Source organism: Nothobranchius furzeri, chromosome 12 (assembly GCF_043380555.1).
Source record: "Nothobranchius furzeri strain GRZ-AD chromosome 12, NfurGRZ-RIMD1, whole genome shotgun sequence".
Lineage (NCBI taxonomy): Eukaryota > Metazoa > Chordata > Actinopteri > Cyprinodontiformes > Nothobranchiidae > Nothobranchius > Nothobranchius furzeri.
The window spans coordinates 50,681,659-50,751,436 of NC_091752.1; the positions used below are offsets into that span (position 1 = coordinate 50,681,659).

At 43.7% G+C, this 69,778-nt stretch overlaps 5 protein-coding genes and 1 long non-coding RNA gene across 8 annotated transcripts in view; 4 read left to right on the plus strand and 2 right to left on the minus strand.

Moving 5' to 3' along the window:
* Positions 1–1,008: 1,008 nt before the first annotated feature.
* On the minus strand, positions 1,009–11,796 carry si:ch211-120g10.1 (butyrophilin subfamily 3 member A3). The gene is made up of 10 exons (XM_015945952.3): positions 11,641–11,796; positions 9,902–9,984; positions 9,494–9,592; positions 6,682–6,783; positions 6,435–6,569; positions 6,209–6,346; positions 6,072–6,123; positions 5,965–5,991; positions 1,900–1,926; positions 1,009–1,826 (listed from the first exon to the last, which is right to left on the minus strand). Exons 2-10 carry the CDS (start codon positions 9,959–9,961, stop codon positions 1,267–1,269), a joined length of 1,200 nt encoding a protein of 399 aa, XP_015801438.3. The 5' UTR covers positions 9,962–9,984; positions 11,641–11,796; the 3' UTR covers positions 1,009–1,266.
* Positions 11,797–11,844: 48 nt separating this feature from the next.
* Positions 11,845–14,954, plus strand: cfap53 (cilia and flagella associated protein 53). Its single transcript, XM_015945951.3, has 8 exons — positions 11,845–12,043; positions 12,297–12,526; positions 12,608–12,784; positions 13,220–13,523; positions 13,606–13,824; positions 13,973–14,189; positions 14,315–14,417; positions 14,492–14,954. Exons 1-8 carry the CDS (start codon positions 11,981–11,983, stop codon positions 14,721–14,723), a joined length of 1,545 nt encoding a protein of 514 aa, XP_015801437.3. The 5' UTR covers positions 11,845–11,980; the 3' UTR covers positions 14,724–14,954.
* A 2,707-nt stretch (positions 14,955–17,661) lies between these two features.
* LOC107376691 (uncharacterized) lies at positions 17,662–25,923 on the minus strand. Of its 2 annotated transcripts, none has more exons than XM_015945950.3 (5): positions 25,709–25,923; positions 25,197–25,297; positions 19,573–19,665; positions 19,283–19,453; positions 17,662–17,965 (listed from the first exon to the last, which is right to left on the minus strand). In XM_015945950.3, the coding sequence occupies exons 1-5, from the start codon at positions 25,857–25,859 to the stop codon at positions 17,798–17,800; spliced, it is 684 nt and encodes a 227-aa protein (XP_015801436.3). In that variant the 5' UTR covers positions 25,860–25,923; the 3' UTR covers positions 17,662–17,797. The 2 variants fall into 2 exon arrangements, with proteins under 2 accessions (XP_015801436.3, XP_015801435.3); XM_015945949.3 differs by having other exon boundaries at positions 19,283–19,456.
* Positions 25,924–27,273: 1,350 nt separating this feature from the next.
* On the plus strand, positions 27,274–42,677 carry xylt2 (xylosyltransferase II). Of its 2 annotated transcripts, none has more exons than XM_070542660.1 (11): positions 27,274–27,455; positions 33,410–33,950; positions 34,028–34,206; positions 35,739–35,941; positions 39,662–39,742; positions 39,855–40,071; positions 40,407–40,583; positions 40,703–40,959; positions 41,036–41,231; positions 41,458–41,791; positions 42,032–42,677. In XM_070542660.1, exons 1-11 carry the CDS (start codon positions 27,324–27,326, stop codon positions 42,349–42,351), a joined length of 2,637 nt encoding a protein of 878 aa, XP_070398761.1. In that variant the 5' UTR covers positions 27,274–27,323; the 3' UTR covers positions 42,352–42,677. The 2 variants fall into 2 exon arrangements, with proteins under 2 accessions (XP_070398761.1, XP_054606453.1); XM_054750478.2 differs by having other exon boundaries at positions 40,703–40,953; positions 41,030–41,231.
* Positions 42,678–53,017: 10,340 nt separating this feature from the next.
* Positions 53,018–53,676, plus strand: LOC139062284 (uncharacterized). Its single transcript, XR_011515860.1, has 2 exons — positions 53,018–53,275; positions 53,411–53,676. It is a non-coding gene; the product is annotated as an uncharacterized lncRNA (long non-coding RNA).
* A 7,461-nt stretch (positions 53,677–61,137) lies between these two features.
* LOC107376689 (ras-related protein Rab-37) overlaps positions 61,138–69,778 on the plus strand; it is a 19,540-nt gene continuing 10,899 nt past the window's right edge. Inside the window, exons 1-3 of the mRNA XM_015945947.3 lie at positions 61,138–61,394; positions 64,915–65,025; positions 67,979–68,020. Coding sequence (XP_015801433.1) covers positions 61,284–61,394; positions 64,915–65,025; positions 67,979–68,020 — 264 coding nt within the window. The 5' untranslated portion in view covers positions 61,138–61,283. The remainder of the gene's footprint in view (positions 61,395–64,914; positions 65,026–67,978; positions 68,021–69,778) is intronic.

The window sequence follows — 69,778 nt, forward strand, 5'->3', positions numbered from 1 at the left end:
AGGGAGAAAGCTCATGTTGGCCGCTTGTATCAGAAATCCCATTTCATCGGTCACTACCCAAAGCTGATTTAGTAGAAGAGCATAAGAAAATGTGGTTTTTTGTTGGATAAACACCTTCCTCGGTAGAAAAACCTGCAGGAAGAAAGGGAGGAGGGCGTTTTGTGAGGAGGCGAGCGGCTCTGGGCTGTATCACTTCATATCTGCTCGTGAGTGGCCGAGCCAGCTGAAGGTGCGGCCGAGACTCGACTGGAGTCCAGTGCACTGCAGCAGGACAGAAAACATCATCTAGCACCTCAGAGATTTTACCTGAAGATGGAGAACTAATTATGGTTTTTGGCTGAATTTGTACATTTTAAATAAGATGCACTAAAATGCCAGAATAATGACTACACATGTCTATGTTTATTTATTTGGCAGACGCTTTCATCCAATGCGACTTACAATTTAAAACCTATAGGGCATTTTGTGATCTGTGGGGGAAACTGGAGTACCCGGAGGAAACCCACGCATGCATGGGGAAAACACGCAACTCCATGCAGAAAGGCTGCAGCCGAGTTTTGAACCTGCAACCTTCGTGCTGCGAGGCGACAGTGCTAACAACTGCGCCACCATGCAGCCATGTCTACAGCACTATTACACACTCATCAGCAAAAAAAAGTGTATTTAGGTGTTACTCGCTCTTTAAGGATCTTTTTCGCCCTCTGGCGGACTAAAACTGCTACTACAGGCAGCATTAATAAAGCTAAACAGGACATTACCCATCTCATATTTTCATCATAGGGCAAAATAGAAGATAAGTAAAATGTAATAACTACAATTTGAAATAACAAATGAAGGTAGAAGAAACATGTTTCCAAATCACTCTGTGGAATCATCACTTGAGACTTTGGTTTGATATTTTCTCATTTCTCCTCTAACTCTGTTGATCTCTGATGTTGACTTCTTTATAAGGTTGTCTCTGGTGCTTGTGCCCTCTGTAACAGGTGTATAAATAAGACACGCTTCAGGTTCAGTCTGGATTTGGTTTATTTATTATCCACAGAAGTGCATTGACATATTAGTATTGCACAAAGGGGCTTTTGCTCAGCTATCATAAATACATGTGAGCAAAGGGCAGCACTAGAACTCTATAGAGGTAAAGTATTAGCAGCATTGTTGGCAAAGCAGAAGCAGAATAGAGTGGTCACATAGTGAAGCTTTCACAGCAGGATTTCTGTGATTCTGGATTGTTAAAACTCTATCATGACATCTACTGATGGGGGACACCTAAGCCCACAGACAAGAGGTGGGGCAGAGACAGTAGGTCTTTGCAGCTGGAGACCTGATCACCAGATCCTTCATGATCTCCACTGTACCGAACAAGGGGAACAGCTTCTCAGTGAAGCTCTCATTGTAGGTGTAAATGTGCATGTGCTTGTCCACGTCATAGAAGGACAGCTGGCCGTTGTCGTAGTCAAGGTAGACGCCCACCTTACGTGGGATGAGGCCGGGCGGCAGGGAGGTGAAGGGCACCGTCAGCGCCTTGAGCTCGGAGCCCCTCTCCAGTCGCAGAGTCAGGTAGCCCGTGTCGGTGTTCAGGGACTTGAAGCCCTTCCTCAGAGCCGACTCTTTGGCTACGCCCAAACGCCAGTCACGCTCTCCCACCTCCGCCTCCCAGTAATGTCGGCCAGAGCCAAGGCCGTTCACTCCGACTGCACACCACCAGCCGTCGAAGCGCTGGTGGTAGTTAGGAACTTCTTTCCTTTCAAAGCCACAACGCATCTTCTTCTCATCAGCAGAGATGAGCAGATCGGGGTTGGCCGTTTCCAGGTCAAGGGTCACATCCACTTAGGAGAAAATAACAGGATTAGTATATCCGGACAGCTCTTGATCTAAGCTTTAACTGAAAACATATCATACCTGCAGCATCTCCAATCCAGTCCCAGACTATGGAAAAAACAAAGACGTGAAAAAATAATTATTCATCTACAGGATAGGAAATTATTTTTCTGAAAGCAGGGCAGTAGAGCAACAAAAAGCATTACATCTGCAGGATTTGCACCAAAAGGGAGATTCTGGTGAGAAACAGGGAAGTTTTAAAACATTGACTCCAAAGTGGGAAATTTAAAACTAGGTTTGGTGCCTCAGTGTGGCCTCAAAAATTTGAAAATGTTTGGAAAAAAATGGCATCGCTTATTTCATACATGTACATCTGTCTCACTTTATCCTCATCCTGTCATCGTTCAGCTTTGATTCTGTGTGAAACTATCAAATAAAAATATAATTTCTGGGTAAATCTTTAGCAACTTTAGCATGAAATGTTCTTTATATTTAGATATGGAAGTAGTGTGAATGCTCCTGCCGCCCAGTGGCATGGTGGATGTATTTCTGTATTTTGTTACAATAATGTGACGCATCCAGCCTTAAAAGACAAACCTGGGGTGTTTCTCTATGTCAATGAACCTTGCCTTGGTGTCTTGGACCTGCCCTGGTTGCCTAGGAGATACGTCATTAGGAACTGCCAAGGCGTGTTCCAATGTTCGTGTTCCACCATTTGTTAGCCGTTTAGCTAGCTGAGCAAGGATACACAGGAGGTGCCTTGTAGCCTAGCTTAGACCAAAACTTTCCCAGAATGCACCACGGTATTTTCAAAAGGATGAAGGATCAGAAGCTGGCAGCTACTTTAGGGTAAATTTCAGGTTTGAATGTAAGTCAACTAATTGTAGCTACTGGGCTGATATCTAAAATGTTTTTTTATATCCAAAGCTTAGCTATGGTTGGTTAGTAGTTGCAGTTTCGGTGGCTAGCGAGTAGTAACTCACTTATATATTTAATTTAACCAGTATATACACAATTTAAAATGTAAAAGGCTCATTATAGTCATATGAAAACTTATACGTATAAAATATAACGTTACATTACGACCATTGCGGTAGCCACGATCACGTGATGCAAGTCTGTTCCACTTAACCATTTTCTCTGACCAAGTAAAGACATCCATCGACTTGTGAGGCCAGGCTCCTTGACATTGAGAAACAGCCCCGGAGTTATTTCTCAGAGGGAACCATCTATAGATGGAAAAATGTATCGCACCTTAAGCCCCTCTCCCTACTTCCCCGTTTACAGTTGGAAGCAACACTTCTCGTTCACAAGCGTGCACCTCTAGCCAGCTAACAGAGCTAAAACTGAATGTTTAACAATTATTATTCTGTCATGCTGTTTATTAATTCATATATTTACATATGAAATATGTACATATTTATGTATGTATATGTATATTTCTTAATAATAATAGCAATAAAATAACAACAAAGAAACCAAGTTAATAACAGCAAAAATCACACACAGAAGCCTAAAAATACAAACTAGATAATAAAATCAATAAAGGTGGAAAAGGTGACACTAGCAGTATGCAGTCTGAAACAGGAGGGTTTTGTGTCTAGATTTAAAGGAGGAGAGCGAGTCAGAGTTATGGATGGCTTGAGGGAGAGAATTCCAGAGACGGGGAGCAGATCTGCTGAAAGCTCTGCTCCCCATAGTGCTGAAACGGAAAGGTGGAACAGAGAGAGTGATAAAGGATGATAATCTGAGGGAACGGATGGGAGAGATAATGTGAATGAGGTCAGACAGGTATGGGGGAAAAAGGTTATGATAGCTTTAAATGTGAGGAGAAGGATTTTGAAATCTATGTGTTGTTTAACAGGAAGCCAGTGAAGCTGTTGCAGAACAGGGCTGATGTTGTGACTCACAGGGGTTTTAGAAATGATGCATGCAGCAGAGTTCTGGACCAGTTGGAGCTTATGGATGGACTTTTGTGGTAAACCAAATAGGAGTAAATTGCAGTCGATTCTTGAGGTGACAAGGCTGTGAACCAGTATGGAAGCAGAGTGGGGGGTGAGAGAGGGGCGAATGCGATTAATACTGCGCAGGTGAAAGTAGACAGACCGAGTGATGTTACTGATGTGGGATCGAAATGAAAGAGTGGTGTCAAGGATGACGCCCAGACTCTTAACCTGCAGGGAAGGAGAAACAGAGGAGGAATCAACAGTAAGGGAAAAACTGGGAGCTTTGGATAAGGTGGATTTGGTGCCAACTAAAAGGATTTCTGTTTTGTCACTGTTAAGTTTGAGAAAATTTGCGGTGAACCAAGATTTAATTTCAGCTAGACCGGAAGAGAGGGAGGGGGTGGAAGTGGAGATTGGGGTTTTAAGGAAAAGTAAAGCTGGGTGTCATCGGCATAGCAGTGAAAATGAATGTTAAATTTGTGAAAGACATGACCAAGTGGAAGGAGATAGATAATGAAGAGAAGACTCACTTATCCATGAACAATGTTGCCAACTCTGCTTTTACGAACATTTTTAAGAATTTCTTTAAAAAAAATCACAGATAACTCCTGAAGGGTGGAAAACTTCGGACTGTAGCTTTTAAAAAATAAAAATCTTCCAAAACCCTATTTACAGGAGCTAGGATCATTTTGTTCTGGAGCAATTAGTCCCACATTTATGCTCCTCTATGAAATAATGACGGAGTCAGAAATCTCCAGAATTCCTCATCCCTGATTAATCTTTTTGTGGTCAAATCTAAATGATAATAACCCGTATTTTCATTTTGGAGAACTGAAACTATACAATTATTTGATTTTTCTACAATCATAGAGACTGGAAAAATCCCCAAATGACAACAACCCCTCATTGATTTTATCTCTGTTTATATTACTCACAGAAACAAATGACGAAACAGCTAGCCCTGAACGCAACAAACGAGCCCAGAACATGTCGGAAGTCTTCAGTCGCACACAGTAAATCTGATCTTGTTCCTTGTTTTAATCACATCTCATAGGCGGACATACAGAACTATATAAATTCCCACTTAAAGGGGCATTATGGAAGTTTGACAGCCAAAACATGTATAGAAATAATAAATTTCTTCTTCGTACATTCTCCTGCAATGCCCTGGTCCTGTAGAATGAGCCCTGGCATTTTACTGTGATTGCCTGTTTTTCTGTAAAGTCACAGAAAAAGAGAACTGCTCGGGTCGAGCAGGCTGCTTCATGGGCGTTCACGCTCAGGCATAGCCCGTAGCATTTGCTATCAGTAGCTTTAGCAGCAGAGAGTGAGGTAGTGCCAACTCAGCGACTTTGTCGCTGTTCCTAACGCCTAGTGATGAACCTAGCTACATTTCTGAGGACCCTTAGCTACTTTCTTCTAGATATTTCCTGCAAATTAGCAACAAAATAGCCATTTTCACTCCAAACCGTTCTTTGAACGCTGTTTCAGCGGTCATCAAGGATATAAATATTACAGATACGAAAGACGTTTCTGGTCCTTTAGCTCACCTAGTAAGACATCTGACTCTCGTGCAGAAGAACCATGTTCGATTCAGGATGTGAACATAGTTTATTTAGAGTTTATTTTTTACATTAATGGTATATTTTTTTACAGTAAGATGCCCAAATTTTTATTTGAGACTCACTGAACGGCATTGAATTCACAAATAATAAAGATGTGGGTTCAACTTTCATTTTGGAACAATTTTTCAAGCAAGGGAAGGGAATGATCTGAGCATGCAGGAGGACTGACCCATCATAAACCTTTGTCGGCTGTGCTAAAGAGAAAGGTACAGAACCAAATTATTTAATTAGCTGCGCATTCTCCTGTCCTCTGTCCTCCGGGCCACACACACACACACAAAGGACTGTCTCAGCTGTTGTTTTCGTTAAGGAGTGTGCACGTACAGCGTGCGCGCCTCATGCACGAGCCTACTATTGAAACTGCCATTACACTTTTGGCCTGAGGGGGCAATCACGAGCATAAAAATTCAAAACTCTGTAAAGTCCCTTTAAGACACAGAAATAAAAAAAAATTATCTTCTGAAGACTGCCTCCTTTAATTAATGAGCTATAAATGAGTTATTTATGCAGGAGTTCATGCTGTAATAATAACATAATGATATGGTGCAGTGGAACAACACTGATGTCTCACTCACCTGGCTGAGGAATGTAGGATATGGCACCTGGACAACAGAAAACTTTTTAAAAACTCTTTAAAATGTGAAAATCTGCAACAAAACAGATTCATCAGTGATTTACAAACCAATCTTGTGAGTCCTCTGCTTCCACAGAAGCCACTGCTGTGGTATTTTGTCCTGTGAAATGAAATAATAAGGGTTTGGGTCGATCAACTGCAAACCCAGAAAGCGTTCTGATATTCCTGGTATCACAGCCTCCCACCTTATCGGGTCGCTGAGACACTAAAGTCCACATCACCAGCTCCATAGCAGTCAGGAGATTGGGTACACGACCCCAGCGCCAGGCTGACTGGAGATCCTCCAGGATCATTGCCAGTGGTTCTCCGGGCCACACACTTTGCTATGAGGTGATCAGATAATGACTTTGTCTTTTGTTCTGAAAGGACACTAAAACAGAAAGCTTTCTATCTGCATTTAGTGCTTCCCACCTCAGGCTGAGCTCTCAGATCTTTGATCCAGTTGAAGATGGTGGTTTTGGCCTGCTGCAGGTCCTGTCCTGTAATCAGATCATACTGTTTCTCCTCATCCGTCTCTGGCCAGCCGTCAGTCTGCACGAGTCTCTTCTGTACAAAATAATAATAATAATAATAATAATAATAATAATAAAATACACACTTTAGCTGTCAGAGCTTTGTTAAACAAGAAGTTCATTGCTTGTGTTTTATCTTCATGCACCTTGTTCTCCAGCATGGATGCCCACTGCAGGACAAAGAGCCTGCAGAGAGGAGTGGGCCAGGTGTCATCTTGGTTCCAGATGTGCTCCAGAACCGCTGATCTCTGCAGACACAAAACACAGAAAGAAGCATAAAACATGCACAGGAACCTCCCCCTTTGCAATGACACTTTCATTGCACAGCGTAGCTATTATGTGACCAAATAAACCACAACATATCTATTAAAGACTTCCAGAAAGCAATTCAGATGTTCTTTGTTCGTGGTTAGAGTTAAAGAGATACTAAGCAGTTTTGGCTTGCTTTTAGCACCCCCTAGTGTCCGTCAGTAAAAATGGAGGCAAAACTCTTTGATGTTCGTCTTTTTAACACCTTAATCTAACTGCTGAAACATCCCCTCAGCCTTCATTAGTGTCTACAGGAGTGGTTCATCACAAAATTTATAACAAATCAGCTGTTTTCATGATCTAAAACATGCAGGAAATGAGCTGGGAGCAGACTGCAGCGCCAGGTATGTCAGCTCCACTAAATTAAATCCAACAGGGACTGGACAGGATAATCTGAAGTTGCAAATGTGATATTCTGGACACAGGAGGCGGTGGAGATCTGAGTAGCATTTCATTTACCATGTAAAGGGTCATTCTAGCACATTCTGGCTCAAGAATATTATTTTATTATATGAAAAAGTTGCATAGTATGCCTTTAATGTATTTAATTTAAAGAATAAGTCACCCCCAAATCAACTTCGTTTTTGCTGATATACTATATAAATAAGTGTCTAATCGTGCTGAAGACACGTGTAGTCAATAATTTGGCATCTTACCCCGGGTTTCCACAGGAGCCGTCAGCAGCATGTTACTGCAGCAGCACGTCTTGCTCGCGTAAACTGCTGCTTGGCCCTTCCCACGAGACGCGAAGCAGCAGGGGAGCAGCTGTCACCGACCGAGCACACAACAACAAGCAGGAGAAAACTACAACATGGCTCCAAAACGTTTGTGTTTTATGTTCTGTCCGTTTTATAATCGCCAATACGGACCTGAAAAACAAAGGAGACCGCTAGCTAGGTGATAACTTCTCACGGGGCCGCACAGTCAGTAACTTTTTTTAAAAGTAAAGCAACCGGAAGGCAATACGTTTCTTTATTCTGAAAATATCGGGAGCTTCTCTCCATTTCCGCGTCCGATTTCCTGTCTTTCCTTCCCCAAAAATGTCGAACTTGACCCGTTTCAGAGGCGTCGCACGTAGAAAATAGAACCGGCGCGTAAAGGCCGCGACATGCTGCTCCTGAGACGTGGCCGACTCGCGCTGCTGACGGCTCCAGTGGAAAAGGTTCTGTTGACCACAGCGGTTCCTATCAGCAGCTATGACGTGCTGCTGCAGTAACGTGCTGCTGACGGCTCCTGTGGAAAGCAGGGGTTAGTGCATCTTAGTTAAAATTTAAATATTCTGCCTAAAACTGTCAAAGTTGCGCCATCTTCAGGTAAAAACTCTGCAATGCATTTGAATTTAAATCTGCCATTGCTATTGGCTAAGGGGTACACTATGATATATGATGCAACAGCATTTGTTGCATTTTTCAAACAGGAAGTGGGAGTGCAGTTGCACACCGGAGGCGGACGTGCCATCAGTTTAAATAGAGGCCATTATAGTAAATGAAAGTGGGCACATGGGGAGCGCCGTGCCACGTCCCAGAAGCGCCAGACTCTGGTAGGGGGTGACTTGCTCTTTAACTCATTAAGTGCCAGCTGTTTCCTGATCAGAAAAGCCCTTCGCTGCCAGCATTTTTCAGCATTTTCAAAGTTTTTTATAAGAGTCACAGAACGTTGCGCTCTATGATGACGTCAACACCAAACCTACCAAAACAATGAAGAGACTCACCTCTTACATCAGGAAGAATCCGTGCGTTTTGAGCGTAATCTGTTCTTTCATAATACGTTGTCAAATTGTGATCGGCATTTTTCGGTTCGCTCCTCACCTCACCTCAGCGGCCCAAAACGATCTCCTAGCACATGGACTTTGTGCTTCCTGATCACGTGATGTGTGGCGTACGCGGATGAAGATCGACTTTAGAGCTGGGATGTTTGTTCTCAGGGTGCGGGGGCTCGTTCTGACGCCCACACAGTAAAAAAAATGCTAATGACGACTTTAGTTTTCAATGGCAGTAAATGAGTTAACTATGCAAATAGTTGCCATAGAGACCCGCAACTAATGAATGTTATTTTAGCTATGATAAAGAAAAGTCAAACCCTCTGACGTGGGCAGAACAAAAAACTGTCTCCCTGGACTGTGATCCTTACTGATTTAATTAAAGTGGCGTGAAGTAAGAATGACATCATGTGGTCACATACTTACCCTCTCTCTCCCATTCTGTGAGTTTCATGGCTAATGCCAGTTACAGATCAGCACCTAAAGATTCTTTGAAAGAGCTAATTGAAAAATGTGTTTCAGTAATTTTTAGAGCAGACTATTTGTTGCTAATTCACCGTTAGCATTGTTAGCTCGACGTTAGCTTCTTCACCTGACATTACAGAGTAAAGCAAAAGGAGGCCGTGGCTTTTTAGGATTAACAGAAATAACTTCTGGTTTGGTCCTTTCACTTGCTGACATTCTTTCTGTAACTCTCGATTTACTAATGCCAGCGCAGCAACGTCAGCTGGTGCAGATTTGGCAACCAACTGGCTCAGAAGGAAATCTGTTTCATTGCAACTTTCCTTCCAACATAATTGAGCCAATAGACTGTTTTCTGATCATTTCACTGCAAAACTCGTACTTTAACTTTAAAGCATCTGTGTACTTCTCAACCTTAAACGTTGTACCTGGCAAACCCGGTTCAGGTCTCTTGCCAGCTCCACAACAAACAGCTGATCTTCGTCCAGAGGCTCCCTATTTTCCCTCTTTGCCCTCTTGTTTGATTCCTGTGAGAAAAATACAAATAAATAGGACTTTGTGGGAAACTGATTGATATGGAAAAGAGACTTCCAGAAAAACAGACATCAGTGCTCATTCCCTAGTTCTTTAGGTCAATCTGGAGAGGAGGTCACTAATCAAGATGCAAGTCATGATTCTGATGTCAGCAGACGACCAAAACACAAACACTCACACACAACTTCAAACTAAAACCACTTGGTAAACATGTTTTCAAATCAACTCAAACATCAAGGTGACCCCAAAAGAGGTTTGAACGTTAAACATGCTGTTAGATTGTAACCAAGAGAAGCACTGACCTTAATCTTGGCCGTGAAGTTTTTGGCCGGCTCCACCATGAAGTGGAAACACTGCATCATTTTGTCAGAGTGGTGCACAAGTCCTGCAGAGACAGACACACACGGTGCTCATCATCAGGAATAAAGAATATGACCTCTAAGATCAGTCAGGTAATGTTTAGATGGAGATCTGTCACATTTTCACGAGCGGACTTGTTCGTAAGGACACATTATTCTCTGAAGGAATTGGACCTTGAACTGGAGGGAAGGTAATGTTTATGTCTAAAACAGCAACATGGAGATCGTCAAACACCCTTCTGCTCAGAGAAAGCTAAAGAAGAGGAATGCTAACAAGGTTTAGGTTCACAAATAAAAATGAAACGATTATTGTTTGTAATGGTTAATATGGTAAAAGTTTCTGCAGTTAGTTGTACTGCTACTAATTTAAACTGTGTTTAGTGACAGCATAATTAAAAACTAGGTTGTTAGGCCTCTAGAAGACTGCAGTTTGGTTATATTTTAATTAAATTGGCCAAGTAGCCAGGGCGCATGATCAATCGGGACACTGTGACAGGACGCTCACACTGTCACATTATGAAGTCGCAACACGCTAATTGATGGATGCCTCATGTCTTCATCCTGCAGTTTGTTTCAAAGGACAAGATGTCACAATCCCTACTTGCATACATTAAACCTACAGCTTGGACTCTGTAATCCACTGAATGCTGGCACCCTCCTTCATCTCCTTCTGATGGCTCTGTCTCAGCACGCCACACACAGCAGCCATGATGTTGTAAAGGCAGTCAGTCATTATATACCTACTCATAAACGTTTCTGAATTCCTTCCTAAAAATTCCAATAAAATAAGAGGAACTAAAACTACAATAATAATAATAATAATCAATCAATCAGTCAATCAATTGGACTTTATTGTCACTTCAGCCATATACGGTTTGTACACAGTGAGGCGAAACAACGTTCCTCCAGGACCAAGGTGCTACATGCAACATAAATTTACAACACAATAATAATAATAATAATAATAAAAGGATAATTGTGCTGCTGTATAGTGCAGTTTGGTTATGTATAGTGCAATGATTTCAGTCAGCAGGAGTTCTACATTTTATCATGATGAGCTGTTAGTGTTTTTTCTGTAAAAAGCATCTGAGAAATCAAACAGAGGGAAGAACTCTTTCACGACTTTCTTGCTTTTACTATTTGTGCATTTCTCTTCTTATCGTTTTTCGAACGAAGATCAGTCATCAAATCTCTAGCGGATGCTACATTCATTTCAGCCCATTTTATTATGAGTCATTGAGCTTCTCTGCAGTTTAACTGGCAGGTGCAGGTGAGGCCCAGTCCTATGCACGCACTACTCGGTGCATGTGTGTTTTATACAACGCTTTTTAATGATGCTGAAATGGATATATGCTTAAATTAAATGGCAGGTCAATGGGTTAAAAAATAAACCAGATTCATGAGTAAAACTAGAAAAAGCGCACCCAGAAAGCATTTGTCAGAAAACATGACCACGCAGTTTTTTGTGCGCAGCAGTCAGCTGATGATGACTGCGCACAAACCTGTGCAGGTTTGCAGCAGATCTGCATCATGTGCAATGGCACCTCATACAAACGTAGCAAAAATGATTTATTTTGATGCAGAAACATTTGTTTACATACATCTTTGTAAATTTGCGTTGCGTCATCATGTATATTGAAAGCAGACGTTTGATCGTAATGCGTCACTAACTTAAAGCTTACCTCAAACCAAATGTTTCTTCAGGCTGGTTTTTGGTTCTTTTCTTGCGTTTAAAGTCGAGTCTTCTCTCTTGTCTGAAGTCTGTGGTCTGTGCTGCAGTCTGACCTTGTTTACATACCAGACTGGCACTCGGCTGGTCGGGAGCGGTTCGGTTTTCTCCGTCGATTGACGCAAGCGACGCCGCCGCCACGTGCGCCTGCGCACTTGCGCTGCTCCGCTACCATGGCAACAGAACGCCGCGTGCAGCAGATACGTTCGTCTTGTTGAAACATTTCGCTTGTTGCTTGAAACTCGCCTAAACATAAAAGTAAACAAAGAAAATAGACGGACGCTTTGAGGAAGATGTTTGGAAAGATGAGAAGAGGTCGAGAGTTTAATGGACCGACTCCTCATTCAACAGCTGTGGTGAGAAAATGGAAAAATATGATTCTCTGAAAAGAAATGTGGAATATTATCAGATATTGCTAAGAGTTAGCTGCTAGCAGGTCGAACACTTCACAGTTCTTTGCCAGGAGTAGCTAAGCTAATAGCAGGAAATGTGTCAGCTTTTATCTTAGTACTAGTCCTCTCTCAGAAAAATAAACTTTCTAAGTGTCTGTAACTTCTGTAATCAGATTACATACCAGCAGTGCATCTGTGTTGTTTCTGTTCGCCTCAGATAGCCAAGATGCCCCTGTCCAGACCCCCCAACTACCAGTTCCTGCAGGAACGGAGAAGAGAGGCAGTTCGGGGCCAGTTACTGGACTACAAAAAGGACATTGGGAACTGCGACGTCAAAACTTCCTTGTTTGAGAGCAGCAAACATCACTATGTGAGAAAAGCTGTGGAGAGGCGAGTGGGGGCTGATCGACAGCAGCACCAAGCCCAGATCAACCAACGCAGATGCAGGTTAGTCCCTGTTCAGATCTGAGCCCAGCTCAACCAGTGCTGGTTCTGTGGTATCTAATGGAGCTGTGACCTCTCCTCCAGGTTCAAGCAAACGCTGGAGACGGAGAAGGAGCAGCTCCTGCAGGAGATGAAGGACAAGATGAAGGAGATGAAAACGGAGCGACTGAGCGGGATGCAGGAGAGACTTCAGTTCCTCCAAGAGAGGAGTGAGCGTGAGAGGCTTCAGCAGGTTACAGAGAAGCTGGAACAGCTGTTCAGGTCTGAACTCCTGCTGTCCGTCACAAGGTTCTGCTAGCTTGTCCGGGTCAGAAAAGGCAGAGTTTGTTTGACCCCAGGAACCCTTGATGGCTCATTGCATCTAATTTCACTTCAGGTTGAATTAAAACAATTCTCATTTCTCAGGTTTTGCATATCAGGACTGAAAAAGGTGTCTTCATCAACAGCAGGTTCTGAGGTTTTACAGATTAGATGTTCTCCTGCAGCTGGTTCTTAGAACCAACATCTGAGACATTCCAGGAAGAAAATACTGGGAATATTTTACCTTGTGATACTTGAAGCTGAACCCTGACCTGTTAGAAAGGTTCTGCTGAGCCGCTGGGTTTGTTGGACAACAAAAAAGGGGTCCAGTAGGTCGCGTCAGTGTTTTCAGACGGGACTCTTGAACTGACCCAACATCTGGCCGCTGGTTTGCAGGGAGCAAGACCACGAGACTCGCAGTGCCCTGAGCCGGCGCCATGAGCAGCAGGTGTGTCAGGAACGTGCTGTTCAGATGAGGACCCAACAGGAGGAGGAGCGGCGCCAGCGGGAGGAGGATAGGTGGATAGAGGAGCTTTTGGAAGACGATCAACATACCAGAGACAAACTGGACCATCTGAGTGTTCAGCTCCGGCACCAGAGAGTCGCTGAGCAACAGCAGGAGCTGAGGAGGCAGATGGAGGAGAAGGAAAAGCTGAGGCAGGAGGAGAAGGAGCTGAAAGAGGAAGAGGCCCGGCTCCTGGTGTGCTCTTCACTCCTGTTAAAGCTCACAGCCTTCAGAACTAACCTGAACCCTCACCATAACCTTTTGTCTCATCCTGCAGCGGCAGCAGAATCAGGACCTGCTCCTGGAGGACCAGAGACACCAGCAGCTGAAGCTTCAGGAGCAGCAGAACCACAGCTGGCAGCTGGAGCGGGACATCCGCAGCAAAATGAGGCGACGGGTCCGGGAGCAGCAGGAGGAGCTGCAGCTGGACATGAGCATCCTGCAGGACCAGACCCAACAGACTGTGGACCTGAGACAGGAAGCTGCCGAGAGGAAGGTAACCACACCTGAGACTCACCTGGATCAGAACAGGTCCAAACCAATCCTGTTTACTCACCGGATCAGAACTGTACTCACTGTAAGAAGTAGCACAGCTCCTCTCAGAATGAGGTTCTGAGCTGCTGACCCAGTCCGTTGGTGTTCAGGTGGAGCTACGTGAGGAGCAGCAGCGATACCTGCAGTACCTGTCCGAGGTCCGGCAGAGACAGAATGCAGAGGAGGAGGAGTGGAAGCAGCTGATGGAGGAAAAGCATCAGGAGATCCTAACCAAACAGAACCAGCAAAGACACCGGCACCAACAGGCCAGGAACCACCTGGTGGAGGAGGTGATGGAGGCCCGGCACCTGCAGGTCCAAAACAGATGTAAGAGCCACCAGTTCATCAGAACCAAGCAGTCACTGTTCAGTCTTCAGTGTGTGTGTGTGTGTGTGTGTGTGTGTGTGTGTGTGTGTGTGTGTGTGTGTGTGTGTGTGTGTGTGTGTGATCAGTGAACAATAACCTGGAGAAAAAAGCTGAGTTGCAGAAGGAGAAGGAAGCTCTATTTCAAGCCATTGAGGAGGAGAAACTGAAGCAGGAGGAAGAGAAAAGAAGGTTTGTTGTTGTTGTTTTTGTTTTTGTTGTTGTTGTTGTTGTGTACATAGCCCCACCCCTTCCTCTCTGAGCAGCAGGAGACAGGCAACATTGGCGTACCGGGCTGACCTGGAGGCTCAGGTCAAGGAGAAGCAGCACCTTCATGGCGAGCAGCGAGCTCAAACCCTCAGGGAGGATCAGCAGGGACTGATCCAGGAACAGCTCATCAAATGCAGGAGGGACCAGATCCTGGCCCGGCCCGAGTCCAACACCCTCTCCCATCCTTTCAGGAGGACACTGAGATCTGCAAATATCATGAATCCGTGACACTAAGGAATATTTTTCAGAATCCTTCCATTTACGATCATTTTACTTGTCTGTATATCCAGAAGGCTTTTTCCACATGTTACTGCATTATTCCAAAATGGACACAAATCATTCATTCTCCTTAAAATTGTACACACAACACCCCATAAAGGCAACGTAAAAAGACTCAGAGAACAGGTCTGGTTTCCCCACTGTCCAATGATCAGAAGTGTCCCTGAGCCTGGACGTCCACTACCAGTGTATCTGAATGAGTAACTGTTTTAAAAAGATTATGAAGTTGTTTGAAAAAACATCTAAACCTTGTTATTGTCCATTTATAGAAGAAAAATGCAGAAATGTATTTTAAATTTACAGTTTTTATATGTGTGAACCTAAATTATGGTTAACGGGTTTGTTACAAACACATTTGATTTGCGTGTTGTATGTTTACCTATTTACATTTCAGTGTGTGTAAGCTAGCATCTGCTGGTTTTCGCCTAGTTTTTAAGACGTTACTGTTGCTGCAAAACTGTCCTTTTTGCTTTTTTCAGCCTCTGTCAGCTTTTAGCCTGACTGTCGGCATAAAGAGTGTGAATCCATGTGTCTGGATTATGATGGCCTTAAAGGGACATTGTGTAGTTTTTATCAATAATCTCTGGAAACATCCATAATAATGTTGTTGAAAATGAATTAACTGATGACCAGTTGTTGAAAAATATTGGAGGCTTCATAACATAACCATAAAAATCAGGTCTAAAAAACATGGGAGCAGGTCTAAGAGTGTTTCTCAATGTCAAGGCGCCTGGCCTTGCGAGGCGATGTCTTGCGAGGCCGAGGCCTTGCTTATGAGGACACTGTCCTTCCTTGGTCAAAGAAAACGGTTAAATGGAACAGACTGCAGCTTCCACGGCGGTCACGTAACATCACGTGACACGGGAGATAAGGTTATATTTTATGTGTATTAGTTTCAATATAAATATATAACGAGTTACTTTTTAAATTGCGTATGTGTTTGTTAAATTAAATATATAAGTGAGTTACTACCCGCTAGCCACCGAAGCTGCATCTACTAAGCAACTAACCAACCTTAGATAACTTCTTTGGATCTAAAAAAAAAGAACATTTTAAAGTAGCTGACTTACTTTTAAACTTGAAATTTGCCAAAGAAGTAGCTGCTGGCTTCCGATCCTCCATCCTTTTGAAAATACCGCACTGTATTCTGGGAATTTTTTTACCAAGGCTAGGCTACAAGACACCTCCCGTGCATCCTTGCGCAGCTAGCTAAACAGCTAACAAACGGAGAACACACTCCTCGGTAGAACATGAACATTGGAACACGTCTTGGCGGCTCCTGATGACGTATCTCCTAGGCAACTGGGGTGGGGCCAAGGCATCAAGACGAGGTTCCCAGGCATTGATAAACACCCTGAAACTCTGGGCGGCGCCATATTAGATGCCATGTTTCCTTCTACGAGAGCCCTTGAGGATAAAATGTATTTACTGATTTGTAACAAACGATTGGAAGACTTTCACCATTCATCAACGTGGTTTTTTACACATTTACCTCTTCACTAGTTGCAAGTGATGAAAGGGAGTCTGACATGGTTGTTGTTGTTCTGAAGTTTGCACTCCCCGGGGCATTTTGACCCTAATGGGCATCCGTTACAAGGTTTTACTCCAACACAAAAATACAGCTTGCTTGCAACAATTTAGGGATCTACTGCCCCCTATCGCCAGGAAAAATACACACTGTCACTTTAAAGTTACAGCAGTGAAATTACTTCTCTGTTAAATTAATATTGTGTTTATTGATTTGTGACATGTTGTTCTGAATCCTCTACTTACACCAAACATGTCATCATGGACATTTTCTAAATTGTCACAAGGAAATAATTCCCATCTTCATTTTTTTGCATATTGAGAATAAAATGATTAAAAAAGAATAATGACTTTTATTGTAAGGCTGCTCATAATACCGCAAATATACTGTCATAAATAGTATAAATATTGCACAGGACAGTTAGGACTTCTGTAAATCTGAGAGGAGAGAGAAAAGTGGACTCATCATAACTCATCCTCATCACAATAGGCACTGATAATATTCTAATCTCATGCTTTTCTCACATTTGCATACAGATTTTTAATTAAATGGTTTATCAAATATGGTCACACACACACGGGTGTGAACCAGGAAGTCAATGATTTAAACACTGAAAACTACGTGGTAATATTTAGCAATTAAATATTTATTTATATGAATCAAAAGAAAGCGACCAGCCTTAAAACAGGCTCTTTAGTAGCATTTACCTCCTTTTTGGGACACACCGGTGATGATTTTTACCTGTTACAAAAGAGACGAGACAAACAAAATGTCCCATTGAAACTCGTCAACACAAAAGCTGTTATTGGTATTTAAAGTAATCAGATTTGTGCAAGGATTTACATACTAACATTCTTAAAATTTCTAAATAAAGATAAAAGAAAGCTTTAATTGGATCCCTTGACTGAGCTTTTTGTTTTGGTGAAGCACAGGAGTCCATCAACAGAGTAATAAATCTTTTAATTGCATTTGGTTTTTTAAAGAGACACAATATCATGTAACTTCTCCAATAAATACAAGATACAAAACGGTGAGTTCCATGTGGAGAAGTCGATTCAAAAAGCAGAAAAAAGACAAAATAAGGTTTGAAATGATCAAATCTGAGATCCAAGTTGTAACTGATGTGAACTTATTCTGCATAAAATTAGCACCTTGCTTACTCTCTCTGTTGCCATAACAACCGGATGAAGGCGCCTGCTGTACGGCTGTACCACATCTGAGAATCAAAAAAATGTTCATGAGCAAAATCCTCGTGGTAATGGTCGCCTTTGTCCTGTAGTCTCATTCACGCCTGCTAAAGATGTCCCAGCCACCTTCATTCGGGTGTTTATCATCATCTTGGTCGTCTGCAGTAACTACGATGACATCTTTGGTTTCCCCTCTGCTTCACCATCAGAAGATGGTATAAGAAAGTTTAATCGGGACCGTGAGCTGATTTCCTGAGCCTGAAAAGTTCCCTTTGTGCTCACCAGGCAGCTGGAGGACTTGATCAGCGTCATACAGCTGGTGGGACGGCGCTGCTGGCTGCAGAGCTGACCCGATGATCTACGCCGGGTGGAACGCTGGTGTAGAAACTCTGAGGGAAGACGTTGAGGCTCGTTGAGAGGATGTTGTACGGCAGCTCCACAGACGGACGGATGCTCTCCTCGTACGTTGGCGGAGGCTATTGGGGTCACACACAAACAACACGGACATCTTTAGAGGAACAGAATTTAAATCTGCTGCAAAAATAACAAAAAAAAAAAGAAATAACTGATTATTATTTTTTCCCCACAGATGCAGAGAATCCATTTTGCTCTGGAAGCTGATTGGCTGCAGGTGCGTGCGTCAGTGCAGTCAGACATAACCAGTGCCTTATGAAAACGTGCTCCAGGGGGAGCAACTCCTAAATTCATATTAATGAATTTACCTGCATGAAGCAGTAGGAATGTTACCTCGCAGGAAGAGGGTTGCAGGTTCAAATCCCTGATGCATGGAGGTAGCATGATCTCCATGCATACGTGGGTTCACTCCCATTTCCCCCAACAGACTAAAAACATGCATTTTGGTTTGTCTGAAGATTGTGAGTGAGTGAGTGAGTGAGTGAGTGAGTGAGTGAGTGACAGATCCAGAGAACATCCTAAACCCTCAGCTCAGCGGGTTGATGTTTATTTTAAAAAGGGAATTGGGACGTGTTTTTATTTACATCACCAATTAATCTGTTCCCACTTCAGCCGGCTGGAACTTTTTTTTCATTATCTCTTTAATAAAATCAAGCTGATTCACACTCCCTGACTGTGTCCTCTTATCTTTTAATTGCTCGGGGACCCTCAGGCGACGGGTGAAACACAACAGAATCTGCCCTTCATCTGATACACACACGCACACGCACACGCACACACACACACACACTTAACTACTACACATTGCCCCAGGCTGCAGGACAGATGGGGAAATTATATGAACGACCCTCAAACAGGCTACATGAGGGGGGAGGGACAAAAAGAATGCATTGGTTGAAAAAGTTAACGTTAATATATGAGTGCATGACTGAGTGTTTTATTATAAATAAGGGGGTCAGAGGGGAGGACAGCAGAAGACAAAGATGCATTCTTGGCCACTGTTTGCACTCATGGAGGCAGGCCTTCATTATGCTTGATGTGACTTTTTCTCATTACCTTGTTTGCTGAAGCGTTGTGCAAACCCAAAGCTCAGCAAAAGATCAACACTGTGGAACCTCAGCCAGCAAGTGTTAGATGAGCTGATAGTGTGTCCTGTTTACTCCTCTCTGAATGCACACGCTGCTTTTCAGTAAGCTCCTGTTACAAAAATGATGTATATAATCTGCACAAAATGCACAAAAGGTTGTCTTTTTCAGCTACAGCTTCATCGTGACGATGAGTGAGAAACCGGTCCTTCAGAGCCCCGTAAGGGCTGCGTTGCGAAAGTGTTTGTGACTGGATACATTTCCGTGACACACTCTCAAATTCATTCACCCTACCTCAGACACAATGGGTCCATTGAGACCAAAACGGTCTGCGATCATCATGTGGATCTGCCTCTGGCGGTCTTTCTTTCGGACGCTCTCGTAAGAGGGGAGCCTAGGCAGGGGGGCCTCCAGAGCGGGCAGGCTGTAGCTGGAGGGCAGGCCGACGTAGAACAGATCACCTGACTGCTGGAGTTTCCACAAAACACAACATGACGGAAAACAGATTTTATTTATTGGCTGAAACTGGATTTTGGTTAAGAATCCTCTCATAAAGATTTAGACTCATGTTTGGGTTTTCTCACCTGAGTGTTGCGGTCATCGACTATCTGAGTCTGCTCCAAACAAACGGATCCCACCAGGGTCTGTCTGCTGCTGTAGTACTGAGGAGGAGTATCCTGGAACAATAAACCACTTAGCATTATTTATGGGTGAAGCAGCTGCTAAGATCTTCTGCTGAAGGTTATGAAACAATAAAACCTCACTTTTTGTAGATAGCTCTCTGAATGACCTCAGCTTCCAAAAATAGAGACTAACAATCATAGTACTTCCTGTTCAGTATTATATCAACATAGTGTTGCCAGAATAACCTTCTTGTGACAAAAAGCACTCAGAAGTTAATATGAGAAGTTCTAAAGGAGACATTTGTTGCGTCTGTTTGTGTGGCCATGTGGGTCTCCGCTTCTATAAACACTCCCAACATGGATAAAAAACCTCCATCTATTTTCTGTCCGTGTTTTGTTTCAGGAATTACATGCCTGAAACAGCCCGTTTCAAAAAGGCCCTGTTTGTGATGTCACAATAAGGAAAATTAGCAGAGAAGCCTAACTTATCTGTCAACACAGGCTTCCGCTCTAGGTGTGAAAGAGCAGCGGCTCAATGAGATCTCCCATCAACTCATAGCAGCCAGTTGCCTGGTGGGTGGGCGTGGCCAATAACAGCTTATTTGCATTAAAGGGAGAGACCCTTGAAATGGCTCATTCTGGAAGGTCCTAAAACTGTCTAGAATAAAGCTGCTGAGATTGCTTGGCGTGAGAGGGGTTAACTTCATAAATATATGTTGTACAGACTTTTGAATTATTATAACTTGTTTAAAGAGAAACAATATTTCCACGTTACTACAACTGCATCACCCACAGACAACTTTTTGCTTTTTCGTTGCAATTCTGTGCAATTTAAGTTGACAAATTGCACATTTTCCTGTAGATTTTGTCAACCCAGTCAGTTGCTTTAGAGAGCTATCAACAATTTTGGCAACAATTGCTCATAACTTTACACAGAACAGGTCTTATAAAGATCTGAACTTTCCTTACAAGTTTGTTTTTTAATGTTTGATTACTGGTAACTAAACACTTGATGTTAAAAGTTCTTATTTCTCCAACCATGATAAATCAGAGATCCACTCATCTTCTGCCCAATTAACCAATTTTCATGCCTGGTTTAGTCTCTGTAGGAGCCGGTTGGTTTAAGCTGAGCCGTAAATTATCTTATCAACCAGAGGATGACACGACCACCCTCTGATTCCCGTGCCTCGTCCCTGTCCCACCCGCCTCCAAAACACAAGAAAAGTCAGGGTCTCACTGTATGTGGTGATGAGATCCTGAAAAAGGGCCGCCACTAAACCGGTTAATTACCTTCCGTCTAAATGAGCGTCCTTTGTGAAGAGAACAATGTGATGCACTACTGTGCAACACACACACACACACACACACACACACACACACACACACACACGTGTTGCTCCTGCATCATTTCAAGAGGAATTTTAACGTTTTATAATTTGATTCATCATATCCTTGATGAGACAATGACATTGTTCACACTTAAAATGAAGCACAGTGGTGACCTTTGTCACAACCCTTCAGAGGAAAATAGAGAGCGCCAAAAAGATGATGACAAAGGTCTCGTTCCCCTCATGGGTGTGTACTTTAAAGGGACGAAAGAACGTCCTCAGGATAGAGACCCAAAAAGAAAGCAAGGGTCGTCCTTTTGTCGTTTGCTATTGATTGAGCCGGTGTGAAAAAGCACAACCATTTAAAATTGGTGTTGAAGTCGGGGGAGGATCCCAACAGCGACTGCTTTTTAAGATTTTTTTTCTTTGCTGCAGCGTAAAGGAGACCCATTGTCCCATTTGTGTCCCCAACACCCACAGCGAGGTCTCTGGTCTATTCATGGATCAGAAAGAACCAGAGAAAGGTATGTGACTATGAAGTAGACGATGTGAGATATCCCACTGGAGCTAAATAAAAGGAACTTCTTAAGTCAGAGGAATATTTTCTAGAAACGATCCCACGACTGGACATCTTATTTGTGTGTTTGAACACTTAACTTAAGAAAACCCAGTAGCTGCTGCACCCTGAGAGGCTGTAAGCAGAGGTCAGGCGCTGAAACAGCGCCATAAATCAGGCAGAACTTTCTCGTCAAACCCTCGGCTGAACACAGCTTCCTGTCTGTTGAAGGTACGGCTTGTGTTTCTGCAGTCCAAAGATAACTCTGGAACCTGACGTCTGGGCTAGCGGAGGTGAGAAACAAGTCGGGAAACAGAAGCAGAGTGAATGGATGACCGATGAATAGTAACATCTTTGAAATGTTTAGATTCCCACTCTTCCTCATCCTGCACCGATACAGCTAACAGATCGTTCTGTGACACATATCACTCCACACTAGCCTAGTGAACTAGACCAAATTCTTGCTTTGCAAATACATTTATTTAGTCTGGCTTGCCAGGCTAACTCCACACCCAATCTTAAAGGGTGGGTGAAGATGTTTTTGCCTCACAGTGTGTATTGGATAAACATCTCAAAACTCTCAGGAATTAATGAATAGATGTGCGTCTGCCACTGGGTAAAGCAGCAATCTTCTGGAGTTTTCCCCCTTTCAGGAATTCTGTGTGTTTATATGATGAAGACAATACATCATTTATATGATAAGCCCGCCCCGTCCCGTAGAGCCCCATGCAATTCAAATTGTGTCACACAGGTTCAGCCCATTGCGTTAGACAATTGCAGAGCAGGCACAGGCATTTGCAAAAGTACCTAGATTGATGCAGAGTTGGCAGCATTGCTTATGAACACGCACGTCTTTAAAATAATAATGTATGAATAAACAGCATAACGTGTGAAAAATAATTGTAAAACAATGTTTTTAGCTCTGTTGGATGGCCAGAGGAGCATATCCGCGAACGAGAGGTGTAGCTTCAAATAGGGGGAGGAGCTTATAGGTTCACTACATTTTTTTGCACTTTTTGATGGTGCCTTGAGAAAAAACTCCAGATTTCTGCTTTAAAGGTTGTTTAATTTTTACGCTTGCAGTGATCTCTAGTAGGAATGAATGCCTTGTAAGTCATACTAGAGAGAAAAAAGCCCAGAAGCGTCTCTTTCAATACGGAGAATTGAGCAGGAGGTGAAAGTAGCTTCAGACGACGTCTTATTTCCTGATATTTGGACATTTCACCTCTGACTGGCTAACAGCAATATGACTAGTGCTGACTCTGTTAGCTCTGCAGCGTTGATGTTTTATCTCCACAAATAACACAAGACTGAAGGAGTTCTGCTGTGTGGTGGAGTTGCTAATGCTAACGGTTAGCTTCTACTAGCTAAGATTTTCTCTGCTATTTTTCTGGATTTTAAACCAACAAAAGCCTTACCCGTAGTGAGTCAACGTGGGTGAGTCCATGAATGTTAAGTGACAGTTTGATATAAATGTGTCCGTATTTTGTAGTTTTTAAATCAGAGTTTAAACGTCGATTTTCTGTCAAAAGAAGAAGAAGAAAGAAGAAAATATCATTTCTATAGCGCCTCTCAAGATAAAAATCACGAGGCGCTTCACAAAAAAAATTTAAAACTATAAAAAATAATTTAGAAAATGGTTAAAAATATATTTAAAATGAGTAAAAAAATAGACAATTGTGATTAAAAAATGTTAAGAAAGAGAGAGAGTGAATGGGAAAGAAGGAAATCAGTGGATCCTGAGGAAGGTGGAATAGGTGGGGAGAGCAGAATAAAGAGAGAGTGGTGAAGAAGGTCATACAAAAGCCAGCTTGAACAAGTGAGTCTTCAGCTGCTTTTTGAAGGAGACCACTGAGCCCACTGATCTCAGGCTCAGGGGGAGCGAGTTCCAGAGTCTGGGGGCCACAGCAGCAAATGATCTGTCACCTTTGGTCTTTAGCCTGGTGCTGCACAACCAGTAGGCTTTGATCACTGGACCTCAGGGACCTGCTGGGGGTGTAGGGACTAAGAAGATCACAATGTAAGATGGTGCTTGTCCATGTAAGGCCCTATAGACCAGAACCAGGATCTTGAAATGAACCCTGAAGTTGACTGGCAGCCAGTGAAGCTGGAGGAGAAGCGGGGTGATGTGGGTGTGTTTGGAGGACTTGGTCAGAAGCTGAGCACAGGCATTCTGAACCACCTGTAGACGGTTCAGGGAGGTTCTGCTCAGACACGTGAAAAGAGAGTTACAGCAGTCTAAGTGTGAGGAGATGAAGGTGTGGAGAACTGTCTCAAGTTCAGAGCGGCACAGAATAGGACTCAGCTTAGCAATGTTCCTGAGATGGAAGAAGGAAGAGCTAACAAGAGAACTGACGAGAATCCAGGGTGAGAGCTGGGTCAAAGGTCACGCCAAGATTCCTGATGGAAGGTTTGGTGTGAGAAGCAAGCTGACCAAGAGAGTCTCTGTCTTTGGGAACCAGCTTGTCTGGGGCACAGATGAGGATCTCAGTCTTATCTTCATTCAGCTGTAGAAAGCTCCCAGCCATCCAGGTTTTGATAGAGTCTAAGCAGGTGTGTAACATCTGCAGCTTAGACATCTCATGGGGCTTAAAGGAGATGTACAGTTGAATGTCATCTGCATAAAGATGGTAGGAGATTCCTTTGAAGGAGCTCAGGATGTGCTGAAGAGGAAGCAGATAGAGGAGGAAGAGCAGAGGCCCCAGCACAGAACCTTGTGGGACACCATGGGTAAGGGAGGTGGTGGAGGACCTGAACTTGGAGACGGCCACAGAAAAGGAGCGCTCAGAGAGATAAGAGGAGAACCACTCCAGAGCAGTTCCTGATAGGCAAAAGTTAGGAGATAGGTGTAGGAGACTATTTTCATGGTCACCCTGCGTGTTAAGCTCAGAGTGACCGATTATAATCAGGAACAATAATTAAAAAATGGTTTTCAGTTATCCACTCCTTTAAGTTTGAAGTAAACACAATGACAGCCAGTTATACTGGTAAAATTTTACTAAGAATACTAATACTTGTGTGGGAAAACGAATAAACGATTAAATATTTTTAAGATTGAGGTAAAAAGCAACTTTAACTTCATAATTTTTCAACACACAATGATTTGAGTCTAAAACTCTGGCATGAACAATGGCGGATCTTTAATTAAGATGTGTAATCTAGAAAGAAATGTCTAATAATGCAATTGAGGGATCCTTGATCGCAAAGATTAGCCTCACTTGTTTTACATGCAGTCCAAGTGTTGCAGCTAGATAGACAACGATTAAAAAACACGATTTAATTCTATCAATGCTGAAGCTGCATTCACATTCACGGTCAGTGCTAAATCTGTCCGATTCCATTAGAGTTCCATTAGAGTGGCAAGCTGAACCAGACTGAAGCAAATCCATTGCTTCACAGCGATCATATCAAGCCTGTTTAAGTCTTTTCTGCCACAGCCGTGCAAATTCAATCTGACACTCGCCAATGATGCGGCACATGGAGAGCACCCCCCCCCCCTTCATCAGTGTGGTCCTGCACTGAACGTACAGATCACCTCAGCAAGAAAACTCAGCACAAAGGAAACTTTCACCAAGGTTTGTGTGTGTGTGTGTGTGTGTGTGTGTGTGTGTGTGTGTGTGTGTGTGTGTGTGTGTGTGTGTGTGTGTGTGTGTGTGTGTGTGTGTGTGTGTGTGTGTGTGTGTGCCCTCATACCAGCTCACCATATCTGGTTCCTGATAGGAGCGATGCTTACAGCACTGAGAATCCTTGCGGTAAATTATAGACATCAGCACGACAACAACCACAAAGAACACAGAAGAAACTGTTTGAAACAAGAAGTCACAGTTAATCAGACAATCATCATATATATATATATATATATATATATATATATATATATATATATATATATATATATATATATATGTGTGTGTGTGTGTGTGTGTGTGTGTGTGTGTGTGTGTGTGTGTGTGTGTGTGTGTATATATGTATAGACGTGTGTGTGTGTAAGTTTGAATCAACATTTCAATGATTCAGATTTTGATGTGTTACCTCATATGCAACATTTTACATTAAAAACAATTACTAAAATGTTGTTTTTGGCTGTTATGATGAATAAGTCACGTCAAATATTCATGAGTTGACCACGAGAGCGTGTCTGAGAGAGAATCGGGGTGTTTCTTCCCGGGTTTCTCAGTAATAACCGGGACAGCAGCGGTAATGATCTACTTACAGGACGCAGCGAGCACTGTGAGCTGATCTGAAGTCAGCTGTGAGGACGGACTGGTGGGACTCGCGATCGTGGACATGTCCTCCGGGTAAATCGTGAGAGTTTCTTTCTGAGGTCTCCCCGAGCTGTTCAGCCTCAGCGCAGAGGCTCTCATCTTACATCTCAGAGGGACCTGAACGGGACACCGGTACCGGATGTCTGCTGCTCTCCCTCCCTCCGGTTCCGGACAGGCTGACGGTCCACACGAGCTCTGGAGCTCCCCTCTCTCGGTAAACGCCGCAGCGTCACCGATCGACGCCCTCTCCGTGCGTGACGTCGCTCCGGTCTTGGGCTCGTTACTTTATGTTTCCCGTGTGTAGATGAGATTAGAGCTCCTACAAAACACCTGCGTGTGTTTTAGGGTTTAGATGGGCAAGAAGTTGCTCCAGACGTCACCACATGCCTGAGTCTGAGTCTCGTAACCATGGAAACGGCGGGGGTCCCATCCTGAGAGGATTTCTGAGCAGACAAAGGAGCTAAAATGTTCTATGAGAATTCATGGATGGAAAACATGACATTTTCTAAATGACTTTGGAACAAACTATTGTTTAAAACTCACAGCTGATGTATTTATTCATGTCATTTATGAGGAGAGGACTTATAGCTGATGTCTCTTTTGTCCTGAAGCTTTGATGCGTGTTTTATTTGATTCCATCTATATAATTTATTAGCCTAATGGAGAAATTTGAGAAATTCTCTCTAGATAAGTTTTGTAAGAGAATATCGAGACGCGTGTAGCCCTGTTACGTGCAAGAATTAATTGTCCCAACAAGTTCTTTACGTCGAGCATGCAGATCTAAAGCCAGTTTTGAAAATGCACACACACACACACACACACACACACACACACACACACACACACACATGCAATGCTGTAAAATGGAATTTTAATTTGATAAAACAAAAAAGTCAACTTTTCACTTTAAGAGTTTAAAAAGACCTGATTAAAGTTAGAGTTATTCATTTTTTAAGGACACAATGAAGAGTTTCTAACTTAAATGAAAGAAACCGATAAGGTCCCGTTTTGTTGAGCTCTTTCTCTGAGCCTCACAGATAGTCTGCTTTGTCAGATTACTTACTGATTACAGATTACATGGTATGGCACTTATGATAACTGCTGTAAATCTGTTAAATTATTAGATTACTATTTTCAATTCAAATTTAATTTTAAAAATGTGTTTAAAGAAGTAGTGTACTTATTATGATTCATGTAGTTATTTTTGACTAGTGATACCTGGAGTTGCAAGTATTACTGTTTAGTAGTGAACTGAAGGTGAAACCCTGCACTAGTGGGTCATTTTCATTCAAATTTTACTATTAAAATTGGAGGTAGGACTAATAGACATTTGCTTCTTCCAGTCTTTCTGACTGAATGCGAAAGTTTATTTAAAAAAATGTAATTGTTGTATGGATTTTATTATTTTTGTTTATCTGCTAAGTTGACATTTGTCTTTTTACATCGTAGAAATAAAGTTTTCATCACCATCATTGAACTTGATGGGCCTTAGAGCGCCCTCGTGTGGATACTGAGCTCAAGACGCTGCACGCACTTGCTGGGCTGGCTGTTGTAGTCGGAAAAATGGTGGCCAGCGTCCGAGTCTTAAAGCTACTACGACGATATAAACCAGCGATTTCAGCCGCTTTAATCATCTTACTGATACAAGGACTTGTAGTATGGAGTCTGAGGAGTCTGGAGGAAGGCGAGGCCGAGGTAAGAAACCTTGCCGATTATATTCAGGGCTGAATTGATGTAGTGAGCTTCAGTTATAGAGCTAGCAGTTAGCTTAGCTCACTCTGTGTTGGTTATTATACAGTAGCACTAGCTGGTGCTAGCTGTTAGCCGCTTGCTGCTGTACGTGTGTCGCTAACCACTGTTGGTTCCCACAGGAAAGTAACAGGCTACGTGTTCATTACACGAGTTTTATGTGACCGTTTAAAATGGTAGTTAACTTGTGAATAAAACTAGTTTAATGTTATTTCAGTCGTTGAAGTTGGGGAAACTGTGTGAATCAGACAGAAAAGAAAACAAACCGGCTTAAACATCTAAGAATCACTTTGTTTCAGCAGCTAAAGTCCGAGCTTCCTTTTCTAGCAGCCTCGGGACATTCCTAATCTGTTGCCCTTAATTTGCCTTTTATTTGTTGTTCTGATGCTTGTGTCTTCTGACACTGATGCTTGTATCTTTTGACACACGTTAAGCAACAGATTTCATCCAGGCTGATGAAACAGTTTATTTAAATCACCTGAGCATTTCATCGTTGATTCATACACCTGAAGTGTACTTGCCTTCGGGCATTAACTGCTAGGTTTTTTTCCTACTAAATGAGGTAACGTGAGCTGCTAACGGGTGTCACCTGTGGAGGACTGAATAAGTGCAGGAATGCAAGCTGAAACTTGGAAGTGGGAATCCTGTTGCTTTTCCAATAATTTGACATATGTGTAATATTTCTGCCCCATTCTGGGTGGAAGGACAGGTGTGATGGGCTGTGCCTCTGGGGTTTGAATAGAATAGAATGCCTTTATTGTCACTATACAGGTGTAAAGTGAGATACAGAGCATCTCCTACTCAGTGTAAAACAAACATACTTGGGGGGGGGGGGGGGGTACAGGAGGAGATGAATGATCTTTGCCACAGAGAAATAGAAAAGAAGGATCAGTGTTTGGTAGCGGGCAGGCTCCCCACATCTACTGGAGAGATTATGTGTTGTGGATCCCTTCGGTTTAATCTGTGAGCTGATCAGTGAACTCAAAGCCTAATTCTCATGCACCTGCTTCGTCTTTGTTCAGCCTAAATCTACAAATTCACTTCCTCCTAGTGTTTAATTACTAAACTGTGGTTCATTGTGTTGAAGAAATGTTCAGTTTTGTCCTCTGGCATTGTAAGCATGTAGCGACAGTGGAGAGGAAAAACTGAAGACTTCAAAAGTGAATGAGAATGAGTTGTAGATGTAGAGCAGCACCACTAAAAATGTTGGGAAGACTTTGAAATGTTCTTGTTTTGTGTTGAAACTAGGGCTGAAACGATTCCTCGAATAATTCGAGTACAAAAAAGCCTCGAGTCAAATTCTCTGCCTCGAGCATTCGTTTAATTCATATTTAATTAATTCATGGCTTTGCAATCGCCCGGGGTCATGTTTCACCCGGACTGAAATAAGTGACGCACATGCCCACTGGACTGAACGCACACGCGAATAGTGAATGTAACTTAACTTTCTCTTAAGCCATGGCGGACAACGTGGACCCCGGTGGAGTGCGAAAAAGACAGAAAATGTCAAAGTTGTGGGACCATTTTTCACGTCGTAAGGTGGAAAACGTAGTCCAGTGTAAATACTGTAAAATGGATTTAGCCTATCACAACACCACATCCTCCATGCTGCAGCACCTGTAAATGTCACTTCTGCAAGCAGACTCTGAGCCTCTGCAAGATAAGGCATTTTAGCCTGTATTTCTATATATTCTGCGGACACTGTGCGACTTTTTCGTTTGTAGCACTCAAGTTTCAGCTCACACCATACATCTGCTAGCAACACGTCGGACTTAAAATGTGCTAAAAAATAGCCGTTTATACACAACATGTTGGACTATTTATTGTGTTGTTATTGATATTTGTTGTCCCTCGGGATTGCTGCAGGAGGACACGGGTATTTATGAGTGGCGGAGGAAAATGAAAGAAAGTAAATAAATGTTGTGTGATCAGTATAATTTGACAAAACCACAGCAAACATGCTTTCTCGACAATCCTTGTTATTGTGTGAGAAAAAAAGTGAAGAAATTAAAATGGACGTGCATTAATAGGGAAACAGCCGGCGAGCTGTTTGCGCATGCGCCGTGAGCGGTTCTGGTTCTGTTTGGGCTGCAGCCGCTCGCAGCGCTACTTCAACAATTATCCTCCTAGTTTTTGTCTGGCTTGCCGGGCTAGCAGATTCTCGCACAGGGTCCGAAATTAAATTTTTTACTCACCGGCCAAGTTGGCTGGTAGATGATGAAAATCTACCGGCCAAGCATATTTTTTACCGGCCAAAATTCTAAATGATTTAGATCTGCCTAAAGCATGTTATTCTATATTATGTTGATTCCAAACAGAGTGACAAAATAATTAAAACATCAGTTAATAAGAAAAACAACTCTTTTGTCATTTTTAATATTTATTTATTTTTAGAGCTGTTTTTATGAACTCTTTCATTGAAATCTAGTCAGACTCCTTGTTTTCTCTGTCCATGAAGTCTGGCCTCCTGCTTCTGACACCGTCTTTGTGCCAAAGCATCACAGCCTCATTTGGGTCATAGTCCTTGATCTCTGGAGAACACAGCTGCACCATGAAAATATCTGAAAGTGTGTCCTAGGGTTGTCACGGTAACCGGTGTAGCAGTAAACCCCGGTAAAAAAGTTGACAATAAATAATAACAGTCTTGTTTAAAAAAAAATATATATATATATATATATATATATATATATATATATATATATATATATTATCTCTGTGGATTACCGTGGCTGCGGTGTAGGCGCGGTGACCCTTACCAGCCACCGTATCATCTGCTGGAAGTTGCCGGCGGCACATGCGCACTTTGTTGTTTACGACCAAAACTCTTTAAGCTAAAGCTGAAATAATGGCAGGAGGAGACGGCAGCACTTGGGACATTTATTATCCCTCAAAGAAGACAAAGTCGGAAGTACGGGCATTTTTTGGATATTTGAAGAATGCCGAGGGACAGTTGTCTGTGAAAGGCAGCAACGCTACGTGGCCATCATAATGTAGCCATTGTCTCACGACTCTGCCATCTCCAGTTCGCCACTTTTCACAAAATCTTCTGGTTGCCACTGGTCCTGGTGGTTTTTCTTCCAGTTCGACGAGTTTTCTTTTGGAAGGCTGGCTGACTCCAGTTAAAAACCGCCACATTTCACTGCTAGTTTTAACACGAAGCTAACGGCTAACTTGATAAACTGATTGAATGGGATAGGTGGAAATGACGTTGGATGCGGCGCTCACGTTTCGCGTACGTTTGTGTAAGTTGCATGCAGGCGGGAGGAGTATCAGAAATCCATGGAAGATGACTGATAAACATAACTAATTTGGTGCAAACATTTACCCGCCAGGTGGCAGGTAGAGCTCAAAAATTTACTCGCCAAATGGAGCAATTTACTCGCATTTGGCGAGTGGCGAGTGTTAATTTCGGACCCTGTTCTCGCACGAGGGGAAAATCAGCCCAGGTTGTGTACTTATTTTTTATACAGACATTTGTTTACTGTGAAGTAAAGTTGAAGTGCTGAAGCTTTGAAAACTAATTTTGAATAAAACTTGAAGAATAACTGGCAATTGCTTGCTCATTTTAAGAGGTCTTTCATATTTTATAACATGCTATTTGATATAATGGTTTACAAACACAAAAGGGCCATTTATTAGAGTACTCGATTAATCGAAAAAAAAAAGATTCGATAGAGTACTCGATTACAAAAATATTCGATAGCTGCAGCCCTAGTTGAAACACACGTGCAGTTGGTCTGAATAGCGAATGCATATACAGAACAGGACATGCAGGCATTGTCAGGTGAAGTTTTCTTCAGTTATTATAGCTCAGCCGACCTTAAGCATCCTAGCACTCGGTTTTATCTGATTAGATCTCGCTGCAGAACCTCTGGAGACTGTTCTCGCTGCTTCTTCACAGTCACACTTCCAGCTGACTGATTATGCATCACATGGCGCCGCTGACATATGTTGCAGGTGTGTTTTACAGAAAGGACAGTTGCCCTAACCAAGCGTTGGCTCTTCCAGAAACAAACATAGTTCTTTGTTTCCGGGACATTTTGAGGCTTTAAGCTAAAAAAAAGAATCTGCAGCTGCTTCAGTCACTAAACTGTAAACTCAGCAGTGTTTGCAGAGAACAGTTGAAACATAAATTTCTCCCTCTCATTCCTGCATGTCCTTTTCATTTGCTCTATTTAATATTTAGATTATTTTCATTTGTTTCCATGGAAACGAATATTCCTGCGTAATCCTCTAAACTTGTGAGCAGTGGTGAGTGTTTCATTAAAATCTCTCCAGCTTCTTTATGTCTTATCTTACATCTGCTCTAGTCAGTGGCTCTCTGTGCACGTGTGAACACACACAGACACTGTCACGTGCGTTATTTTAAATCTGTTGTGCAGAAGAGAGAGAGAGAGAGGAATACAGCGAGGACGGAAGAAGATGACTCCGTCATCCTCGTCTCACCCTCAGCTTTTCCCGCCTCCTCCTGCAGAGCCGAGCGCTCGGCTCCGAGTCCCGCTTCAGCAGATGGTGACGCCGATACGGGTTCTCTCCACTTTTAATTGGAAAGTAAAGAGGCCGCCTGGCTTTGCCTTTGAATCTACATTTTTGACATGATGGTTTTAATTAAAATCTGTGAAAGCCAGTGATAAGGGTAATTGAAACAAGAACATGTCCTCTGATGCTGAAAACGGAGGCGTTTCCACAGAAACCTGAGCTAATGTTTCACTTTTCTTGGAAAACAGAAAATATCCCAAATTAATTAAATCACTTGTCACTGAATTGAATCTGTGCACACAGCTGGCTAGTGCACATGTGGGACTCAGCTCAGCTCAACAGAGTCTGGGTTTGTTCAGCAGCAGCTAAACTGGTGCAGGACTTCCACCACGCTCCACACTACTCTGGTCTGAGCTGGCCGTGGATCATCTGGCTCCTGCTCCAGCCTCCTCCTCCAGCTCCCACCATCTCTGGCTATCGGCGTACCAGCGGTGTGAGGCGAGCGAGCCCACGCGCTGCTCTAAAGACTCAGAAAGCCCACTCGTGGTTCCTCCTCTTTTTTATACGCATGTTTTCAAGAGTTGTTTGAGCAACTCAGTCGTGTGGTTTGCCAAAGCTGCCGTGTCGTTTGGCTGGAGGATTTAAAAATAACTAACTCTGCTTCTTTTCTCTCGATCTATGTTTTAAAAGCTTGCCTTTTATTTAATGAAGAGTGATGTGTGCTTTTGAAAGAGGCTTTGCAATCAAATCTCACAAAGTACCAGAAGAAACAGAACTTGTGTGATATTTGGTTCAATTTGTGAATCAAGTTAAAACAGCTGAGATCCAACTTTAAACCAAACCTCTCGGCTTTTTCAGATCATTTTCATTAATAAACAGGTTGATTTTATAGGTGCAGCTGGCATATCATACAGAAAATCAATATAATGTTCTTTTGCAGCGTCTGAATGAATCATGGAGTCTCTTACATAATAACTAAGATCACATTTTATAAGATACGTTTGTTTTGCTGTATCAGAAGAATTATCCTCTGCACACCTCGCCTACGTTCAGTTTGTTATGTGCTTTTTCCCCTAAGAGTCCTGGGGTCTGCATAGGGAATAAGCTGTGTGTGTGTGTGTGTGTGCGCGCATGTGTGTGTGTGTGTGTCACTATCTAGTCTCTAAATTAGCTCTGCCAAGAGCAGAGGTGCTGCTAAAAATAACCTGGATGAGAGCAGTAAGAAAAATAAACAAAGCCAGTAAACATCCTTCTCCCTCGGGGGCCTTTTGTTGTTTTAATGAAGATTTCTGTTTATTTTATGTTGTTTCTGGATCATAAATCAATGCCTGACTTTTAACGCCCATCCTGAAATGGTATTTTAATAGAATTACTGGCAGTAGCTCAAGACTGAAAATCTATATTTTTTTTCTCGTCTCCAGAGAAAGACGAGACGGTCCAAGCTGCCCGACCACAACAGCCAGGACTCTAAGAGGGACGGCGCTCTGTGGGACAAAACTAACTCTTTGTCTGGGAGAAACCGAGGAAGATGGAATGCCAGGTTGGAGAGGACAGGCGGCACAGCGGCGAGCTCTCAGAGGAAAGGGAGCAGCCGCCGAGGAGGAAACGCCAGGATCAGACAGAAGACTCCCCAGGAGCGCGGGGGGATGGCTGCTGGATTAGACGTCATGCCACATGATCTGTCCAGCAGCCGTAACTTTAGCGATAGCCGCGGCGGCGTGGACGGGCCAGTTAAATTACCAGCTGCTGCCATGCCTGGTGAGCCAGGCAGCGTGGATGGTGCGCACCAAACCCCCAACAGTGACTTTCTGCCTAAATGTGAGATCGTAGGGAAGGACGCGCTGTCGGCTCTCCACCGTGCCACGTCCCAGCAGTGCAGGCAGGAGATCGCTAACATCGTGTGTCAGCATCAGGCTGGACAGCTCATGCCAGAAGCTCTTCCTCAGCTGTGCCCTCAGATCGGTGAGATAGCGACATCCACATTTTCTCAAGGTTTTAAAATCTTTCTCTCATCTATAAACTCTGGCAACTTTGTCCAGGTGTGTCTCAGCCAGTCCAGACCGCTGGTGGCGAGATGGACTTAAGCCTGTCCAAGGTGGACAATCCTGTCAGGGTGGCTTTTGTTCTTATGGTCCACGGCCGTGCTGTTCGTCAGCTCAAGCGTCTCATCAAAGCCATTTACCACCGTGACCACTACTACTACATCCACGTAGACAAGGTATCCATGTGTCAGAGAAACGCCACGTTCCTTCCCTCTGTCTCCAACGGCCTGGAATAAACAAAAGCCCAGAGGATGCTTTGTTGTGTTGTTAGGTGGAATGTTAAATTAAATCCCTGTTCATGTTTAGTTTACCTCAAAGGATTCTCCAGCCACTCTGCTCTGTTTGCTTCTAAACTGTAGGTTAAATAACCTTTTTGTTCAATTTAGTAGTTGAACAAATGCTGGTGGCTAAATATCGTCGTTAAAGATTTATTCTTGTTTCGGAAAATTAAAAGATCTACAGCTCGTACGTTTGTCAGATACATAAGAATTTTCACATAAATATATTTACATTTTAGCAGGAAACATAATTTTGTTGGAGAAACAACACAACAAGACAACAATAGGCACTGAGAAAGTTATATAATCTGTATGTGCAGCTCACTTTGATGAGTTGTGGCAGAACTCAGATTATCATCCCTGAATGTTTCTGCTGGTGACCTCTACATACCTGGTAGTTAAACAGTAAACAATCGGTTAGCTAGTTTTGTGCTTTTGTTGTACAAACAGCAGGACATTTGCATAAACTACCATGTAGATCATGGTGTTTGTTTTCCCCTGATGAGCGGTGCGAGTGTTCCACCCGGTCTTATTTGCTGAGTTAGCTAAACTAAAACCATGCAAGCAGAGGTGAAGTCTGTCCGACTCTTAAAGTGGGATTACCCTGGATGCAGGTTGGGGGGGTGGGGTTATTCTTAGGCGCTGGATTTAGTGGTAGAAAAAGGACCCCTGTAGGCAGAACGGTTGGTGAGTCCTGTGGCGTGTCTCTGTTCTGCTGCCAAAAGGACGGCAGATGAACAATAATTCAGGTGGTAGCTCATCCACCTCTCAGGAATGAGGCTTAAATCCGTCTCTTGGCTCTTCTGTGCTTTACCTCTGTTGTTCCTCTGTAAGTTGATGCTTTAATCCTTTTTTTAGTTACATTTTCTTGCAAAATTCTGACTTTTCACTAAAACTCCCGTTTCTCTGACCTCTATTAGCTATACTGGTCAAACCCATTACACTCTGCTTGTTCCTTGCCTGAAAAGGTTGGACTAAATGTCCCTGAACAATTTATTTTCAAGTGGTTGTTTCTGTTAAACTGCTCATTAGTCGCCGCAGAAACTGTTTTTGTCAACAAGCTGCCTTGTAATTGGTCTAATTAATCTGTCGGTGAGAAATTAAGAAGGTTACAGTTGTAGCTTATTGGGTGCTTCAAACACGTGTTTACAAAGTTTTAATGTCGTAAAATGTGATTTCTGCCTCAGAAATGGCCGTGTGGTGTTGTTTTTGTTCTTCTCCTTCTGTCATCCTCATGACTCGCATCCAAAGGCACCGTGTGGTTGTTCTTCTCAGATCAGACTCTTTAAACTCCAGCCAGCTTTGTCTCATCTGTTTTGGCTCAGCGGCAGCTTCAAATCCACAGGAACCTTACAAAACTAAAATTAGTTTTCAGTCTTGGTGTTGAAGCAGTTTCTTTGATGTTTTTTTTACTTCTGTAAATCTTCCAGCGATCTGGCTACATGCACCGGGAGGTACTGCAGATAGCTGAGCAGTACCCAAACGTGGAAGCCACCCCCTGGCGGATGGTCACCATCTGGGGCGGAGCCAGCCTTCTGAAGGCCTACCTACGCAGCATGAAGGACCTGCTGGCCAAGCAGGAGTGGACTTGGGACTTTTTCATTAATCTCAGTGCCACAGACTTCCCCACCAGGTGAGTGACAAATACATAAAATCAGCTGTTGGATATTAAATAACCTCTTTCCTGTGTTGTTCTTTAGCGTCTAGGCTGGCACCATTTTCAAATGTGTTGATTAAATATCTTCCTTTAACTTTATCCATTAGAAAGTGTCAGCCAAACATTTTGACTGTTGAATGAGATGTTTTATAGGATTATATTACATGAGTTGCTATGGTAACTCTGTTACAAAGCTGCATCTTCTATGTCTTTGATATGGAGACAAACCTGTTGTCATTGTTCCAGTCTCACAGGGATGTTTCTGCGATATATGCCAGTCCAGCAGTTATAGAGCACTCGTTAATTGATTTAGGCGGCACAGTCAACAGCGTCTGTTTGGAGAAAGTGTGTTTTCCAAGAGGACTGATGAGCTAACAGCTAGTCAAAGCAAATACCAAAGTGGATTGCTGTCACCTTAAAGCAGCTTCAGTGCCATACATTTCAAGTGATGCCTATAAACTGGTGTCAGTTTTGGAATTAACTGTTATCCATCCATCCATTCATTCTCTCCCGCTAATCCGGATTCGGGTCGCGGAGGCTGCAGCCTAAGTGGAGAGGCCCAGACTTCCCTCTCCACAGCCACTTGGGCCAGCTCTTCCGGGGAGAGACATAGTCCCTCCAACGTGTCCTGGGTCTTCCTTTAGGTCTCCTCCTGGTTGAGCGTGCCTGGAAAACCTCACCAGGGAGGCGTCCAGGAGGCATCCTGACCAGATGCCCGAGCCACCTTTACTGGCCCTTCTTGATGTGGAGGAGCAACGGATCTACTCCGAGCCCCTCCTAGATGACCGAGCTTCTCACCTGATCGCTAAGGGAGAGCCCAGACACCCTGCAGAGAAAACTAATTTTGGCCGCTTGTATTTGCGATCTCGTTCTTTCAGTGACTACCCAAAGCTCGTGACCATAGGTGAGGGTAGGAACGTAGATTGACTGGTAAATCGAGAGCTTTACCTTCCGGCTCAGCTCTCTTTTCACCACGACAGATCGGCACAGCGCCCTCAGATGCAGCACCAATCTGCCTATCAATCTCGCGCTCCAGCTTTCCCTCACTCGTGAACTAGACCCTGAGATACTTAAACTCCTCCACTTGGGGCAGGACCTCGTCAGAAGGCATTCCACCCTTTTCCGACTCAAGACCATTGTCTCGGAATTAGAAGAGCCGATTCTCATCCTAGCTGCTTCACACTCTACTGCGAATCGCTCCAGCGAAAGCCCGAGTTCACTTGTCTAATGAAGCCAACAGGACCACATCATCTGGAAAAAGCAGAGACCTGAACCTGAGGCCACCTGAACAGATCCCCTCAACACCATGGCTGCGTCTAGAAATCCTGTCCGTAAAAGTTATGAACTGAATCGGTGACAAAGAGCAGCTGTGGTGGAGTCCAACTCTCACTGGAGACGAGCTCGACTTACTGCTGGCAATGCGGACCAAGCTCTGACACCGGTCATACAGGAACCTAACAGCCCGCATCAGAGGGCCTGGTAACCCATATCCCTGGAGTACCCCCATAAGGCCCCCCGAGGGACACATTCGAATGTCTTCTCCAAATCCACAACACACATGTAGATTGGTTCGGCAAACTCCCACGCACCCTCTAGGACCCCCCTAAGGGTGTAGAGCTGGTCCAGTGTTCCATGGCCAGGACAAAAACCATAATGCTCCTCCTGAATCCAAGGGTTGACAATCTGACGGACCCTTCTCTCCAGAAGCCCTGAATAGACCTTACCAGGGAGGCTCAGAAGTGTAATTATGTTTATGTATTTAGCAGACGCTTTTGTCCAAAGTGACTTACAAGTGATAATCGGCATGTTGCCCTTGAGGCTAACAACAACAATAACAACAACGACATTGATCATGGAGAGGAGGGAACAAGGAGTGGACAGTAGAGATGGGGGACGGGTGCAGGGAGGGTGCTAGTTTAGAAGATGCTCTCTGAAGAGCAGGGTCTTCAGGAGTTTCTTGAAAATTGAAAAGGAATTTTGGATTGAGATATTGTGCTGTATGGATGGTTTTGCTGGGATGACAAGTAGTTCAGTTTTAGAGAGGTTGAGTTGGAGATGGTGGGATTTCATCCATTTTGATATGTCAGAGAGACAGTTTGATATTCGTGCAGAGACAGTGAGGTCGTCCGGTGGAAATGACAGAAAGAGCTGGGTGTTGTCTGCATAGCAGTGGTAGGAGAAACCATGTGATCGAATGATCTCACCCAGTGAGGTGGTGTATATGGCAAAGAGAAGAGGTCCTCGTACAGAGCCCTGGGGGACTCCTGTGGCAAGATGGTGCACAGTAGAGGATTGTCCAAGCCAAGATACACTGAATGATCATTCTGTGAGGTACGATTCAAACCAGGCGTGTGCTTTCTCTGCGATTCCCAATGCTAGAGAGTGGACAGAAGGAAGACATGGTTGACAGTGTGATCCCTCTGTAGTTGGAACACACCCAGCGGTCCCTCTTTTTAATAGGGGAACCACCACCCCGGTCTGCCAGTCCAGTGGGACTGCCCCACGCGATACTGCAGAGCCGCTTCAGCCAACACAATTCTACAACATCCAGAGCCTTAAGGAACTCCGGGCTGATCTCATCCACCCCCGGGTCTTTGCCACTGAGGAGTTTTTGACAACCTCACTGACCTCAACACCAGAGACTGAAGAATCCAACCCAAAGTCTCCAGACTCTGCTTCTTCACTGGAAGAGGTGCCTGTGTGATTGAGGAGGTCTTCGAAGTATTCTGCCCACTGATCCACAACGTTCCGAGTAGAGTTCTGCAGCACTATTAATTGTGTTAGCGCACTGCTTTCCCCTCCTGAGGCGCCGGACGTTGGACCAGAATCTCCTCAAAACCACATGGAAGTCATGCACCATGGTCTCACTGAACTCCCATGCCCTGGTATTTGCCTCCGCGACCACATGAGCCACATTCCACTTGGATTGCTGGTACCAATGAGCTGCCTCTGGAGTCCCACAGGCCAAAAAGACCTGCTAGGACTCTTTCTTCAACTTGACAGCATCCCTAATCGCTGGTGTCCACCAGCGGGTTTGGGGGTTTCTGCCTTGACAGGCACCGATGACCTTGCGGCCACAGCTCTGGTCAGCCGCCACAACAATGGAGGCACAAAACGGGGCCCTTTCGGGCTCAATGTCCCCCGCCTCCCCTGAAACATTTAGGAAAGAGAGTTTGTCTTCTTTCTTCTCTTGAGCTGGAAAGGAAACAGTTTTAGAAGCAAATGCATGACCGTGAGGCAGTCTCATGCAGATTAGTTCTTCCCGAGGAGCGAGGGTAGATGACCTTCGGTGGAATAGCTCCTTCATCACGTTACAGTGCTGATATCGGTATCGGTTAATACTGAAGGCTGCAATATCTGTATCGTATCGGGAGTGAAACAGTTGTATCGGGGCATCCCTACTTATGTTTCAATTTCTGAATAACTTTAAAATGTTCATTCTGCTATTTAAACATCCGTTTGGAAAATCTGTTACTACAAAAGTTTTATTGATGCTTGGAAATGACACACACACACACACACACACGCACGCACGCGCACATACACGCACACACACACACACACGAGTGATCACTGAGATCTTCTACAGTGAAACGAGCTTCAACACAAACAGAAAAGCTTAAATGCATTTCTGCTACTAATCTGTTTGTTTCTTGCTGAGCTCACCTCCCTGTCCACCATGATGTCTCCCTGCAGGACAAACGATGAGCTGGTGGCGTTTCTGTCGCTGTACAGGGACAAGAACTTCCTCAAGTCTCATGGGAGAGAGAACACCAGGTGATGATTCAGACTCTGAGATGGACAGCCTGCTAGGATGCAGCTTTGCTCATAAAAAGTTTTTTAATTTTAAAAACTATTTAATAGAAACACAGGAGCTTCTGTGTTCCAGGTTTATTAAGAAGCAGGGCCTTGATCGTCTCTTTCACGAGTGCGACAACCACATGTGGCGTCTGGGCGAACGGAGCATCCCAGAAGGCCTGGAGGTGTCTGGAGGGTCCGACTGGTTTGCGCTCACCCGCAGCTTTGTGGATTACGTCATCACCTCCCAGGACGAGCTGGTGTCGGGGCTGAAGCAGTTTTATTCCTACGCTCTGCTCCCTGCGGAGGTGAGTACTCGTTATCGGTCTCCTGTTGTGGACACTCAGCGTGAAATGTGTTCTCGTCCTTCCCCGTCAAGTCCGAAGAGCAGAGCGGAGGAGATAACGTAAGCTCTGCAGCAGCGTAGAGCAGATGAGGGGACGGTTCATTATAGCTTTATCTGACTGTGTGGTTCTTGTCTCAGAGGAGAACCTGCTCACTGTTCAGCTCTGACCTCCAGTAATGGAGAGTTTGTGGTTGGAAACCATCCGTGCGTGTCTTTAAAAGGAAACACTTCTGTTCTAATGGCAGCACTTGTTCTTCCTGGTAGAAACCCAACAGTCACCTCCTGCTTTCTCTGCAGTCCTTCTTCCACACGGTGCTCGGGAACAGCCACATGTGTGACTCCCTGGTGGACAACAACCTGCGAGTCACCAACTGGAACCGGAAGCTGGGCTGCAAGTGTCAGTACAAGCACATCGTGGACTGGTGCGGCTGCTCCCCCAACGATTTTAAACCGCAAGACCTCATTCGTATTCAGGTGGGTTTACCAGGAGAGGGCAGTGTCTGACCCTGGTTTTATCTCCCATCTTCTCTGCTTCTCACTTTTCTTCTCCACCAGTTACCAGAAATTCAGTGTTTTCCTTTATAAATCCGCAGCAATTAACCCGTCCGACGTTCTTTGCCCGGAAGTTTGAGTCGACGGTGAGCCAGGAGGCCATCGACATCCTGGACACTCACCTGTACGGTCAGTACGCTCCAGGAACGTTGGCACTGAAGGCGTACTGGGAGAGTGTGTTTGAGCTGTCGGATGGCGTGGGCTCCCTCAGCGACGTGGCTCTCACTGCTTATACCTCCTTCATTCGTCTGGGCCTCGAGAACCTGAGGACTTCTCAGAGCAACATGGAGGCCTGCAGGTAGACGGTCGATATTTTCTGCTGTGACTGATGTGTCCTCATCTTCTGTGAGTCATTAATATTTTCTCACCTGCAGGTTTGAACCAGTAGGCCGCCCTCTCGCTGTGCATTTCTACTTCTATGATGACCGCTTCCAAGGTTACCTGGTACGCCAGGAAGTCCGAGCTCCAGGATCCAGGGACAGAGAGACTCTAGAGCTGTGGGCCGTGCCTCAGGCCACGCTCGTCTTTGAGTCCAACCTCAAAGAGTTTGAAAGGCTCAAGAATCTGGAAGTAAGCTGCCAGAGAATTAGCTCAAACCTTTAAGGTCAAAGAATTCAGAGACAAATGCTAATTGGAAGATTTCCTGCAAGATATGGGAAATTGGCTTTTTAAGTTCAATAATGTAAAGATCTAGTTTGATATTGTAAAAGAAAACATTCATTCACCTCAGACGTGAAAGCCAAAGTCACAAAGTGGTCGTATCTCATTCAGTTTTTGTTTACTTCCTCCCTGACAGATCGGAACAGACTGGGATCCCAAGGAAAGGATCTTCCGTAACTTTGGTGGCGTGATCGGTCCTCTGGATGAACCCCTGGCGGTCCAGAAGTGGGCCCGCGGTCCAAACCTCACGGCCACCATCGTCTGGATGGACCCAGCTCTGGTGGTGGCTGCGTCCTATGACATCACTGTGGACGTGGATGCAGAGTACACGCAGTACAAACCCCCCCTGCAGCACCCTCTGAGGCCCGGCACCTGGACGGTGAGGGTGCTGAAGCAATGGAAGCACGTGGCCGAGGTGCGCTTCCTCGTCATGCCGTTGACGTTTAATAATAAAGAGCCGCTACGTAAAGGTGAGACGTGATCTGGAAAAAACCAGGGTGAAACACTCGAGTGTGTCGTTTAGATGTGAGCTGGTTATTCCATTATGTTATCAAATAGTTCTCCTCTAATAAAACCATCATTAATTATAACATAAATAACTAAGAGAATCTCTCCTGGGTTTATTTTAATAACTGTTTCTGAGGTTGTTGTGGGATTATTTTAACCATCAGAAACTTGAGTCATCATGAGAAGTTGTTTCTGTCTTTCAGAGGACAGCTGGCTCCATTCAGGACCTCCAGGTAACTTGTACCTGGATCAGAGCTTCCAGCAGTTGAGCTCAGTGTTGAAGCTGCCCCCCCAACAGCCCGCCCTGCAGGTGGCCCAGCGTCACGCTCAGCTGGTGGGACAGTCCCTGGAAGAGTGGGTGGACAGCCTGGTGGGGACATACTGGGTCATAGGCGACCTGTGCACCACAAAGACTTCCTCTTGTGCAGCTTTGGGCTCTTGTTCCAGAACCACGTGGAGCTCGTTGTGTCCAGACCCAAAGTCTGAGCTGGGTCCTGTGAAGAGTGACGGGCGGATCAGGTAGCCCCGGGACGGACTTGGGCTCGTGTCCAGAAACTCTACTGGAGAGCCCAAACTTGTGTGGACCCCGAGGTCAGATAAGAGCTCACAGGCACATGAGCCTCGTTGAGGAACATTCTCATTGAGGCGAAGGAGGGCGTTAGAACAGTCTAAAGACAGAAGAATGCTGAAGATTTGCACATCGACAATTACAAGTGCAGAAACTTGTATGATTTTTTTGCTGGACGAGTCACTCGGATCAGGTTAGAGCTGAGGACAGAGGCACAGGCTGGGCTCTGTCCTCGTGGAGCCTCTGACTTTATTATTATGCTTATTTTGAAGCATCCATGTGCGAGCAGACGGGTGAAGTGCACTTTACTTTTACATTACCATGTTACAGAGTTCCATCAGTCACCGTGTGAGGCGACTCTTCAGTTAAGAGGTTAGCATGTTAGCTTAGCACGTAGCCTGGGGGTCTGTTTAGTGTTTTTGGTTACAGCGCGTTTCAGAAGCTTTAGCTTCTCTTCAAACAGGACGTTTACCTTTGCTTGTGTGAAAATCATCAAGTTTTTATGAAATGCAATCACTACCATCACGCCTTCTGTGCGTCTGTGTACATTTGAGTTTTAAGATGTTATCATCCACCAAACAAAAGTGGAAAACAGTACATTGTATGTTTGTTTTTATAATTTTAGTGCCATCAGATAAATCAAAGCTGCCTTTTTATGTGAATAAGATCAGTTTGGCTCAGTTCGACCCCTTCTTGTGTTTTTTTTTTTTTTGTTCATTTCACCTCGGAGCTGAAAACAGCCGGCCAACCAACTAACAAGTTTTCAAGTGACCTTGTTTACCTTGCACTGTACAGTTGCTTCAGTGAAGCCTGGTTTTATTGATGAAGCTAAGTGATGATGGGTCTGAATAGATGTTATTTTTCTATCCTGTTTCAGATTAATTATCTACATTGTTTGTTTGTGAAAACTCTAAAAAGTGTTTAAAATGGCTCACACACTGTAATTTAAATATAGGACAGTTCACCTTTCTAATGTCACTTGAGGCAGTGAGTGTGTGTTGCGTAGGGGGAAATGGAGGTTTCTGTCTGCGCCGTTGTCACAGCCAGTAGCAGTCGGGTCGGCGAGTCATCATCAGCTCTGTGGTTTTGTCCGCACACAGAGAACTAACATACCCGAGTGACAGCTCAATAAATACAGATATATGAAGGTTTTGGTTGGGATGCTTTATTTACACGTCTGCTTTTAATCAAGTGCTGAGAGAGACCAAATCTGTCTCTGTCTTTATTCTGTTAAAGTAGGGAGAGCTTCTGTTTCAGGAGATTTTAAAGGGGGAGATTTTAAAGTTTATGCTAAACTTACCTTTTGAATTGTTTTGAGCTGCCATATGGGTCTCTGCCTCTATAGACACACCAAATGTGGAAAATAAAACGATCCATCTGTTTTCTGTCAGTGTTTGGTTTTAGGAATTATTTGCTTAAAATAAACAGTTTCAAAAGGTCCCTGTTTGTGATGTCACAAACAGGGAAATTAGAATATAGACCACCTCTCAGTGCAAGTGAGATCTGCTGAAGGAGCAGCGGCTTTACTCCAAGCCCCTCCCGCATATCGGAGCTTCTCAGCTAATAGTAGCCAGAGCATAGAAGTGGTGGGTGGGGTGCCAGTTTGTTTTCCTGAAATGGCTCATTCTGTAAGGTACTGAAATGTCAAGACCAAAAGTGCAGAGATCACTTGATGTGAGAGGCATTTAGTGCAAAAATCTTCATGAACACGTTTGATACGGACCACAGAACAATTTCAACGTAAGAAAATAATTCATATGTTCCCTTTTAATGCATTTATGTAGATAAGAGGCAATAAAATTAAAGTTTAATTCATTCAAACTCAAACCCTTTCATTTAGTTTCATTCCTGTTCAGCTCACAACCTAGCATCAGATGCAAACCACTTGGAAAGAAGCTATAGAGGAGGACCAGATGTGTTCGTAAAGGGCACGAGGGGAAATCGGTGTTTATTTTAGAAGGTTTCTGAGCTGACATTTCAGACAGAAGTGAACGTTTCCTGATTTCAGGCACTAGGGTCTCATTTATCCAACATTGCGTAGAATCCTTACTAAAACCGTACTTAAGCTCAGCAAAAAAAATGTACTTACGCCAAGTAGGTTTGTGATCTATCAAACATGGAGTACGCACAGCTGCTCGCAATCTCCGCTTCATAAATCAGAAACTCTAGAATGTTTCTTAGCTGCTTTTTAGTCACATCCCGCCCTCACCATGCCCACTTACTGCCATAAATAGTCAATGCAAAGTGCCTTGTGGATCTCATGCATATACATAAGCCGGCTGTTGCAGCGCTCCGCCAATGACGATGGCGACCGTAGATCAAGGCAGATCAAGGAAGCGCAATTTCACAGAAGCAGAAGTTGAGGTACCTGTGGGTGAGGTGGAGAAATGAAAGGAAGTACTTTTGCAAAACAAATAAGAGAAAATCCCCGGAGTGGCACAGTGTTGCTGAAGCCGTCAATGTTGTGAATTCTTCTGAGAGATCTGTGGCGGATATAAAAAAAAAAAAAAGATCCAATCATGATTTGATCCCCAGACTCCCGGGTGAAAGTCACGCGCTAACCAGTCAGCCAAATGGAGATCTCTCTTGTTCAGCCAGGGCGCATGATCAATCGGGTCACAGTGACAGGACACACACTGTCACAGACGCATGACATTCTGTGTCCATCTGTCCCCCTGCTGATATTCTGCATTCTGTATTCTGTGCTTCAGGCTGTGTGTGTGAGTGCACGCACGTGTGTGTGTATACGTGTGGGGGTCTTGTACTGTGTGAAAACAAAGCGATACAAGTGATAATGCTGCAGGATTTCATAATTTTATCCTTCTCAGCAGCAGCACTGCAGGCGCTCTCCATGTCCAAAATGTGCATAAGCCAGGTCCTTAGTCAACTTAAAGTTGCGCACATTTTTCCGCTAAGTTTTCTATCATAAATCCCAAAGTTTGCGTGCAAAATTGCTTACGCAGTTTTCCGACCCCGTTTTGTGCGTAAGCAAGCTTGATAAATGAGACCCCTGATGAGGCTGGTTTCTTCTGACAGCGCTTACGACTCACCTGTTGTTGACTGAAACATGGAGGACATCCAGACGTCCAACACCTTTCCTTCAGAATAAACAGCTGACACATACGGTAGGTGAGAGGAGAGCGGTAAAATCATGTATGAATTAATTATAAACCAGTAATTGAGCCATTTTAACCATTCCACACAAATTTCAAACATCTTGCTGATTCTGTGCATTTTTCACCATAAATACACAACAAAACAGCCAGTGTGTGTGTGTGTGTGTGTGGTCATTATCATACATTTTGATGGGCCCAGTAAAAGCCGACGTACACACTGACAGTGGATTTTACTGCTGCAGCTCAGCAGCTCTTCCAGCACAGCCTCAGTAACAAGATTACATTGTGGTGAGTTGGGATCAAGCTCCTGCCTCTTCACTGATTAAATTAGTGGTTGTGTTTTTTTTTTACTTTGCTGTTAGAGCCTGCCAGAGAAGATGGAGCACACCACACATGGATGGCTCCAGCTCTTCACAGGCCGCTGAGCCAGCTGGCTCTGAGTGCTTTTAATGTCCTAAAACATTTGGCTCGCTCTTAAAAGAGAAGAATTTGATAGTTTTTCTTAGATTCTTTAATTTAAATTAAAAAAATGTAGCAAATTCATGAAGATTTATCATCATTTTTGAGACTCGACTGTTTAAAATGACTCAAAATTACGAAGAGACCAAAAAGAAAACAGATCTCTACTAAAAAAAAGTGAGTCAGCCCCACACTGGATGGACTGTAGCATGCAGAATGTGAAAGGTCTGGGTGTCAGCGTTAAAACACATCACTGGTGAACTATGAGAAATCTTACGTTTCCATGGAGACGTAGTCACTTCTTCCTGTCTGAACACAGTCAGCTCCCATGTTTTTTTCTCCATCCTGACTTTTGTAAAATGCAAGAAATGGACGAGTGATAAGTTGGTTTCTTACAAGCCGCCAAAACACACACCCGTCACGCTCGGCAACGTTTGGACCTCAGGTACAGGCTATTTATGTTCCTACCAACACTGTTCAGGGATAGCAGCAGCGTGACTTAGAACACACTTTCCTCCAGGTGTTTCATTCAAAAATAGATGCATTCTGCACTAACAAGAAAGCTTTATGAAACAACAAACCATGGACAAAGATGTGCTCACACCGCAGACCAGAGCCCTCTCACTGCTGCAGGTGAATGCATGCATGGAGGTCAGACTATAGGTAATCTTTGTTTTGCATAACTGTGCATTGCTTTTTCTACATTTTGCATCTTTTATGTTACTTCATATTCAACCTATTAGCTTTCTTTTCAAGCTTTTTTTTTTTTTTTTTGCCAGATGTGTGAGTTCTGCCCAAATTGTCTAAGCTTATTTCTTACTTGCATCTCTTTATGCTGGTTTTGGCTCTTGAAGTGGTCACATTTGTGACTAGATATGTTTAATTAAACTTTTGAATGACTTTTTGGTCCTTTTGTGTGTTTTTAACCATTGTTGACCTACACTGTTTTCATTTTGAATCCCATTTAGGTTGTTTTGCATCTGCCTGTTTATTTAGTCGCCATGTTGGTCAAGGTGTGTGTGTGTGTGTGTGTGTGTGTGTGTGTGTGTGTGTGTGTGTGTGTGTGTGTGTGTGTCTCGGGGGAGTGGGGGGGGGGGTGCTGGTGCCTAACTCCAGTGGTCAATGGGCAATCAGGCGGGGTACATCCTGGACAGAGAGCCAGTCCATTGCAGGGCAACACAGAGACACACAGGACAAAAAATCACACACACACACACACACACACACACACACACACACACACACACACACACACACACATACACATACACATACACACACACACACACACACACACACACACCTAAGGACAATTTAGACAGACCAGTCAACCTAACAGTCATGTTTTTGGACTGTGGGAGGAAGCCGGAGTACCCGGAGAGAACCCACGCATGCACAGGGAGAACATGCAAACTCCATGCAGAATGATCCCAGGCCGGGAAGCGAACCCAGGACCTTCTTGCTGCTGTGCCACTGCGCAGCCCTCTAAAACATTGTGATTTTTTTCAAAAATAAAAAAACCTCTCATCTGAATATGCATTCCTCAAAGCCAGAGTTTTTAACAGTTGTATTCTGGGGGAAAAAAAGTTGCACCAGTTTCAGGAACTACTAGCATATTGCCAGTTCAGAGGTAAGCTTCAAACAGCAGGATCTGGAGTCCTGATATTCGTACATCTCGCCGTTGATCGACTAACAGTAACGCAACTCTACCACTGACTCAGTTTGCTCTGCGACGTTGATGTTTTATCTCCACAAATAACATGAGCCTGGAGGAGTTCTACGGTGTGCTGGGGTTGCTAATGCTAACAGTTTGCATCGACTAGCCAAGATGTTCTCTGCTGTTTCCTGGATTCTAAAACAACAACAGCCATCTCCGTTGCACGTCGAGATGGGTGAGTCCATGAATGTTAAGTGACAGTGTGATATAGATCTGTCAGGCTTTTCAATTCCTAGAGTTTCACCACCTATTTTCTATCAGAAGCTAATACAGGAGATAGGTGTTGAAGACTGTTTCCATGTTCAGCTTGCATGAAAAACTCAAGAGTGACCAATTATAATCACAAATAATAATTACAAATTGGATTTTCAGTGTTCCACACCTAAGCTATGGCTATCAAATTTGTTCCAGTGATTATCAAGCTAGAAACTTGAGTTATTTCACACTGGACAGCACCCTGTAGCCATCTGCTGACCAGAAACTGCACTAAACAGTTTTGTGGTTCGGGTAGGAACACTAGAGCAAGATCTCTACCTGCTTTATGGCAATAGCTGTTCGCTGTTTTGGTAGCTCAAATAAAAGCTAGCATTTAGCTTTGCAGTTCACCGACCTTCAGTAAAATGCTGATAGTGACCTGCCTTTGTTGCTTCTGGACATGTAAGTAATAATATTTTTTGTCCAACATGGTGGATATTTTTAGCATGTGGCTTTTTTAGGATCAGTTAGCTCATGTTAGCATTAGCTCGTTGTTAGTGTAGTTACAGCAGGCTGTAGGAAGGTTGTTTACAACTGTTGTAATTCTGCTTTCCGAGGGAGAAGTGGGAAACCTATTAAGTGTTGCTTTAAATAAAGATCTCCAATTATTTGACTGATAAGACCTTCCATACTTTGTTTGAATACCTACATTTTGCTCTCTAATCTTTCGAAGACTCTTTAGGATTTGCAGCATAAACACTCCCTCCATTCAGAGTTTTAAAAGCAGACTCCCAAGGAGCAAGTAGGCAAAACTTACTTACATAACACCAATTTCCTTCCATTTTCATCCCCTATATCTGCTCAAACTGTCACCAAGTTGAACATTTAATGGGACAGCCAAGTGGATGTGAAGAATATGAATGTGAGTGATTAAATTGAGCGTATTACTAGCAGCAGAGCCCTGCGCACTGTCACTCATGAGCCGTATGTGGTAGGCTGCAGATAAGAAGAAGGGAGCAGACTCAGGCCTTCTGGAGGAGGAAGAGGAGGAGCAGTGTTTATGCTTGAGTCTGGGAGAGAGGGAGAAATGTTGGGCTGTCAGGTGATAAATGTCCCCAACAAAGAAATCCTTGGGTGCTCTTGTTCAGAGAAAGGTGGTAGGCAGCAGTAAAAAGGACACAACCAGAGGGATGATGGAAATATCTGTTCAGTGATGAAAAAAAATCCTGAAAAATGCATTTAAAACAACACAAGTTGTTGTAGAATTAAAAGGAATCAAGCTGAGAGAGAGAGAGAGAGAGAGAGAGAGAGAGAGAGAGAGAGGGAGAGAGAGAGAGAGAGAGAGAGAGAGAGAGAGAGAGAGAGAGAGAGAGTAACATTAATCCATTAAAACTGCATAAAATGGTTAAATTCAGTTCACAAAAATCAATGAATGGTTTAAATAAAAGCCTCATTTAAAATACAGTGGAAGTGGATCGAGACTGGACTGGAATTTAAAATGATGCTTTTGATTTTTCTAAAGTCTGAGCAGTTTTTACGTGAACCATTCATCCTACTAGATGCCTTTATCTCTACAAGAATGTACTACTGTAATGCAATCCTAATTGGGATCCCTGACAAACAGAACTGATCCAGAACAGCGCTGCCAGGATCCTGATGAGGATGCGCCAGTATAAGCACATCACCCCCGTTCTGAAAGATCTCCATTGGCTCCCAGTTTCATTCAGGATTGAATACAAAGTTTCTCTGCTCTATCAGTGCAGTTATGGTCATTCTCCCTCCTATTTAAAGGAACTCTTCACATTCAGTGTGGTTTATTGAACATTAGGTCTATTTTTTCCAAGACTTTGTTAGTTAATGACTTGATTTGTGATAATCAGATCTCTTTGCTCTCTCTCACAGAATCCTGGCTGCAGCAAGAGGACTGTTAGTTCAAATGAGCTGACTCCTTCTAATTATTTAAATCATTATGTTGCTCGAAGTACAGGGCGAGGAGGAGGAGTAGCAACCATTTTTCATTTAGACCTATTAATCAATCCCTTACCAATTAATAGTTACAGTTCTTTTGAACATCTAATTCTAAGTATTCCTAATCCAGATGGCAAAACTGTAAAACCACTCTTGTTTGTAGTTTTGTATCATCCACCAGGCCTGAGTTTTTGGATCAGATCACTGATTTTTTATCTGATTTGGTGCTAAATACTGATAAGGTCATTGTAGTGGGGGATTTTAACATTCATGTGGACATTGAAAATGATAGTCTCAATGTAGCCTTTAGTAATATCTTTGACCTGAAATTCAGAAAAGGAAATTGCTTAATCAATCACCTGACCTGAACGGCATTAAATTAGTCTTCGAGAACAAAGTAGGAACCTTGGTGTTATCTTTGACCAGGACATGTCATTCAAATCCCAGGTTAAACAGGTTTGTAGGATTTCCTTTTTCCATCTCCAGAATATTGCTAAGATTAGAAGCGTCCTTTCCAGGAGTGATGCTGAAAAACTAGTTCATGCATATATTACATCAAGACTGGATTACTGTATTTCATTACTCTCAGGAAGTCCACAGAATGTAGTTAAAAGTCTTCAGCTTGTCCAAAATGCTGCAGCTAGAGTTCTGATGAGAATTAAAAAGAGAGATCATATCTCTCTTGTCTTGGCTTCCCTACATTGGCTACCTGTTAAATTCAGAATAGATTTTAAGATCCTCCTTCTCACATTCAAAGCTCTTAATAATCAAGCTCCATACATCAGTGATCTGATTGTTCCATATGTTCCTAACCGAGCACTTCGCTCTCAGACTGCAGGTTTACTGGTGGTTCCCAGAATATCTAAAATTAGGATGGGAGGCAGATGTTTTAGTTATCAGGCTCCTCTCGTGGAACCAACTCCCAGCTTTAGTCTGTGAGGCAGACACCTTGTCTACTTTTAAGACTAGGCTTAAAACATTTTTATTTGATAGAACCTATGGTTAAAATCTGATGTTAGCCCAGATCTGGACAAGTGGGGGAGTAGAGGGAGGTGGAGTGTACAGTCGGTAAAGACGGCTCTCCCTTGCCCTGCCTCCAACATGTCTCCATCTAAACGGCTAGGTTATCCAGAGTTATCTCTGTAGTTATGCTGCTATAGGCTTAGACTGCTGGAGAACACACTGACAACTTTCCACACTCGACTACTTTCTTCTACAATTTGATCTTTAACTGTATTATTTCCTGCTATTTCAGCTGTTAACTTTATTTTCTCTGTGAGTGTTTTTCTCCCCAGAAGAAGCTACAATGATGTTCTGCTGAGCTGTGGTGGCCTCATGGAGGGGGCCATCATCTAGCACACTGCTGCTAGCCACTAATACATTCTCTCTCTCCTGATAATAACTTTTTACTTTACTTGACATTGAATGTGTTACTACTAGTTTACCCGTTTAACAATAGATTCACTAGGATAAATACAATAAAGTTTATCTCTCACCAAATAGAATATTTACTAAGAAATCACAATGTAACCATTAACACATTACTCGATATGTATGTTTTGTGTGTGTGTGTGTGTGTGTGGGGGGGGGGGGGGGGGGGGGTATGCGTGTGTCTGCGGTCTTCTCGATCCCCAGTGAGTTGTGGAGGATGGCTGCTTATACTGAGCCAGGATCCTCTGGAGGTTTCTTCCTGTTAAAAGGGAGTTTTCCTCTCCACTGTCGCTAAATGCTTGCTTAGTATGAGGATTGCTGTAAAGTCACTGACACTAGTCAGTGACTTGATGCAATTTGCTGGGTTCCTTATATAGGAAACTTTTTAATGATTGGCTTAATGAACTGGGGTCTCATTTATCAAACATTGCGTAGAATCCTTACTAAAACCGTACTTAAGATCAGCAAAAGAAAGTACTTACGCCAAGTAGGTTTGTGATCTATCAAACATGGAGTACGCACAGCTGCACGCAATCTCTGCTTCATAAATCAGAGACTAACGAGAATGTTTCTCAGCTGCATTTAAGTCACATTCCACCCTCACCACGCCCACTTACTGCCATAAATAGTCAATGCAAAGTGCCTTGTGGATCTCATGCATATACATAAGCCGGCTGTTGCAGCGCTCCGCCAATGACGATGGCGACCGTAGATCAACGCAGGTCAAGGAAGCGCAATTTCACAGAAGCAGAAGTTGAGGTACCTGTGGGTGAGGTGGAGAAATGAAAGGAAGTGCTTTTGCAAAACAAATAAGAGAAAATCCACGGAGTGGCACAGTGTTGCTGAAGCCGTCAATGTTGTGAATTCTTCAGAGAGATCTGCGGCGGATTTTTAAAAATGGTCCGATTGGGATTCATTCCCCAGACTCCCGGGTGAAAGTCACGCACGCTAACCAGCCAGTTACAAACGGCGATCTCCCCTGTACAAGTAGCCAGGGCGCATGATTAATTGTATCACAGTGACAGGACACACACTGTCACAGACGCATGACATTCTGTCTCAATCTGTCCCCCTGCTGATATTCTGCATTCGCATTCTGTGCTTCAGGCTGTGAGTGTGTGCGCACACGAGCGTGTGTGTGTGAGTGTGTGCACATGTGTGCGCACGCACACGTGTGTGTGAGTGTGTGTGCATGTGTGTATACTCGCGCGTGCGTGTGTGTGTGTTGTTCTGTGTGAAAACGAAGCAGTACAAGTGATGATGCTGCAGGACTTCATTATTTTATCCTTCTCAGCAGCAGCACTGCAGGTGATCTCCATGTCCAAAATGTGCATAAGCACGGTCCTTAGTCAACTTAATTTTGCGCACATTTTTCGCGCTAAGTTTTCTTTCATAAATTCCAAAGTTTGCGTGGAAAGTTGCTTACGCAGTTTTCTGACCCCGTTTTGTACGTAAGCAAGCTTGATAAATGAGGCCCCTGACCTGTATTGGAATGTTTACTATGTGAAGGTTCTTGAGTGATTTGGCGCTATATAAACTTGAATTGATTTCCCAACAAATCACACTCTTTGATCTGCAACAACAAATATGCTCCAAATCCCCAGAACGAAGCTCCACATCATGGGCGATAGGGCCTTTTGAACATCTGCCCAAGAGGCTATGGAATGCCCCCTCCGTCCACCTAAAAGCCCTACAAGCTGTAGATGCTTTAAACAGAAACTTAACATGTATCTTTTTAGGAAAGCCTTTTGCTAAGCGCATTTTATAGACTTTGTAGCACTTTGAGATTGTTAAAATATAAAGTATCTATACAAATATGTCATGTTCCTGGGCAGAGGTGAGTCACACCATCTCCTCTCACCAGACTCTAAGCTAATTCTCCACAGGTGAGGAGCAGGGGGAGCGGCAGCTGCAGGAGATTTTCCAATCAGGGACGCGGGTTCAAAAGGAGGATGGAGACACATCACCTTGCCGGATGATTGCACCAGTTTAGGTAGCACCAGTCTTTGACCTTGATCTAGTTTGTTCGTGTTTTGACTCGTGTTTGACCATTGGATTTATGACCTCGGATTGTGTTTTTGGATTACGATTTGGATTATCCCTCACGCCTGGTTTTTGTTCCACTCAGGATCCTCTCCTCATCTACTCACCTTCGCTGTCTTCGTTCCCTGGATAACACACATCACGCCCCATCCTATTCCGCTGCTCCTATTTGGCTTCCCTCTGCTACCTCGCCTCTCCTGGACCTCTCACCCTCTGCCCAGCGTCCTTCCTGGCTTCCTAATCTCCTCATCAACCTGAGCACTTCAGAGACTCGAGCCATATTGCCCATCCCACAGGACTTCCCTGTGCGGTTTCAGTTCCCGTTTTTATAATAAAGACATTTTACTTTACTGCTTTGGACTACGTGTGATTCTGCATGTCTTGGGTTATGCTTACCTCGAGTCATGACAAAATAAATTCAGTATTATACATCCATCCACCCATCCATCCATCCATCCAAACACACACTCCCATCTATCTGTCTGTCTGTCTATTCATCCTTCCAACCATGCAACCAAACGTTACTGTAAATGTTTTTATTGATAGACCAACAAGAAGTGGTATGTAATTGTGAAGTGGAATGACACTGATACAAAAAAAATCTGAAAAGCATGGCAAGCATTTTTATTCAGTCCCCAAACAGACAGATTAAGGTTTTCATGAAGGTTAGGAAGCCTAAGAGAAGAGTTGAAAGTTTACAAGTTCGTCCATTAATTTATTATCCCACTTGTGTCCTTGTATGGATGGGCAGCTGGAGCCTATCTGCAGTGTAGTGCAGTGCAGTGTGTGTGTGTGTGTGTGTGTGTGGTCAACGAACGTATAGATCCAAAGTTTGAGGGTTTTTATTTCCCTGACTATTGATCTATAACCAGGTTATTAACAACACTTAGTAACTGACTGATGTGCAGGTAAAATAGTGAAGCAGGAACACGTTTCTGCCTTAAATGTCACTTCATCACACTGGAGGCGATTTTGCGACCTAACAACTGATCTGGAATCCAGTCAGCTTTCATTGTCGGGCTGTCCTTTACTGTTGAAGACACTGAGCCTACCTCCAGCTGTCACACAGCATCACAGCAGACAGAGCAGCACGCTGAGCAGCAGATGAACTTCTACAATGAGCCACTCATCGTGCCCACACAGCAGAGCGGCCTCGGGGAACGAGCGAGGCAGGAGCTCTGCAGCCTGAACACATGATGTCGTCCATCTCTCCTCAGACGATCCTGGTGGGAGACAGCGGCTTGGGTAAGACCTCTCTGCTGGTTTAGTTGAAGCAGGTCAAGTGCATCTCAGGGTCCTTTAACCTCCACCGTTGTCTTCACAGTAAGTTCACACTCTGCCGCCTCCCACTCTTGAGTCAGCTGTTCCCCCGTCTGTGTTTTTCCTCCTCCCGTTTATGCTGTTGACTTCATCCAAGTGAGAAGGACATGTCACTCTGCTGGGCTGTTTGTACTCAAGTCGTGACATAACAGCCAAGCAGATCCTCTCGGCTTGTGTGCCAGGAAGACTTGGACTTCCTCAACGTGTCAGTGAGGCGCAGCAGGAGCCTGTGGTGTTCTCCTGTGTGGGATGTTGATGTTTCTCACTGCATTCATTACAGTCCTAACAGTTTGTTAGGGGAAATTATTATGGTCAATGATGCTGAGAATTAACTACTGGGGAGAAACCACAACTAATGAATGTCAATGCTTGCTGCTGGATATGCGTGACAAAGCTGTTCCAAAGGGGGCTGATTTAGTGCTTTGTGACAAGTTTAGGTGACGGGCAAATTTAGACAAGCAGGGGAGATGTGGGATTTATTTACTGAAAGATTTATCTGCTCTGACACTAAAAACTTTGGCTCTACGCCATCACGTCAAACAAGAAGGAGAAACCATGAAATTGGCTTTGGCATATTACATTAGCCTGGGTTTGCATACTGTAAGTGCACATGTGAGTGATCCAGCGTTCAGAAATCCTTCTGTACAGAAAAACTTCACTTTGAAATATTTAATCTGGCTGGGTTTAATGTCTAGGCTAAGATAAGTCTGGGGGAAACGGCTTGGTGCAATATTTTTAGTTTGTTTTGTAGTGTCATTTTTGATCATCAAAGCACACAACACGAAAAAATGTTGAGTCCTAAGCTTTGCAAAATATCTTCAGTGTTAACATTTTAGGCTTCTAAAACCTCATTGTTCACACTTTTAACATCATTTTGTTAAACCTGTAGTTTCCCCTTGTTTCAGAATATATATATATATATATATATATATATATATATATATATATATATAGGTCCTTCTCAAAAATTAGCATATTGTGATAAAGTTCATTATCGTCTGTAATGTACTGATAAACATTAGACATTCATATATATTAGATTCATTACACAGAACTGAAGTAGTTCAAGCCTTTTATTGTTTCTAATATTGATGATTTTGGCATACAGCTCATGAAAACCCAACATTCCTATCTCAAAAAATTTGCATGTCATGAAAAGGTTCTCTAAACGAGCTACTAACCTAATCATCTGAATCAACTCATTAACTCTAAACACCTGCAAAAGATTCCTGAGGCTTTTGAAAACTCCCAGCCTGGTTCATTACTCAAAACTGCAATCATAGGTAAGACTGCCGACCTGACTGCTGTCCAGAAGGCCATCACTGACACCCTCAAGCAAGAGGGTAAGACACAGAAAGACATTTCTGAATGAATAGGCTGTTGCCAGAGTGCTGTATCAAGGCACCTCAGTGGGAAGTCTGTGGGAAGGAAAAAGTGTGGCAGAAGACGCTGCACAACGAGAAGAGGTGACCGGACCCTGAGGAAGAATGTGGAGAAGGACCGATTCCAGACCTTGGGGGACCTGCGGAAGCAGTGGACTGAGTCTGGAGTAGAAACATCCAGAGCCACCGTGTACAGGTGTGTGCAGGAAATGGGCTACAGGTGCCGCATTCCCCAGGACAGGCCGCTTTTGAACCAGAAACAGCGGCAGAAACGCCTGACCTGGGCTGCAGAGAAGCAGCACTGGACTGTTGCTCAGTGGTCCAAAGTACTTTTTTTAGATGAAAGCAAATTTTGCATGTCATTCATAAATCAAGGTGCCAGAGTCTGGAGGAAGACTGGGCAGAGGGAAATGCCAAAATGCCTGAAGTCCAGTGTCAAGTACCCGCAGTCAGTGATGGTCTGGGGTGCCATGTCAGCTGCTGGTGTTGGTCCACTGTGGTTTATCAAGGGCAGGGTCAGTGTAGCTAGCTATCGGGAGATTTTGGAGCACTTCATGCTTCCATCTGCTGAAAAGCATTTTTCAGCACGACCTGGCACCTGCTCACAGTGCCAAAACCACTGGTAAATGGTTTACTGACCATGGTATTACTGTGCTCAATTGGCCTGCCGACTCTCCTGACCTGAACCCCATAGAGAATCTGTGGGATATTGTGAAGACAAAGTTGAGAGACGCAAGACCCAACACTCTGGATGAGCTTAAGGTCGTTATAGAAGCATCCTGGGCCTCCATAACACCTCAGCAGTGCCACAGGCTGATTGCCTCCATGCCACGCCACACTGAAGCAGTCATTTAAAACACTTTTCTTTTATTGGTCAGATGAAATATGCTAATTTTTTGAGATAGCGGTTTTGGGTTTTCATGAGCTGTACGCCACAATCATCAATATTAGAAACAATAAAAGGCTTGAACTACTTCAGTTGTGTGTAATGAATCTAATATATATGAAAGTCTAATGTTTATCAGTACATTACAGACGATAATGAACTTTATCACAATATGCTAATTTTTGAGAAGGACCTGTATATACTAGCGATGTGTCTTACAAACAGTGTCTCCAAAATGGCAAAGATCCTTCCCAATCGCTTTGGCTCATTTCTCAACACAGATCGGACATTCTCATCATTCTTGGTGCTTTTGTCAAAATAAACCTGGATGGTTGATCACAACAACATGGTTTACCTGCAAAAGCTCATATCTCTCCTAAAACACTTCACTCATGTGCCAAATTACATTTCTTTCTAATCTGAATAGTCAGTGCCCCAAAATGCATCATCCCTTTGGCATTGTGTGAGTACTGCCAGAATCATCATCTTCTTCTTCTTCTTCTTCTCCTTCTTCTCCTTCTCCCTCTTCTTCCTTTTCATCTTCCTCTTCTTCTCCCTCTTCTTCCTTTTCATCTTCCTCTTCTTCTCCCTCTTCTTCCTTTTCTTCTTCCTCTTCTTCTCCCTCTTCCTTTTCCTCTTCCTCTTCTTCTTCTTCTTCTCCCTCTTCTTCCTTTTCATCTTCCTCTTCTTCTCCCTCTTCCTTTTCCTCTTCCTCTTCTTCTCCCTCTTCCTTTTCCTCTTCCTCTTCTTCTTCTTCTTCTCCCTCTTCTTCCTTTTCATCTTCCTCTTCTTCTCCCTCTTCCTTTTCCTCTTCCTCTTCTTCTCCCTCTTCCTTTTCCTCTTCCTCCTCTTCTTCTTCTTCCTCCTCCTCTTCTTCTTCCTCCTCTTCTTCTTCTTCCTCCTCTTCTTCCTCTTCTTCTTCTTCTTCCTCCTCCTCCTCTTCCTCTTCTCCTTCCTCCTCTTCTTCCTCTTCTCCTTCCTCCTCCTCTTCCTCTTCTTCTTCCTCTTCCTCCTCTGCCTCTTCTTCCTCTTTTCTTCCTCCTCTTCTTCTTCGAGGAAGAACTTCCCCTTGTCCGTTTGCTTGGCCTTGTCTATCCACGTTCAGAAATCGGACTGGCGCTGGTCAAGCTCTACACATCTGTGTTTGGCAGCACACGATCATGGAAAACACCTGTGTGTAACACTCCCCGTTCGATACTCTAGTTTCACCTGACTATCAGTAACTGTCATCAACAAATCAAATATTCAAAGAAATTCACATATGGTATTCGTGGTATTATGTTCTTGACCAATTCTGACAATTGAACAGACAGTTGTGCATGTGAGTACTTGTACAATGAAATCATGCTGACATGTTTTGGAGAGAATGATCATCAGACTGAGAATCAACTAATCAGTTTAGATCTACAAGATCTTTGGAAAATGTGCTAAATGTGGGATAACTGTCTAACTGCAGGCTACATGTACAAAGATGCACTGAGACAATTGAGACATGTACTAAGGCATTTACCATTTGATAAAATGAATGAGAAATACCATTCTGTTGTGAACATTTGCCAAGAGGTTTGGAGGTTTGTCCATGTTATTTTGAGAATGTAATTTCTGTTTCAAGAAATGAGCCAAACCAATGGAGAAAAACTGCAGTGAAATTCTGGCAATACGATATGCATCACGATACATTGCGATACATTTAGCCAGACGATATTAGCGATTTTTTTAGACTAAAAATGTTGTAGAAAAATTCAATAAACAGTCCAAACCGATTTGTAACATGTTTAACAGAAGGTATCTGAACCATAATAGAGGGATTTACACTTTTGTGGTGGAAACAAAATCCATTGCACACTGCTGTCGACTAGCGGTTGGTGTTTGAATAGCACAAAAAGAAAATACACAAATGCTTGCATGTAAATTCTTCCAAAAATTATACACACAGCTTTTAAATATCTAAGTAATATCACAAGAAAAAATATCGCAATATATTGCCATGTGGATATTTTCTTACATCTCTGATTACATATATATATATATATATATATATATATATATATATATATATATATATATATATATATATATATATATATCTGCCTGGTACACCATCCCCAGTGTCAGTAAATTATTATTAATAGAATTAATCCGTTTAGTTCCTGTTTTGTTGAATAAGGTCTCTTGTAGGCGAGAATCTAGATGCAAAGACACCCACCAGCTTAGTTCTCACCATTTTACATTTCCTTGTGTTCTGGTGTCACATTGAGGTACATCTGGTGGTCCACAGCACGTCTGCGACTATCTTCCAAACTCTGACCCATCCTCAGGCCACCACAGCTATATGAGAGCACCTTTATATTGATTTATTCAGAGTTAAGCTCCTGTATCGGGTCTGATTCATCCGCCTAACCAGGACAGCATGCAGCAGGCTCTACCTTTACGTGGTTCAAGCATACATGGGCTCCCTTTGGCTAGATGACCTCACCCACTTCATGGCATTCAGCTTTGAATGAGGAATATTCACTATTTGCAGTGACTATCACGTCCCCTCGGTTTGTCCTTCAGGCTGAAACACAACGTTTCTTCATCCATCAGGTGAGAATCTAGATGTAAAGTCACTGAGCTATTTAGTTGTCACCATTCTGATCACCTGCTGCTCCAGCGTCAGCTATGGTGTTGTTTTCCCCAGACTTTCCCTTCACTCCTTGTTAGAGTTGAAGCTTTTGTAGAGACGTTGCCTTCAGCTGGAGGGAAAGAATACACGTCATTTATATAACATACATGATCTATTTATTTGATGCAACCTTTGAGGTCACAAAAGCCAGTGATTCCTTGTGCCGGTCTCAATTCTAAATAATCAAAGGGGGTTGTGTCAGGATGGGAATCTGGTGGAAAAGATAAAATAAACTATACTGCGAATGACAAACAGGATCAGTTGAGACCCGAGTCAACGACCACCACTGGTGCTGTTGACAGGGTTCTGGTGGAAATTGGACTGCTGTTGGTTGATTGGGGAGAGGCGGAAGGTGCATTTGTGGGCAGAGAGAAAAGAGGAAAGGCAAGAGTGTGGAACTGAATGTTGGAACTATGGCAGGTGAAGCTAGAGAGCTGGTGGACATGATGCAGGGACAGAAGGTGGCTGAGATTGGAGCCACCAGGCGGTAGGCTGAGGAAGACCCAAAAGAGATGGATTGTGTTGTTAGTTGGTGTGAGGGTAGAGGATGCAGAAGATAGGACAGAGATGATTCGCTGTGCCAATTCCAGGAGGCAATTGGCCCAAAGAGAAAGGAGAATATATTTATTTGTCAACACAAGTGGTGAGGGGCTGCACAGCGGCACAGCAGCTAGAGCTGTTGCCTTGCAGCAAGAACATCCTGGGTTCAACTTCCAGCCTCCTCGGCATGGAGTTCACATCTTCCCAGTCCAAAAACATGGCTGTCAAGGTGACTGACTTCTCTCAATTGTCCTTGTGTGTGTTCGTGTGCATGCTCGTTTGTCCTATGTGTCTCGGTGTTAACCAGCGATGGACTGGCAAACTGTCCAGGGTGTACCCCACCCACTTGCCCAGAGACTGCTGGAGATAGGCACCAGCCCCCTGCGACCCTGCGTGGACCAGCGGGTTAAGACAGTGGATGGAAGTGATGAGACTAATCCTGCTGATATGGCCACTAGGGGGAGACAAACACTGCAATGAATGGAAGGTTACTTTCTCAAGCTTTATTTATTAGGAAGCGTCTCTGAGGAACCACGTTACATTTTTATTAAGAGAATAAGAAAATTAGACGGGAGGAAAAACAAAAACACTTTACGAATGAATAAAACCATTTAAAAGCACAATTAGTGTGTGTGTGCGTGTGTGTGTGTGTGTGTGTGTGTGTGTGTGTGTGTGTGTGTGTGTGTGTGTGTGTGTGTGTGTGTGTGTGTGTGTGTGTGTGTGTGTGTGTGTAAGGAGACGCGCCGGTGTTCCATTCACCCGGTGCCTCCCGGTTGTTAATTATCTGCCCACGCCGCTCCGCGCCGCTCTGTGAACGCAGAGAAATGTTTCCGCCTGTTTGTCATTTCTGCTCCATTGGCTGCTGGACGTAGACGCATCTGATCGCCGCCCAAGTTTCCAGCGTGTTTCCGTGTTTTTGTCAGCGCTCCGGGTCAGATGCCGTTGATTTTTTTTAAGGATTAATAATATCCTTTAAGGAGAAGCGCCCCGACGATCGTTTAAGGCGCAGCGCGTGTCATGCTGGCAGCAGCCGGGCTGGAGGTCGGCGGATCCTAGTTGGACTGATCCCTGAGAAGACACACCGACTGAGCAAGCGACTGTCCGTCCACGCGCGCGTCTCTTTCTCTTCGTCTTGGACACATCTTGGACAGGCTCTCCGAGTGCCATGTCCACACGAAAGCCATCGCTAACGGACAAGCAGGCTAAAAACGGCACGTCAAAATATGTGTTGGAGAGATGCGCCTCAATTAACGAGTATTATGATATTGCCTTCAAGGTGTGTATTTCCATTTTCATACGTGTGTGATTTGAACAGGTGTAGCTGCAGGACTAGATTTGCAAGGCGTGGTGCAACAACAACATGCATGTGCTGCAAATGAGAGGCATTAGCAGCTGATTGGTCTGTGAGATGGTTCCATTAGGGGAAATCTTCCTGGCTGCCCTTTCTGATACATATATTTGCCAAGGGTGTACTTGTTGCTCCTTCTGCTGAATGTTTCCTTTAAGAAACAAACCGACAAGTGCAAGAAGTTCCCTTTAAGCTCTGCTATATGACTCCATGAGTGCGTCCTGCATGACAGACATGCAGTTTTGATCAAATGCAACTGAAATGGTTGCATAATATAGCTCATCCCCCAGCTGTTTGCAATTGATTAGTTAGGGTAAATGATGTTTAAGTGAGAGTAAAGTTACAGAGGTGGTCTCAGATCATCTGAAATCCTGAAGATGGTGATGAGTGTTTGCTCCAGTTTTAGTTTTGAAAAGCTAAAATGCAGAAAAAATGCAACCAATGGTGGTGAAATGGACAGGGGTGCATCCAGAAATCTAGGGGCTTCCAAATAGGGTCCAGTGACCTTGGGTGGCACCAAGCGAAAAGCTTTAACAGAATTTTGGTTTAAATATACTAATCAACGGAAGTTTCCATGGTGTGTCCTGGGGGCTGTTTGCAGCCCTCAACTTCAGTTAAAAAAGAGTGGAACTTTGCCCTAAATGTTTAAGATTTTTACTGATCCAAAAAAATGCAGAGTGTTCAGTACAACAAAGTCTTATCTTGGCCTATGTTACGCTTTTAATTAGTGATGCACCAATATGAAATTTTTGGGCCGATACCGATATCCGATATAAATATTACTGTTATGGCCGATAACCGATATTTGCCGATACAGATATACTGACATTAATGTTTCTAAAATCAGCAGATTTTGTATGGAATGAAAATGATTAAAGCTGAATTTACAGTATTTAGTACACACATACCACACACATTTATGCTTCTGAGATGATTACAATCACTGTCGCATGACTAAACAGATACACATCACCCCCTTACCCTCTGAAACAGATAAACAAATGGAGACAAGTTGGAAAAATATTGGTTAATATTGGCCCGGTTGTATTTGTCGGACCGATACCGATATGTTAAATTACTAACATCGGCCGATACCGATATTGATGCCGATATTTTGTCCATCCCTACTTTTAATTTATGTTCATTTCCACAAGCTGGACCCCTGAGTGAGACTGTTTTTAATACTGTTACCGCCCACTCCCACAATATACGTCCAAACCTGCCCACTCGCAACTCCCCGTATATAGGCCATCTAATAAAATGTACTGCGGCGACAGGAGTGAGGAGTTTGCCTTGTGGGTTGCCGGTTACAACCTAGGCGCAATCTGTGACAGACATGCCCTTGGGCCAGACATTTCACCCTCCTTGGCTGCTGGTAGTGGACCGAGGGATCAGTGTTGTATGGAAGTCTCGTTTCTGTCTGTTCATCCTAGGGAAGCTTGGGCTAAATTGTCGGACATCACTGTGTGTGCGTGCATGCTCATGAAGAAGAAACAATCTTTTATAAAGTGCTTCACTAGAACAAATGTAATGAAAGGGATTCACCCCCCCCCCCCCCCCCCCCGGATCAGTGAATCATTGACCGTAGCAGGAAGCGCTTTGGAGTCCTATGACTTAGAAAGGTAAAAGAGTACAACTTTATTGTTTCCACTTCCTTTATTTAGTTTTATTTTCTCCAGTCTCCGTTTCGTTGGCTACCTCATGTGCACTCTCCATTAAAGTCAGGACCCACTGTTTTTTGTAGCTACCTGCAAGATTTCTTTTGGGTCTGGTGGGCGGTGGGATTATAATCCCAATGCACTGCAAAACCCTCACAAATGTTTTCTAAAAAATAGCACCACTCCAAAAATTAGACCAATGGCGCATTGACATCTGGGTTGGCCCAGTCCGGTCTCTGTTAGGCTGAGTCCCCGTCGGCCATGTTTTCTTCACGGAGCCTTCTCAGGAACACAAGTGTCTCCAAGCACCTGCGTGGGGGAAAAGATGCGCAGCGAAGTCTGTGGTGTCATCCTTAAATTAGTAAACAAGGGCGGCCATGAGCAGTGTTGCTTTTGGAGACTCTGACATGAAGCACACAGCTTCCTACTCTCGCAATAAGGAGTGGTGATGCCGTAGGCTCCTCTCACAGCAGTCTGTCCTCGCGCTGGAGAGGCAGGTTCGAGCTGAGGTCACAGAAGATATTTACCTCGCTGCATACAGACTGATGATGAATCACGCATGCTGGAAGCTGCCACTGGCTGACACCACCTGCCAATCATAGGTTCCCTCCAGTAGGTAGATATTAACATCAGCCGGCCAGTCAGTCTGTAGTGGGTGTGTTGGGTCAGCTCCACACCAAGATGACCACCGGAGAGCAGGTCTGACTAAAATGGTCAACTGAGCACCAAAAATGCACAGATTACCCAGATGTGAACACGATGAACCTACCAGGGCTAGGTTGGGCCGACCCAGATGTAAACGCACCATCAAAATCAAGCACTACCAAAAAGTGACCAGATTCCATTGTTTTGCTGATGATGGACTCGCATTAGTTTTCAAAGTCATGATACTAAAAAAACCATTGAACCCTAAAATGCTTGTCTTTTAGTAAGGCTAACGCACAGGAGTGTTTGTCTCGTACCTACGGAGATCTAGAGACTTTTTTCTAGGAATAAGCAAGCGTTTGTTCTTTCACTACATTTCTGAGTAATGTAAAAAGCACATGGACATGATGGTGCTGTTGCCACCACCCTGATGGAATCACCATTCACAGTCTCTTATTGTATAAATGTTTCTTTAAGAAACCAATAATACTTTTTATACACCAATACACCAATGTGTCTTTTGTTTCTCTTATTTAAAAGAAAACTACTGTGCATAAAAAACTGTCTTGTTAAAGATGGCATTTGGGGCCAGGTAGCTTACAAATGGGGCTATTGCCCTCCCCGTGCCCTGTTTGAATGTGCCCCTGGAAATGGTGCTTTCAGTTTAGAAGTAAGACTGTTGATTCCATGGTGAGGGTCAAGACAAAACAACAAAACATAAAAATGATTCACTATAATTGATTTAAGTTACAAATATTTGGTATAAACTGATGGTAATTGAATGACTGTCTTTAATCAACTTTTAAGCAATGAATTACCAGTTCAACCAATGATGCCTGGCTCAGTATCATCATGCTATAATAACTAGACTCCAGGAGAAATATGGAAGTATAACTTAAGAACCATCCCTCCATTTAAGTGAATACAAGTAGATGATGAATCACAGAAAAGACTTCAGTTAAACTCTCAAGTCCTCACTGGTTGTCATCTACAAACTGCTTAAGCTTTGTAGTCTACGAAATTCAAGATGCCGAGAGGGATGAGATGCTTTGTCTACGGCTGAAAAGTTCGCTAACCATTGCTGTAATGACCTGTAACAAGCTGTAACCTGCTGTCCTTTTTTCCCACGGGTGGTTTTGCTCCAGGTGATGCTGCTTGGAGACTCTGCAGTGGGGAAAACGTGCGTCCTGGTGCGATTCAAAGATGGGGCGTTTCTCGGAGGCAACTTCATAGCCACCGTTGGAATAGACTTTAGGGTGAGACGGAGTCTTTCAACCACCATTAACATAACATGTGCTTTGTCATCATCATCATCATCATCAACCTTTATTTATAAAGCACATTTAAACGGCGACAACGCCAACCAAAGTGCTGTACAAGACAATACATCACCAAAATAGATAAAACAAATAAAAACTAGTAAAAAATAAATAGTGTTCTTGTTTATCTCTTGACGAAGTGTTAAAATTTTTTAAATTGCATTTAAAAGCAGCCTAACAACAAAACAAGTGGCACATGTAACATGGGCCCAATTATCGCCTCGTTCCACACACAACGCTCCATCATTCTGTCATGAAGATGGCACCAAATGTACAAATCCTCTCTTCAGTCAGTCAGGTTCACAGACCACTTGTGCTGTTGGGAGCTTTTGGATGGCTTCGTAAATGCCTTGGCAGATGCCTGCCCACGTCCCCGTCTCTCTCTCTGGAAAGATGGGCTGCAGCTCAGTTCGGCCCTGGAGGACTCACCCGGCTGTCAGACGAACACACACACACACACACGCACACGCACACGCACACGCACACGCACACACGCAGACACACACATGCTGGCTGAGTTTCAAGTTGTACAGTTATGTCGACACTTTGGTCAGGGGGAACTGGCTCCGCCTCCTTTCATTTTTACCTCCTGTCTAAGACAAACACTAAAGGAAGGTCAAATATCAGAGTGCATCGTTTAGGAGGAAACTTGATGTTCAAACGTCTTTCTGTTGCATGTCTGGTTTATTGTATAAATACTCTTTTGCTCCTGCAAAAGCAACAAGTTCAGCTTAGATGAAAAAAACCCACAGAGTAACAGTTGTCTACGCAGGCGCTGGTTTAAAAACATCCCTGGGAATTCATTCAGAAAAAGAGTCTAACAGTGTTGGTAATTATCTCTTTGTTTCCCTGTTTGTTAATGAGCTGAGGGGGTGCAGAAGATAAACACTTGAGTCAATATGCTGAGGATGTCCTCCTTGCTTGATTAGGCAGGCTGTTGTGGCAGCTTGTACATGTTGGGCTATTTTCGGCATGCTTCCTTGTAGCAGTTACTCAGCATGCAGGCTGCTCTCGCATCATAATTGGCGGGGGGAAAAAATTGGAAACCAATGGCAACTAATGCAAGGGTTGAGCCACGTTCATTCTGCCAGTGTAGACTTCAGCTGGTGGCGGTTTGAGCTGCCAGCAATGGCTTTCTTTTTTGTTACACACACACACACACACACACACACACACACACAGACACACACACACACACACACACACACACACACACACACACACTTTATTTTGTTATTGCAGTAGATTTTCCGTCTTTTCTTAAAGCAGATGTTCGTGTGCCTACAAGGAAGGCGTAGAGGCAGTTTATGTTGACCTGCTACCGATATCTTGATCAAGGAAGTGCATTTTTCATGCTCACTTCCTCCTCCTCAGGTTTTCTGTCTTCTGTTGTGGTTTTCCTTTAGCAAGGTGGAGACTTGGTGGTGACCTGGTTTGTTTGTTTGCTTTGGTAGAGCGGGTTGACAGCCTTTAAAAAAAAAGACAATTCTTTTGCCCGTAAATGGTGGCCACGGATTACAAAAATGGCCTATTTTTCTGTTTTTACAAGTGCACAAACTTTTTATCAGTCGCCACTTAAAGACAAAAGGCAGGCGATGATGGAAAATGTTCTGACTTGTGTTCCTTTTTCTGTGTTGACAAAATATCTCATGAACTACTAGATCAATTTTATTGAAAAGGCTTCATTGATTTCTCACAGCTAGTGAACTTTTGAAGTCAACCCAATTCACAACGGTGATCACCTTGACAAACACAAACATGGCCTCAGCACAGACTGTTCTACTGATGAAATGTGATGGTGTAGCAGCTTACTGACGCACAAGTGCTAACAAATCACACAACATCCCGTGATTCATTTGTTTTTCTCCATTTATCTGAGTCCCGGGGTAGCAGCTCCAACGGAAAAGCCCGAACCACCCTCTCTCCAGCAGTCTCCACCAGCCTCACCAGGATGACCCACAGGTGTTCCCTGGCCAACGTGAAGATATATCTCTGCAACGTGTCCTGCATTGACCCAGGCGCTTCCTGCTGGCAGGACATGCCTCAAACACCTTATCTGAAAGGCATCCAGGGAGCACCCTGACCAAATGCCTGAATCACTTCAGCTAGCTCCTCTCTATGTGCAGCAGCTCTACTTTGAGTCTCTCCTGAACGTCCAAGCTCTCTAAGGCTGAGCACAGCCACATGTCAGAGAAAACACATTTTAGCTGGTTAGTACCAAAGCTCATGTCCAAAGGTCAGGATTGGAGTGAAGATGGAATGGTTAGCTTTGCTTTTTGGCTTGGTTCCTTCTTAACCACAACACAGTGGTATAGTGTCCCCATCGCTGCCCAAATCCACCTGTTGATCTCTGGCTCCCACCTTCCCACACTCTTCCACTAAAGTTTGGACCTCTGCCCTGACCCGGACTGGGCAATCCCTTCTTTTCCAGTAGAGAACCAAAAGTTGACCAATATGGCCGTCACTTCTTTGTTTCTCATCGTAGGATCATCTGAAAGTTGAGAACTAGGTTGAAAAGTGATGGGTGACACACATTCCTTTAAGGGTCACTATAGGCCTTTTAATTAGACCTGTCTTTGAGATACAGGAAATCAGAGGGCACCCTGCAGGAAATGAACGGGGGAGTCCATTGTTCTGTTGCCAGCCGCCATTCTCACTCTGGTGTAATTAAGTCTAATCCCAGGACCTTGTTATTGTGTGGGTGTTGCAAATTACTTTCTCTGCCAGCATTCAGAGCCACTTTTAGTTCTCTTGTTTCTCCTGCCACACTGAGTTGATTTTTATTTAATTTTTTAAGTCTGCTGTCTTTTTCGTCATTCGTTTCACAGCACCCTCAAGTCACCAAAGCCTATGCTGAAGCATCTCTCATGGTCCTTTTTTGTCTCTCCAGAATAAAGTGGTGGACGTGGACAACCTGAAAGTGAAACTCCAGGTGAGCAAGCACCTCTACACACCTTATTACTTCGTAACAGCTCTGGTAGATTCTATAAAACCTAGATGTTTGCATGTTGTTGCTTCAAGCGGTTCTTCTTCCGGCTCTTGGAGAGTTCAGATGCTTTTTTCCTCCTCTCCTCCCTATCTTATCCCAAGGCTCTTTGTCTGTCTTTGGGTGTATGGCGCTTCTGCACTTTTTCTGGAAACTGGAAACTATTTAAATGGATCTGGTCAGTTGGTCTCTCAAAGTGATTGACAAAACTTTTTCAACGATGAGAACGGGAGAAGGGGCTCCCGGTTGCCCCTCTGGGACAGAGCCAGCTGGGTATATCATGGACGCCTGGAAACAGTGGAACCTGATCTGCCTCTCTCAACTGTCTGTAGAAGATTCTGAAGACATCTGGATGTTTGTGGTGTTGGTGTCAGGTTTCTTGCCATTTGGCCTGAGCGGTTACCTGGCTTACCGGAAAATTAATGAGCTGTCGAGGAATATTGGCTCAGTCCCGGAGCTCAGGGATGGATTACACCGCGCTGTGAACGTACAAACTCATATAATTGTCGAGATGAGTCGTAAGCTTGAAACTTTGGCTGAGATTCAGACTCTGGCACAGAAGGTAGATGTCATCAAGGATAGAGTTGACGGATCAGCACGGATTTGGATAGATTAATCTACGCCATTATTGGATTCAGAGGGGTTGGAGATCAACAGAACTTTTAGACAGAGAGGAAATTATCTCTGTCTGTCCCCAAAACAATTTTTATCTGAAGCTGGTGCCCTTGGAGCCTGTGAGGCTGAAGTGATTACGCCCCCTCGGAAGAAATGTGGAATGCTGCCATCGCCATGGTAACTCTGTCTCCCTATCCCAGCCTGGGCGGGACTGCGACCGGTGAAGGCCGTTGAATTGTTTCCAGGAGTCAATGTGCTCTCTAACCCAATTACCTCTCTCCCCTGTCCAAATGGAGGTGATGAGCGCTGCTCATTGCAGCTGCACGCACTGATGTGTGGAGAGTCCCCAACCCTACCTCCCCACCTAGTGGACACTTATGTTGTGTAATGTCTGAAGTCTGTTGCATTTCTGTCTGAGGTGTTTTTTTGCATAGCAAAGCTGCCCTCTCTGTGGAAGGTAACTCTGAAGTGCCTTTTTTTCCTCCACCTGACCCAATCCTCATGTATCCCTCTGATCTCTATTAAGGTAGCGCAACTCGGGTTGCGAATGACCACAGTCACCAATTCTTGTCATGTGTCTTTGCCTATGTATGTCTGATCTCAGAATTGTGTGTACTGAAACTCTAATTTCCCTCTGGGATTAATAAAATATCATTGAATTGAATTGAATTAAAATGAACCATCACTGTTGACATTTTTAGAAATCCATTCTGCAGGATTATGAACCACCATCGTATTAAGTGGAACACACATACCTGTCTGTCATCATAACCTGTTCATTCAACACCAAGTAGGAGGCGGCAAAATTAGATTCCTCTTCTAGTCGCAGTAAATTATCAGCCACAATTCTCCTGCACAGGCTGTTCACATGATGAAACTGGCTTGTCTATTTAGAAAAAATGTCTCAATAAAATTTCTCTGTCCCTCAAAGTAGCCATTGAAAAATTAAGTTTTCCCCTTAAAGTGACAGTGTGTATTTTTCATGGCGATAGGGGGCGGTATATTCCTAAATCATTGCAAGCAAGCAGTATTTTTGTGTTTGAATAAGGCCTTTTCAACGGATGCATGTTAGGGTCAAAAAGCCCTGGG

Excerpts from the sequence above, each read along its gene's own strand:
- si:ch211-120g10.1 (XM_015945952.3), bottom strand. The coding sequence starts at position 9,961 with ATGATGCAGTGTTTCCACTTCATGGTGGAGCCGGCCAAAAACTTCACG. Across the intron at positions 9,593-9,901 it reads ACTTCACGGCCAAGATTAAG|GAATCAAACAAGAGGGCAAA; the intron begins GTCAGTGCTTCT and ends TTTTTCTCACAG. Across the intron at positions 6,124-6,208 it reads TGTCTCAGCGACCCGATAAG|GACAAAATACCACAGCAGTG; the intron begins GTGGGAGGCTGT and ends TTCATTTCACAG.
- cfap53 (XM_015945951.3), top strand. The coding sequence starts at position 11,981 with ATGTTTGGAAAGATGAGAAGAGGTCGAGAGTTTAATGGACCGACTCCT. Across the intron at positions 12,527-12,607 it reads ATCAACCAACGCAGATGCAG|GTTCAAGCAAACGCTGGAGA; the intron begins GTTAGTCCCTGT and ends CCTCTCCTCCAG. Across the intron at positions 13,524-13,605 it reads AGGAAGAGGCCCGGCTCCTG|CGGCAGCAGAATCAGGACCT; the intron begins GTGTGCTCTTCA and ends CTCATCCTGCAG.
- LOC107376691 (XM_015945949.3), bottom strand. The coding sequence starts at position 25,859 with ATGAGAGCCTCTGCGCTGAGGCTGAACAGCTCGGGGAGACCTCAGAAA. Across the intron at positions 25,298-25,708 it reads CACAGTGCTCGCTGCGTCCT|TTTCTTCTGTGTTCTTTGTG; the intron begins GTAAGTAGATCA and ends TGTTTCAAACAG. Across the intron at positions 19,457-19,572 it reads TCGATGACCGCAACACTCAG|CAGTCAGGTGATCTGTTCTA; the intron begins GTGAGAAAACCC and ends TGGAAACTCCAG.
- xylt2 (XM_070542660.1), top strand. The coding sequence starts at position 27,324 with ATGGTGGCCAGCGTCCGAGTCTTAAAGCTACTACGACGATATAAACCA. Across the intron at positions 35,942-39,661 it reads GCCACAGACTTCCCCACCAG|GACAAACGATGAGCTGGTGG; the intron begins GTGAGTGACAAA and ends GTCTCCCTGCAG. Across the intron at positions 40,584-40,702 it reads AAGACCTCATTCGTATTCAG|CAATTAACCCGTCCGACGTT; the intron begins GTGGGTTTACCA and ends ATAAATCCGCAG.